A 72,089-nucleotide genomic window follows, 5' to 3' on the forward strand; every position below is an offset into this window, starting at 1 on the left:
ATGCTTGGTAGTTTCCTTGGCGGGATTAGAGGATTCTGATCAAGAACCTTGTCTCCTTCATCTGGAATCCTCCCAGAGTTTGGAAAGCTGTGAAGTCAAGAAGAGCTAATTTAAACTCTGGCACTTACATACAATGGATAGGTAATTCACTGACCTAGGTTGCTTAATCCCTCAAGGATTTCATGTCCTGACCAGTGCAAGGAGAGGTGGCAATACATGTCCACCCAAGCTGCTCTGATCACTAAAAGAAAAATTAGAATAACTCACATTTTTTGAAGGACTGCTTTGTGCTAGGCACTGGTCTGAGTTACTTGTATGCATTACTTCCTTTAAACTTTATAACAGACCATAAGGTAAATTTTAGTATGAATTCCATTTTCTAGGTATAGAAATCAAGCCTTAGAGAAGCAGAATAATTTGCCTATAGTGCTTAGCCTAAAAGATACATAAGAATCATAACAAGAGCTATGCTTTGGTACATTGATCGTATGCTAGAGATGAACTAAATATTTTACTTGTATTATTTCACATTTTCCCATTTTTTTCAACTGAAGAACTGGATCTTAAAAAGATGAAGTCGCCTGCTATACTTACTCAATCATTATGTAACAGAGCAGAGATGTCACCCCAGGCCTTTGGGTCAGAGTCTTTGAACTTAACCATTACTCACTCCCTAGAGATGACAGTTTCACCACATAGTAGCTCCTTAATATATTTTGTTAAATCAAATTGATGCTATGGGGAGTTTGCCATTCAACTATATTAGACTTCTTATGAAGAGAGTATAGGTTTCAAGGCTTATGCATAGTGCATTTGATTTTCTTTCTAATTTCTTCATGGATTCTGCATTATTCAACCTCAAATGCTGAGCTCTTGAAATGAGGCCAGGTCACCCCCTCCTTAATTTGGGAACCCAAATGCACAACCAGCAGGCTCCTGAGCTGCCAAAATTGATAGCCCCATTTTTGCGAATGGATGCTGCCCACCAAGGAACGGCAAAACTACAAACTGCCAAATTAATGGATGTGTTGATATGGGGTCTTAGGGATTGCAGTGCAGCATACACAGAGTTCAGTCAAATTGAAAGTGTGCTCCAAGTTGTAAGCAAGAGACGGGGGGGGGGGGGTTATTTTTTATTTTTTTATTTTTATTTTTTTGAGACAGGGAGTTTTAAAAGCAGAAATCACAGGCTTACCCAAATTTTTCTGAATGAATTATGCTTGGTGCTGGTGAGTTTAAGCTGAACATCTATACATGATTGGCTATTGAACTAACAGGTTTGCTAAAGTTCTTTTTGGTTTTGGATGTGCATAGTCTGATTTGCCTTATGGCCCTCCGACTCCATCTTAAAATGATTCTGATAGCCATGCTTACTCTATTTTGAATCTTCTTTCATGATACAAAGCACTTTGTCAGGCTTCATTGACCAAACAGTGATAGTAATATAAGCAACTCGTGAGAGAGGGTTGATTAAGTGTGAATCCATCAATGTTATGCAACATCCTGCATCCATGAAGCAGTAATTCTGAAGACCAGAGAGAAGTGTAGGACCATGCCTAGAATGTTTTACCATATGACATTAACTCATAAAATACAACATAATGTGCGCCCTATGATGGCATTTTTTACAGTAAAAATATATGTGAAAATTAAAAGTTAATAGAAAAGGAGCACCTGGTTGGCTCAGTCAGGTAAGTGTCTGACTCTTGATTTCAGCTCAGGTCATGATCTTAGGGTCATGAGATTCAGCCCCATGCTCCATACTCAGGGTGGAGTCTACTTGTCCCTCTCCCTCCCCCTCTACTCTTCCCTCACCAACTTCCCTCCCCACTGCTTCCATGCACTCTCTCTCTCTCAAATAAATAAATAAATAAACAAAATTTCAAAAAAGTTAATATAAAAGGAATTAAATGTTATGTTATGATGGTTCAACTCTGAGTGGTGTTTTATAGATTTATGGACGATTCTATTGTTTTGATGGTAAAACATCAAAACTGAATGTCAGAATACACTGTGGACAACTGCTCTAAGAAAAGTGCCGTAGAACAGGCAATAACTTTTCACAAATATGTATTCTTGTTATTATTTCCCTGTCACATACACGAACAAGGGAGACTAACAAAGAAAATTAACATGTATAGTAATCACTTGCTTTGTGGTCCACAAGACATGTCTACATGCTACTTTTTATATAATACTTAAGTAAGACAGGGATATCCTATATGTCTTCCAAACCCCACTTTCTTTCCAAGTGAAGTACAGAATATTCAGGAACCTCTCGCTCACCGGGACATGGAGGTGAAATAATGGGTCTGTGATTGAACCAGGATTTTCACAGCTAGTCCAGGATTTTTTTCCCTGCACCAAGTGTTTTTTACCCTTCTATGGCTATAAATGGCAGTCTGTGCACTTGGGGAGTATACAGTTGACACACTGATTCTCTCGAAGGTTTTAGGAAATGTGCTTCATGTTTTACTTTAGATACTGTCAGTTTTGGTTAGAGATGTGAATGTTACAAGACTGAAAGAAAGATGCCATCAGAAACTGGGAGCCATTTGAAGCAGAAAGGATTTCCTTATTCGTGGAGGCCTTTTCACTGAAACCACTTCTGCGTCAGTCCCAGGAGAGCTTAAGGAGGGCACGCAGTTGTGCACTTTCCTTTCTTTCTCCTAAGCACACATTTGCACATTTATCACCATCCCATGTTCCTTTAAGCCCTGTGCCACTGCTTCCAGTTTCTTCTCTGTTCTCCTCTCAGCCTCATGTGTCTGATTTCGTAGGGGGGAGGAGGGTTATCTCTGTGCTCCCTCTTGAGTTGACTCAGAGCTACAGCCCTGATGGCTCTGCAAAATTGATGGTTTAACTCCTGTGTCAGAGAGCAGGACCGGGGAAGAACATCTGGGAAATCATTAATTTACACAATCCTGTTCAACGGCCAAGGTATCACATCTTTACTGTCTGTGCACCTCTGGCCCCCAGCACCACGGGGCCACACGGGCATAAAGGGGACACCTGCTCTTGTGCAGAGCCCTAAGGCAGACAACACTGAGAGGGAGATTCTCTGCTTAAAGTCTTCAAGGTCTCACTGTGAGTCAAAGACCAGCAGTGCTTGGCACATGCCTCTCCCCACCAGTCCTATCCCATGAGAAGGAGGTGGGGTGTGAGCATGTGACTGAGTGTGTGTGTGTGTGTGTGTGTGTGTGTGTGTGTGTGTGTGAATAATTCCAGGAAGTCAAGTCCAGGCCTTTTGAAATGTATCAAAAATCTATGTCCACACTAACCCGGGATCTAATTTCCTGCCCCAGCTTCTCTGTTTAATAAAGTAAGAAGCTGCCTATCTCACAGCACTTTTCCCTTTATTCAAGTTAAGCCTTCCCTCCTGCCTTGGTTGTAGGTCATGATCTTGGCTGCTCCCTGCAGATTGAAAAGGTTGACTCCTAGATCTATACGTGACCAGCTTAATTCTAGAGAGACTGTCTGAAGTACTTCACGGTGGTTTAGTTTCCACGTCATTTATCACTGACATCGTCTCATGCATGAAAGTGCAAGGAGATTTAAGGAGCTGGCATTTGCTCACAAGGTCTCCTTTAGTGGAATGGAGCCTAACACGCTACTTAACTTGCTCTGCCACTGAAACATAACTCTTCTCTCCCCACACTTCCGTCTTGGACAGAATAGCACAAGCCCTTACCAAGTGGGGAGCTTTTCTCTGGAACTCTTAAGTCCTATTGTACTGAAATGTGCATGATACCTACGGGGTTAGGTCACAACCCATCTTTGCAGTCCAAATCCCAGGCCTCAAAAACAGCCAGAAAGAGCCTGGTGTTGCAGGAACAAGTCACCTGAATGACCAAGAAATCCTCTGACACCACATAGAAGGCAAATCAAGAAAACACCACTTTTCTGAGCTTGAAGAGAACTGGGTTTTACGACTTATTTGGATTTGTTTTTCCAATTTATTTTCATGCTTGCAAGCCACCACTTCTTTTTACTCTATTAAAACTTTAAAAAAATTAAAATCAAAGATGAAATCTTTACATGTCTATAGCTGGTTTTACTGGACTCCTCATTCTAGAAGTAAGATTTCTAGTTTTGCAAAAATAAGCCCCAGGAAGCCGGTATTTTCTGGTAAGAGTCAATATTCAGGATCATCCAAGTATAGGAAGTCCTACAAACTAAGTTTCCAAAGTTGGAAATCATACTGAATCAACATTTTCTCCAAAAATGCAGATAACATTTTCTGAAATATTAACATTCTGCTCAGTCAACAGAATGTCCTCCTGTAGGTTCTGTATACCTCCTTCTGGAGTTTGGAAGACCTGGTGCAGTTCTGCCTTGATATAAAGCATTCTGAGCACAAGCCCCAACACACACACGCGCGCACACACACACACACACACACACACACAGTTCCTAAATCAGAAAGCAGATCAAATAGAGCAGTTTTTTTACCTTATTCTTCCACATACTACCATTTTACACACATACACACGCACGTACATGTACACAAAGTTTCTGATATATGGTCCTATATTGCCTCAATTAAGGAGATTTATTTATTTGAACATCAGTGTCCTCTGAAATTATGATTAGCCACTGAGAGAGAGCAACTCTCTGGAAGGACATGTATTAAACTGGTAAGACTTGTGTTTATACACTAGAGATAAAGCTTCTGGGACATTTATATGATATCAGACATACTAAATTATTTTTAAGCCTTCTGACAATAATAATTGAAGATACATGTCATTTTATCTATTTGTTTCTAAACCACAGAAAAGAATTAATGAGTTATTTACCCATGTACATTTGACTTTCTCTCCGTTTCACTGTGGATCTCCTCATTCATTTCTTATCTGCATAAATGTATAGCCTGTCCTTTTTTTTTTTTTCAAAACCAGGGCCAACTTGTAGGCTAAATAGGCTGCAATTTTTTTTAGTTAATTGTAAGTTTTTAGAAAGTGCCAGTGTCTTTTAATGCCTCTTCTCTAGGTTGGAATTAATGATAAAGTTCGATGATTCAGGAAAATTATTTTGAGTGAAGAAAGTCCCCTTGCTAAAGTAGAAATTCTCTTCGAAGGTAATAGGAAGTCATTATCTAACATTTACCCCTAGGAGAAAATTAGTATAATATCCTTTATTATATGACAGATATTATATGAACCAAGTAGCAAAGGGGAAAAATGGGTCTGAAATGTGGGCATTACATGAAGGGTCTTAATTACCCAACAGGGCAACATTCCCTCAGGAGAAACAGGTAGAAAAAAGGAAAGGTAGAATGATGCCAAAAATCAGATTCTCTTCTTTGCTCATTGGCCATATTTCAAACCTGCTAACCATGAGTCAGGTCAGAAAAGGAGAGTTCTCCTATGGATTACTGTGATACAGCCAAAGAAAAAAATGTACCAGATAGAATTAAACAGACAAGGAATACTTTATTTAAGACTATTGCAATAGGATGATATACCTGGGTGGCTCAGCAGTTGAGCGTCTGCCTACAGTTCAAGGTATGATGGATCCTGGGATCTAGTCTCACATCGGGCTCCCTGCGAGGAGCCTGCCTCTCCCTCTGTCTATGTCTCTGCCTCTCTCTGTGTGTCTCTCATGAATAAAAAAACAAAATCTTAAAAAAAAAAAAAGACTGTTGCAATAGGAGAGAGATTCAAGTCCACTTAAAATTCTTTGGTGTTAAACCATAGGAAGTTTTTAAGCTCTGGGGTGAGCTGGGAGAAAAGTACTAGAGGACATTAGGGAGGAGATTGGTCAATGTGATTAAGTAATCTGTATTTGCTAATTGTACCTTATCAGAATTAGAATCCTACTTTCTTTCAGAGACTGGAAGATAAGGGTGCTATCTTTCTTAATAATTACATTGCAAAGGGATGGCAGTCCAGGTCCTTGAGACATTCCTGGGTGGTAAAACAGGCAAAAGGCTGGGAGAAGACTTATATCTTAAAGGAGCAGAGAAAGAATTCACAACTATAAGTTTTCTAAAATATGTGCTCCAAGAAAAGAGAGATCGGGGGCCAGTCTAACGTTTAGTCAAGATAAAGAGAATGTTAGGGCCATCTTGACCAATCTATAGTGATATTGAGAAACGTAAAATGAGCACTCGGTAAGTTCTATGTTATTCACATGCACTTCCTCATTTCAGTGCGATGTGTTATGTTCTTCATTTACAGATGAGGAAACTGAAACACAAAGAGGCTAGGTTACCTGCCTATGGTTACATAGTGCCAATCCATCTGGCTTTGGAGTCTACAATCTTAGCATGCCAGTATGGTAGGTAGGCAACCCTTGCACCTCAATGTCTGAGCTTAAAATAAATCCTGTGGTATACGTACCCTACAGTGAATCACAATAGATAACACATCTTGGAAGGTCCCTCCTCTTGCATGCAGGGAGAATTGAGACAGCTTCCAGATGATAGAATATATCAAAGATGATGGGATAGTCCCCCATGATTATGTTATATTATAGAAGATGGAGCCTTAGCAACCTAGACTGAGAGATTCTCCTAAGGGGTTTGAAGAAGTGATCTGCCATGTTATGAGAATGCCTAAGAGAAAGTCACTTGGAAAGGACCTGAACATAGCCCCCAGGTGACAGCCCACAAGAGAAGGGGACCTTAGTCCAAATTCTGATCTAAATTCTGCCAACAACCACATGAGCTTGGAAGTGAACTCTGAGCTTCAGATAAGACATAGCCTGGCTAACACCTTGACTACAGTCCTGGGAGACCATGAGTGGAGGACCCAGCTAAGTCTTGCCCAGACTCCTGACTCATGCCAAAACTTACTGAGTTTGAGGTGCTTTGTTGACAGACCTGTTGTTCTGGTGAGTGCTCTGGCTATCATTTACTGAAATAGCCTCTTAGAAGTTCTTTCTGCTTCTAGTTTGCTCTCTTCAAAATTTGCCTGCCATGGTCATCTTTTGAAAATGTATTATCTTAATATGTAATTCTTCAATGTCAAATGTGGTATTAGCAACTAAAAACTTATAGGATAAAGCCCAAACTCACTAAATATTATAAAAAGCTCTCCCAGATTGGTTTCAAATTACTATATGTTTCCCAATTTCTTGCCACCTCCTCCATAGATTATTCATTCATCCATTTTTTTTTCAACCTATAGTTACCTAATGCCTTTTACCAGAAATTGTTCTGGCACTCCATGTATGAAACCTAAATGATAACATTTCTTCCAAAACAGACCTCTAATATAGTTGAAGAGTCAGACAGTTTGATCAACTATCACAGTGAAGTAGAGAAGCTGAAAGGACTCCATTTGAGAAAGTCTCCATCTCTGCTCTTTTTCTGTGAGGCCCCATTTATTTATGTTCTGTATTTTGCCTCTGAATAAGTCAAAGAAGCTATGTTCATCATTCTCTGTGTTTTGTCCCAGGCCCCAAACACCTAATGACATCCAAGAAGAGCCAGATCCTAAACATGTTCCATTAGCTTCAAACAAACCTCAACTGATGCTGGCATCAACATCCCCCCTACCCTTGGTAATTTATGGAATAACACCTCTTGTTCATCTGACACTTGTCTTTGACTGGACCCTCCTCTAGATTCCTAAAGGAACATGTATCCCAGACCCCTTTCCAATAAAAACCTTAGCCCCAAGCAACAATAAGACTCATTCTCATTTCTTTCCGAGTCACGCAGACACTCCATCTGCTACTCTCTACCTGTCACTTACATTATTCAATAAACACTGTTTCCACTTTCTCTGGCTCAAAGTTGATTTCTACCTTGGATGAAGTCAAGGACCCTCTTGGCTGGTCCTGTGGGACATTCCCCAGGGCTCTCAGACTCAACCTGCCTACATCAACAATTCAACATAAAATTCTCTGGCTTGAAGAAGTCAAATGGTATCGTTCCAATTCCACCACTTACTATCTGAGAATTGGGTAAGTTAACTTTCATCTCTGAACTTCAGTGTTTTCACTTGTAAATATTGGAAATAACACCTAAAATCTCAGAGCATCACTGAGAGGGATTAAACTAGGTGATAAAATAAACTTATTAGCATAATGCAGAATATAGAATGAAAATCTAATAAGCACTTGCTAAAGCATTTGTTAAATTTTTATATTTGTTTTTTGTTTGTATTTGTTGATACTTTTATACTTCACATGAAGGGGCTAGGACAAAGATTACAGAGGGATGGCCAGGCAGACTGCTTGTGGGGGTAAGCACTAGGGTGAGCGTGGAAGGAGGACAGGATTCAGAAACATGGAAAGTTTCCTGGTAGGCCAACATGTGTAAAGACACAGATGCCTGAAACAGCAGGATGTTTCAGACACAGTAGTTGGGCTTGTCTGAGAAAAGGTGTATGTGGGAGAATTAATTTAAAGTAACTCTCATTTATTTCCCCAGTACTCATATTTATTCTTCCACAAACTGAAAAGAAGAAAATAATCATCTGGGACTTACTATATGACAGACATCATTCTAACCAGCCTCTCGTACCACTTTGGAACATATAAAAGTATTAGCAGACACAGTATTTCTTATAAGCATCTTGAAGTCCTGCTGGGGAGAAAAAACAAGTATTTAAATGAATAAAATAAAGACTACTAATGTGTATATTTAAAAGTGCTCATTTTATTTTATTTAAAATTTTATTTATTTATTCATGAAAGACACAGAGAGAGACAGAGAGAGGCAGAGACACAGGCAGAGGGAGAAGCAGACTCCATGCAGGGAGCCCGATGTGGGACTCAATCCCGGGTCTCCAGGATCACGCCCTGGGCCAAAGCCAGTGTTAAACTGCTGAGCCACCCGGGCTGCCCCAAAGTGCTCATTTTAGAATACAGATAATTCATTCAAAAGACCCAAGGTGACTCTCTTTATGTATATATGTTTTTCCAAAACATACTTTTTTTTCCTTCTTAATTTTTTTTTGTTGAAGTTTGATTTGCCAACATATAGTATAACACCCAGCTGATCCCATCAAGTGCCCTCCTCAGTGCCCATCACCCAGTCACCCCATCCCCCCTCCTACCTCCCCTTCCACTACACTTTGTTCGTTTCCCAGAGTTAGGAGTCTCTCATGCCAAAAAATACTCCTAAATGTATGTAGCTTTGGCACAAAATTTCCTCATTGTATCATTTAACACATATTGCTTGACTGCCTACTAAATGTGGTGTACTATTCCTAGGCCTTTGGTATAAAAACAGACGTGATCCCAGTCCCAGTGAAACTTAAGTTGTAGCAAAAGCAGACAAACAATACATAGTATATTTGACAAAAAATGTATAACATGGTTGTATATAATATGATGGTAAGTTATAGGGGACAGAAACATGGATCAGAGAAGGGGGACCTCGGGGTAGGGGCTGCAGGACTACATAGGGGAGTCAAGGTGACCCTTAGGGAATGACTACAAGTGGGGAAAACCTGAAAGATGGGATAAGAGCTTTCCAGGCAGGGGAAACAGTGTGGGGAAAGGCCATGAGGCAGGAGTGTGCCCGGCATGCTTAGGGAATGCCAGAGAGGACAGTGGGGTTGAAACGTGATTAGGGCAGGAAAGCAGAGAGAAGGTAAGAGAACCAGATCCTGCAGGGACCTCTGGCCCACTCTGAAACTGAGACCTGCTGTAGGGATTTGAGCAGAGAACTATCACAATTCAACCAGCGTTTGTTTGTTTGTTTTTTAAGATTTTATTTATTTATTCATGAGAGACAGAGAGAGAGGCAGAGACACAGGCAGAGAGAGAAGCAGGCTCCATGCAGGGAGCCCGACGTGGGACTCGATCCCAGGTCTCCAGGATCACACCCTGGGCTGCAGGCGGCGCTAAACTACTATGCCACCGGGGCTGCCCTCAACCAGTGTTTTACATTTTTCTTAGGGAAAACTATAGAAGGATGCCCTCTACATGCCAGTGAGAAATGGCATGCTGTACGATGGTCCCAAGAGAAAAACTTCCAACACTTCATCATTAAGCATTATGTTTCTTGTAGATATCTGAAAGCTAACAATCTGACACTAGAGTCTATTGTAATTTTTAACAATAAATTCTATTCCTAATTTCCTAAGTTATTTTTAAAATCATGTGTAAAGTCGGTAATATGCTTCCCGTGAGTCAATATGATTTTTGTCTTTAATTTGAAAGGTAATGAATTACATGCACTGATTTTCTAATATTAAAATAATTTTGCATGCCTAGGGTAAACTCTCATGGTTTCTTTCTTTGATGCTTGGTGACTTTTGACTGTGTAGCATGCTTTTTTATTAAAAAAAAGACTTATTTGTAGTAATTATTCCAGTCATATTGTAAGGGTAGTTTTATCATAAGAAATCGTGTTGGCTTGTCAATAAGTGATACTTTCAAGTTTCTGGTTTTCTTTTCTTTTCTTTTTTTCTTTCCTTTTTTTCCTTTCCTTTTTTTTTGCTATTAATATAGTTTCTAATATGAAGATGGCCTCAAATTATTGCTAAAATCTATTTTGTCATAATCTGTCATTGCTTAGAACACCACTGAATTCTATTTCTCGGCATTCATTTCAGATCTTTGGACTTGTAACCAAAAGTGTAATTGGCCCATTTTTTTGTCTTATACTGGCCTTTTTTTATATAGGTATAAAAGTTATAAAAGTCTCATAGAATAAGTTGGATGATTTTATTTTTTATTTTCTAAAGTAATTTATATATGATAGGGACTTTTAAAATTGAGTTGTTTACCATTTCTTTGTTTTCTTTTTTCTTTTTCCTGATTTCTATTGGGCAAAGATTTTTATCGTCTATTTATCTCTACTGATTTGAAGCTATAAATTATGTTCTTAAAATTCAAATACATTATTAGAAAAATGTGGAGCTAAATTTGGGTAAAGTCTAAAGTTATTCAATGTTTTCTCCAATGCAAAACTTGTCAAAAATCTTAGCATGCCTTAAACAATGCATAGCACCACCATTATGTTATTGCTTTTGGTATGTTTAGTTTTACCTATATAAACACCAAAAATGCTCTTTAATTTACAGATATATTTTCATTTCATTTCTTCTGTGCTCACTTTTATCCTCTTGCCCATGCTCTGAGTTCCCATCACCACTACCTACACTGCATATTGTAATAAATCTTGTAGTATTATTCTATAACTGGTCAACAGACTTTGTATAACTAATAAATGCCTTTTTCTTACCCCTACAAAGGAATGAAGATTTAGCTGAGTATAAAAGTCTAGGCTAACAGTAAGTCTCCCTCAGGATTTTGAATAGATGATTCTCTTGTCTTTTGGACTTTCTTCTGGGTGATAAGTCTGTTCTCAGTCAAAATACACTTCATGTGCAGATAACTTGTTTTTTCTCTCTAGACACTAATGTTTAGATTTTTCTTCTTTCTCTTTAATGTTTTACAATCTCATTTCTCTGTATTAAATTGCGGATTTGTTTTTGTTTTTCTTGCATGCCATTTGTTGTGTATTTTTTGTTGTGTATTCCCTAAGGACTCTCACCTATTATGTCTTTATATATTATTCTCCACCACTCTATCCCTCTTTTATTCCAGAAATTCTGTCAAACCTATAGTGGGGCTTGTCAATCTACACTCATTCCCTTAATGATTTTCCAGTTTTAACTATTTTTCCCAACACTACTGGATTCTGGGTGATTTCTTCCATATCATCTTCAAATAACTTTTTTCCTTTGGGTCCATTCCATGTTTCATGTAATCTATTAAGTTCTTTAATACCAATATTTATAAATCCCAAGATTTTAATCTGGCCCTTTTACCTTTTTTTAAATTGTCTTCTGTCATCATTTCTCATTGTTTTCAACAGCTAGTATCCAATTTTGTATCTTTTGATGTCCTAAATGTACTTGCATTGTTTTAAATAACAAAATTTCACAGGAATGAACTGATATTAGAATGACTAGTTCTGTTAGCCTGCCTTCCTTCTGAACATTTGGCTTCTTCATGCAGTGAAGAGTTGTATTTCAGCCTCATTTGAGGTGCAGAGACCCTTTCTCTCTGTATTCAGTCTTCTCAGTGCAAAAAGTCAGACTCAGACACATGCCAGTCTCCAAAACCAGGTTTTAAACGGGATGTGATTCTTGAGAGTATTACAGATTCAGCTTATGGCTTTACTGCTTTCCTTGTCATGAGGTTCCCTCTTTTTCCCTCCTACCTCTCTAGCCTACATCTTCCTTTAAAGCCATGGATCAAGCAGATCTTCTGCAAAAGATTTTCTCAGCTTCCTTTTACTGGCTGTGAAGAAGACATTGAGCCTACTTCCTGTCTCCCATCAACTAAGGAACACTTTTCTTCATTTATCTCTCTGAGCTGAATTCTGTCTATCCCTTCTTGCTTTCTCACCAGCTAGGAATACTATGGCCTCTAGCAATGACAGGGTAGCTTGTAGAGGCTGGTGCTCTGGTCAAGAACAATTGGGAATAAACAGACACAACTTTGGACTTGAGGAGAAAAGAAGGCACATTGAAGTGAGCACAATTTTCCGTAAGCCATGTTTACCCTTAGGGATTTGCCTATTCTTGGCACAGGAGGTGAAGCTGAGATGCTTGGCAGAGCCTCACTGCTACAAGACAGAAAACTAGCAAAGATATTTAATACCTTGTGAGGCTGAGGATTTTTTTTTTTCAATATGGAGTTTTGCAGCTGCCAAGACAGTCAAGTCTGGAGGAAAATTCTATGAGAGAAGAGAGGTAGTGGCTTACTAGCTTGATATCCAGTGGTTTAGACCCAGGCTTCTCATCCTCCGCACTACTGACATGTCAGGCCAGATAATTCTCTATCACGAGGGTTGTTCTATAGGACATACAGAATGTTTAGCAGAATCCTTGGCCTCTACCCACTAGATGTCAGTAGCAATCTGCCCCCTACCCCCAGAGTTGTGAAAAACAAGAATATTTTTAGATATTGTCCATTGTCTCCTGAGAAGAAAAATCACCCTGATTGAGAACCACTAGATTAGACTCTTGAAGCATTTGCCAAATCTTTAAGGTGGGAAGAGTGAGAGACTAAGAAACCAAGCAGAAAAATACCTGCATAACAGAGCAGAATGTTCAAGTCATGAGGTGCTGAGAAGATAAACACTAGAGCTCCCCAGGGAGCAGTGATCCTGGCTCTAAATTGGTGCCTCTGGAGATCTGTGTCTAAGGACTAAAATGATCTATTCTAGTCTAAGCCTGATGTCATTGGCAACTCAGCCCTTAATGAGCTTAGGCTATGATTATCTTTAATCTCCTTTTATTATAGCTATCTACCAGAAAACAAAGAGAATGGTCTCCAGAGGAAGACAATGTCAGCCAGAAGCTATAACATTTTTACACAATGTCTTACATTCAATCAAAACTTTCCATGCATAAAGGAAGGACCCATGGAAAATCATACAGATTATAAAATGGATCCATAGGCGACCTAGGTTATGATGTTATCAAATATGAACTTTAAAGTACATATTATTCTGGGGTGCCTAGATGGCTCAGTCTGTTAAGTATCCAACTCTTGATTTTGGCTCAGGTCATGATCAGAGGGTCGTGGGACTGAGCCCCATGTCAGGCTCAGTGCTGAAGCCTGAGCATGGAGCCTGCCTGGAATTCTCTCTCTCTCTCTCTCTCTCTCTCTCTCTCTGTCCCTTCACCCACTCACAATGTCTCCCTCTCTCTCAAAATAAATAAATAAAATCTTTTAAAAAATAAATATTGTTCAACAAACCGGTATTATAAGGTCAAGAAAACAAATGATGAGATTGAAATGATAAAGCTTAAACCTTCAAATAAATCTTCAAATATAACTTTTAGAACTAAGACATATAACTGTTCATGAGAAATTAAAGGATGAGTGTAAGAGTAGATAAGGTATTTCTTCACTCATGGCCCCACTCTTCCCATCACTCCTGTTTGACACATCTCTTTTGACTCTAACACTCTTCTTTCCCTCTTAAAAGGATCCTCATGAACACAGTAGGCCCACCAAGATAACTCAGGATGCTCTCCCATCCAAGTTCCTTAGTTTACTCATGTCCAAAAAATGTAACAAAATTTTTTGAACTTAACAAAAACATGCAAAACTCTACACCGAAAACTACAAAACATTGTTGAGAGAAATTAAAGACTGCAAAAAAATGGAGACATATACCATGTCCATAGATCAGATGGCTCAATATTTTTTAGATGTTGACTCTCTCTAAATTGGTCTAGAGTTTTTTGGGTTTTCTTTTTTTTATTCTGATTGTTTTCTTGTGTGGAAATTGGCATGTGGATTCTAATATTTTCATAGAAATGCAAAAACCTACAGTAGCCAAAATAATTCTGAAAAATAACAAATTTGGAAGACTTACACATCCTGATTTCAAAACTTCCTATAAAGCTAACAAGCTAACATAACCAAGAGAGTGTTGTACTAGTGTGATTATATGCATATAATCCCTGGAAGAAACTAGAAAATCCAGAAATGGAATGACACATGTCAACAAATTTTTAACAAAGGTACCATAGTAATTATATGAGGAAAATAATTTTGAGACAATTAGATAAAGAAAAGATAAACCTTGGCTCTTATTTCACATATTATATAGACATTAGCCTGAAATGGATTATAGCCCTGAATGTAAGAGCTAAAAATACAACATTCTAAAAAACACAAAGGAGAAAATCTTCGTAAGATTGGTAGACAAAGATTTCTTGCAGAATACACAAAAGGCACAAGCCAGAGTGCCTGATAAATTGGACCTTATCAAAATTAAAAATCTTTGCTCTTAAAAAGACACTTTAAGAAATTAAAGATCCGTCATGGATTAGGAAAAAATACTTCAAAACATTACCTCACATCAGATAGCATAAAAAATATATATAGACTTGTTTCAAGTCAATAATAAAAATCCAAAAAATTCAATTTTTAAAAATGGTTAAAAGATTATTAAAAGCATCACCAAAGATATGAATGATAAATAAGCACATGAAAAAAATTGCTTAATATTATTCGTCACTGGGATCCCTGGGTGGCGCAGCGGTTTGGCGCCTGCCTTTGGCCCAGGGCACGATCCTGGAAACCCGGGATCGAATCCCACGTCGGGCTCCCGGTGCATGGAGCCTGCTTCTCCCTCTGCCTGTGTCTCTGCCTCTCTCTCTCTCTCTCTGTGACTATCATAAATAAATAAAAAAAAAGTTAAAAAAAAATTAAAAAAAAATATTATTCGTCACTAGGGAAATGCAAATTTAATACCACAATGAGATATCACTACACATCCACCAAGGAGCTAAAATTAAAAAGACTAACAAAAGCAGGTGCTAGGGAAGATTTGGAGAAACTAAAATTCTCATATTTTGCTGCTGGAAGTGCAAATTATACAATCACTTTGGAAAATAATTTGCGGTTCTCAACTCTTTGAACATACTTTTACCATATGGCTCTTTTATCATTTGATTCAGCAGATTTGCCAGTAGGTATTTAAGCATATAAATAAATACATGTGCTCACACAAAGAGTTTTACTAGAATGTTCACAGTAGTTTGTTTCTCAATAACCAAATATATATATTTATATATAAATATAAATATGTATTTAAATATATATATAATATATAAATATATTATAAAATATAATTTATAAAAATATATAAATATATTTAAATATAAGTATATATTTATATATATATTTACCAGAGATGTGTCTATATATATAAAAGAAATTATATTACATACATGTAATTGAATACTACTCAGTAATATTTATACATGTGACAACCTGGATGAATCGCAAAACATTATATTGAGTACAAGATACTGGGTATAAACTATTACTGTTGATTTGATTTTTGTGAAGCTCTAGAAAAGCCAAAACTATAGGAGCAAGAAACATTGTACTTGCCTGGGGCCCTGTGAGTGAGTGCTTTTAACTAGGCAGGGACAAAAAGAAACATTTTGGAGTGATAAAAATAATCCATAAATATATCTTGATTGTGGTAGTAGTTGCATGACTACATAGTACTATAAAAACTAATCAAATTGTGTACCTTAATACAGTAAATTGTATTATATGTAAATTATATCTTGATTTAAAAAACAAAAGGAATTAGGTAAGGATTGACATGCTAGAACTCAATGCTAGTCTTAAAATGCAGACAGATGATTTGAACTTGATATGATGGCAATGTCAATACAAGATTAGTATATTTGTGTGTCCTAAATAAATGATGCTCCGGAGGTTTACAAAGACTTGAATTGCTTTTCTACACAAGTGTTTTCTTCTTTTCTGGTTCTAAGGAGTTCTAGGAAATTCTTTAGTAAAGGGAGTTATAACAATATATTTATTATATTACATAAAATATGCTCTTATACAGTAAAACTTTTTATAGTAAAATGCTGCTTAGTGATGTAGTATGGAAGCAGATGGAGGTAATCTTCCACGGCTAGTAATGAGTTAATACATTCCCTTAACGGTTATGTGAATTGGTTAAATTTCTACATCTGACACTCAAATCAAATAAGAGCAAAAGGAAAATGAACTCGCAAATATAATAAATATCCTCTGATATGGTATTCTGAAACAAAAATAAAATGGAAAGCTTCAACACTATACATTACCCTTAAGAGAATCTACCTGCTACAGAATAATGAGGGTTCTGATCATGCCAGATCAGATGCAAGCACAATTTGCAGGTGTGCAGTTTCTCTTGAAAGAAGTTGTTAAACCATGAAGGGCATGTCAGAATCACTATCATGCTTTTCAGAACACTAAAGAGTTCACCAGGAAGGAAGCAGCACATGCATATCATATCAGTCCAACCCAGAGCACAATTTCATTAAATATTCAGCATCATGAGGAATGCCTTGCTTTACATATAGGATCTGATTCCCTTTGGGACTGAAGTGGCGTGAAATCCTTGTTCTACAGCACCACTGTGGATTGGAGGGCTCTGGCTAATTCTTGTTGACACAGAAGTACTGTGCAAATGACACATGGATCAACAACTATAAAGAAATTAGATTACATTACACAGTGGATCTTTATAAGAATTTTATACAAAATCCTAGTAAGTGAGCCAGAGAAAGTATTTACTGTATATACGGTAGACACAAAGGTAAAATCTTTGATACAGCATAACTATGAATAAATGACAGATACAAAGTAATTCCAAGAAATGATAAATACATTTAAAAATTATATTCTACCCCCTAGTTAATCTTGTACATGCAAATTAAAATAAAAATTAAATAATATTTTCTGTCTATAAAATTGACCTCAAGGAAAGGTTGAGGATTAAAAATGTCTAGAGTCGCCAATAGTGGGGGAAAATGTCCCTCTGATTGTGGAAGACAGTTTAGCAGGATCTATCAAACAGTAAAACACATTTGTTTGGATCCATCTCTTCAGTTTCTAAGAATTCTACATAAATATTGATTCCTATCTGCAAAGATTTTTTGCATGATGTTTAAAAATGAAAATATTGGGAACTATTTTAATATCCATTGACAGACAAGTGGAAATTTTATTTATGATCCACCCACAGAATGTTTTGGTGCTTTGCAAAAATAAATTAATAGATTAATAGTAGAGTTACTGCATGCGATCTAGTGAAAAAACTAAAACATGATTCCATTTTCTAATTTTTAACTCTGTAATGCTTTTGACTATTTTACAATGATCACATTGTACTCCTGTACTGTTTCAAATCAAAGAAAAAAGAAAAGGTAGGAAAACATACTTGACATAAGTTGCAAGATATTTTCTTGCCTTTTTCTTTCTTTATTCTTCTTTTATTTCTCAGTCCCTTTGTCCCTCATTTTCTCCTTGTGTTCCTTCAACATTTCTTTCTTTCTTTCTTTGGGTGGGGGGAGGAACAGAGGAAGAGGGAGACAGAGTCCCAAGCAGACTCTGCACGGAGTTGCAGAGCCAGACATGGGACTTCATCTCATGACCTTGAGATCATGACCTGAGCTGAAACCAAGAGTCGGTCACTTAACCAACTGCATCACCCAGGTGCCCCACTTCAATATTTATTGGATGGTTTCTATGAACCAGTTATTCTTGTAGGTATTAAGCAATATATTTTGTGCATATTAGGAAGATACAAAAACAATTACAACTGACTGCTGTAGTGCCACAGCAGGGATACATGCAGAGCTCGATATGAGCACAGAGAAATGAGTGCTTATGTTTGAGGAGGAGAGAGAAGAGATCAGAAAGAGGCAACAAGGAAGTAGAAGCTTTCCAGACAGAGAATTAGACAAAGGTGCCTCTTGCAGAGGGAACCAGAATTTAAGTATCAAACAAGCAAGCCTCCCTGATTTTTAGAGGTGAAAGACAAAGGAAACAATACAAATTCAGATGAATGCCATCAGAATTTATTACACAGAGTGCTAAAAATCTGACCTCGCAGGTGGCAAACATGTGAAAATTCCTTAAATTTTCAATTTCCCACTAAGAAAATCCTAAGCATCCAAAATGTTTTATTTTCCCTGGAGGTGCCTTAGGATGCGTTTTTAATCTCTACAGGTCTGCGAAATTTTTCACAATACTTTCACAATTTATAAGACATCATGAACCACAGGTTGGCACAGCTTCCTAAGGTAGCCGTCAGGTATGGATGCCTCTAATTCTTAATGCTTGCTAGTTTCACTGACCACACGATCTGAAAAGAACAGCAACAGAATTCCGTGAGACAGACATTATTTCCCTACTTGCAGATAAGAAAAAGAGGAGATGGTAAGTAATTTGTCCAACATGAGGCCATTTGTGGTCTGAACTGAACTTTTAGTTGCATGCTTCTCTGCTGGCCCTGCTCCAACATGAGCTCTTTGAGGATCAACGTGGTGTCTTATTTTGCTTGTGAGGAGGGGACCACATTCAAGATGTTTAACAGCATAAAAGAGAACAACTTTTCTTTACTTAGTAAAAAATTTTCCTAAGAGAATGGTTCTAAAATTGTATCCCTGCTCAAATGTAGGTGCAGTCTTTATGTTAAAAATGACTATAAAAATGAGTTTTACAGGCAAGCAACAATATTGGTAAGAAAAATGGAAGGGTTTCCCTTTATTTTAAAATAAAGAAAGGAATATTAATTACCCCACTTTTCTCTATATTACTTTCTAAATATCTCTCTTTGGACATTTGCCATATTCAGCTTTAAATTACACTTACTTTTGCACTGTATGCTTGTCATACAGTACAAGATCTGTTTGATTATCTTTCTAGCCTTGTAGTGCTTACCAACATACCTTACTCAGTATACAATAATAAATTTGTGGAGGGAATTAATGGAAGATTACATATCAATAAATTAAACAAGCTAGACTTTCATACTAGATGTGTGTAAGGCAGGGTTTGAGGAGCTTGAACATGCTTGTTGACTCTTGAAAAGAATTGTTTTTATGTAATTAAATAAACACAATATTCATCTAGAATATCAAACTAAGTCTACTTCAAAGGGACATGAAAAACCTGGGGCAATACAAGAACACAAACACACAATTATCTCAAGAAAAGAGAAAAGGACAGGAATGTATTTGATATCCAGAGGAGGGAAGTAAAAAGAGGAACCATTCTGAGCAGATATTTTAACATATGTTAAGTATTTATTTATTTTGTGGCTTAAAATATTTTTAAAATCATGATTCAAAATATTTTAAGAAAATTGTCATCCCTCTTTTCAATCTGTGCAGAGTTTATTGCACTTGCAGAGAGAAGCTTTTGTGTGATATGTGAAAAGCTGATGGAGAAGGGACAAAGAGGCAATGAGTCTATATGGGTCAAGTGTCACCTTACCAGGTATTGGGACTGACCATCTAGAAAAAGGCTAAAGAAATAGAATTCTGGGTTTATTGGTACTTCTCCTTTGCCAGATGGGGTTCCAGCCTGGAGGCAAAGGTAGGGAATGGACCAGCAGTGGGACTGGCATCTTGAATGATGTGCCTGTAGGTCACTGGATCACAATCTGCTCAAGAATATGTTGCCAGAAAGATGACACCACCATTTGACATCCCAATAATTTTCTTGGTAACATATGCAATCAGTTCACAAACCCAGCCCAGCACAGTCAGCCAGGTTGGGGGAATGGGTGGGGACTTATTGGCACTCCGAAGAAGACAGGTGGAGAAGCTGAGGATTAAGCTGTTTGCTCAGCCAGCAAAGAGAGAGATGCACCAGAAGCTTCTTCAGTCCTTCTCCCACTGGTCTAGATATCATCTATTAAAGAGCCCTAGCTCAACCATAGAATAATGATAATTTCAACTACATAATCATGAGTTATTTTAAATCTGTCTTTAACCCACCAGAGAGGAAACTCCTTGAGGGGAGGAAATGTATTTATTTTTGTCTCTCTCCAATGAAGATTTCTGTTTGTAGAAATTATTTGAACAACGGAATGGGAATAAATGAACATCACAAACAAGCAAGTGCTATTTAAATGCTTTAGTGTGTTTACAAAAAAAAAAAAAGTAAAAAAAAAAACTGCAAGCTTTAAATTTAAAAAAAAATAGCGATTTTCAGGATGCTAATGTCACGACCTAAAAATAAAGTTTTATACTCCATAATAATTCTTAATGACATCCTGTTTCTCTGAGGACCCTCTTTTATCTTCTTTTTTAATAAAAATTGAGTGTGTATTAGTGCTCTTGAGTCCTCTGTGGAATGCATCTAGAATACAAGTGCCATCATCAGGAAACCACAAAAATGTGAAATAAAAAAAAAAAGTTAATACTGTGTTGTTATTTTCATGGAAGAATTCCAAAGTCTGGGGAGGCTCACAGCACACTTCATAAAGCCTAACTTTAAAAGGATCACCCCCAGCTTTATGGAACCGCAATTCCATCAGAGTAATTAGGTCCCCAAGGAGCATAAATGTTGAATGGGGCCTTCGAACTCCGGCAGGGTGAAGCCCAGAGGCAATCCTTACGTTTGATTCTGTTAGCAAGCAAAGGAGAAGGTGGGGCTCACCAAGACACACCTATGATTTAGGGACCTTCTAACTGGTATAAGAAAACACCTGGCAGGCAAAGACACACCAGACATGCTTCTCCTCCCAGGCATCCACCCTCAAAATACTCACCCATACAAGACAGCCAAGGAGTAGCCAAGGGAAACTGCACCCAGAACTTGAGAGAACGGGACAGAACTGGGGCTGCACCGGTAGCTTAGCAAGTAGGGCCTGGACGGGTCAACCAGCAAGCTCTGGCAGCCTCTCTAGACTGATTATTGATTGAAAAGAAAAGACATGAATAGGAAGGGGAAGCTTGGAAAGAGTAAAGGTTGGGAAAGAGATATTACTCAAACTAAACAGATACAAGGATCTAATGAGTGTTCCTCAGAGTCGGGTTTTGTTGGCATGGGTGTGAAATCCAGGAAATAAGAGTAAGGAAGAGGCTCCCAGACATATCCAGGAAATGAAAGAGAGAGAGAGGCAACCTTCATTAAAGTGAAAACTGGGGATCAAGAAAGGGGGGGGGGCATTCACAAGGTACAGGAGAGGAAGAAGAACAGAGAGGCTGTCACTCGTAGATGCTGTAAGCAACATACTTGAGACAGAAATGTAGCAGACGGGCACTGCTTCAGACGCTGATAAAGAAAGCTTCAGGACTCCAAGAAGAATAGAACATGTTAGGCCTTCACTGAAGCCTTAGAGGTAAGAATGTGCATATAACAATAATTAAAAGTAATTTCGATAACAATAGCTAGCGTTAATTGAACTCTGCCAACATACCAGTTACTGCACTTTTCATAAATTCATGTCATTTAATCTTCACTGCAAACCCAAGAGTTGGATGCTGCTTTTGTTTCCATGTTATAGATGAAGCAGCTGAGGACTGAGGGAGGTAATTATCCCATAGTCATGACTCCCTGCATCAGGATTCACTTTAGGACTACCAATCACAAGCTCATTTCCTTTTTCTTCATAGTGTCATGTAGCTCCTGACCTGAGATAGAAGAGTCAGGGACATTCAAAAGATTGAAAATGTTCTTGCTGGATGTAGGAATCTGGGGAGCTGGAGAAGTGTGAAACATTTGTAATTACGACATTTCAAGCTTTGCTAAGAGAATTACTGTTAACATAGACCCACATGCAACTGATTTCTCCACTTTTGTTATGTCCACCTGATAAAAGGCCATGATCACCTTTCTCCTCTGTTAGTGTAGTGTTACCCGGCTTCTTCCATTTACTCTCATCTTGTCTATGCTTTAACTCCGCATCTACAGTGATTCTTTTAAAATGAGAGTCAGATTACATCACTTTTTATCTAAAAGCCCATCCAGAGGCATCATCTATCACTGCAGTAAAAGCCCAAGCCCTTGTAGTGGTCTACAAGACCCAAAGTGATCTAGCTTTCCGCCTGGCCTCCCCTCAACCTTGCTTTCCCTTGTTCACTCCCCTGCGGCCGAAGCAACCTCCTTCCTGTTCCCAGGCCCCTTGCACCTGGCCCATCCTTTGGCCGGGGACTCTTTCCCAGATACCCACATGAATTCCTCTCACTTTCAGGTTTTTGTTCAAGTGTCATAAGTGAAATCTTCCTTGATCATCAAAATAAAATGCCATCTCCTCCCAGCTCCTCCATCCCCTCACCCCTATATTATTCTTCTCTAGAGCATCTATCACAATCTGACCTTCTAGCATGTTATCTGTTTGTCATCTGATCCCACTCCAGGAACATAAGCTTCATGAGCCTTTTTCCTCACTGATTTATCGTCGATGCCTGTAACAGTGCCTCGTGCGGGTTCAATAAGTATTTGCTTAATGAATCAATGCAAAACAGGCTCCACTTCAGTGTTGGCATATCCTTGATAGTTTATTATGAATAATGAAAAGTCTGACTAATTACTGTGAGAGAAGGAAGCAGGACCTCTGGTGGGAAAATCAGAGAAGAGGATTCTAAGTTAGGAAACTGAAGGACAGCAGCAGATGGAGCAGGTCGATAAGCAACAAAGGAGATGCTAAAATCATCTTATCCCATTATGAGAAGCTGAGAGAATAATTCTCAGGAACAAGAGACAAGCTGGGAGTCTAACTCACAGGCTTCTTCGGGCCCTGTTCCTCTGCTATTGACGTATGGAAGCCTAGGGACACACATTCCGAGAAAATCCTTATAACTCATCACTGTCCAATCAATCAGAGCTCTTGAGTAGGAAGTGATGAGAAGTCTGAACAGTCCTGGATGAGAAGCCATCCAATTAGACTGCTGGGCATTTGGAGAAAGCCTGATGGTCTCAGCACAGGCACTTATGCTAATAAAGCTCACCATTTCCACGTGGTGGGGGGGAACATACTTTTTAAAAATCACTGCATTACTTCTGACAACTTAGCCATTCATGTCAAATCTCCTTCGGTAAATCACATCAGCACACACTATCTGATGGAAGTTTTCACAAAGGTACATCTGACAACTTTGAGGTGATTTTTAGGTCAAATATAACATGATTGAATATGTCTATTATTGAAGTCCAATTTAAATCCATCAAAAACAGCACTTATTTTTCAAGAATACCAGGTGTGCCTTTTATGGGTTTCATTGTACTAGAAGGCCCTGCTATTTTGGGTGAATTTCATTTTAGAGGTGTTGATTGTTTGCAGATGCTCAGGATGAGACAACAGAAAAAAGTTTTTAGAAGTCCCTAAGAAAGTTTTAAAAAGTAGGAAGAAAGGACCCGGCAATATAAGGACATGGAACTTATAAATTCAAAGTCAGGATTAGTGTAGTGTTAAAGTGAATTCCGGACTGACAGTCAGAAATCTTGTTGGGCACATTCACCTTGGTAGCTTCCATTTCTTCATCTTTGGAGGTGAGAAATGACCACCCACTCAAGAGACTACCAGTGGGCAAGACATGAGAGAGTTTCGAAAACACAGGCCATATGCTCAATAGATTACACTCAATCAATTAGCACTCAATAGATTACAATTCCTACCACCTATTCTCTCTGCTGCACATTTTTCCTGGTGTATGCCTCCAATTCCTTCAGCTCTGTCAAAACTAGGGTAAGTGGAACCCAGCTTTGATACCGTCCACCCAATAAGATAAGTTTTCAACTCTTTGCTATCCACTTTGGTTATTTCCTCATATAAGGCATCAGCTACTTTAAAAATGGAGTGAACTCTTTTGATGCTTCAATGACCTTGCTTCACAGTCTTGTTTTACCAAGTATGTCTTGGGGATCCCAAAGGCCTAGGCATCTCTCTGCAAAGTGACCCCCAACGATGGCTCTCTACAGAAACACAACCACAGACCACCTTGACCACAATTCCATTTTCAGTGTTTAATGTGTAGTTGGTGTCTATTACAGTCTCAGAAGACACACTGTCTTCTTCAGTTTAAATAAACCAAGTAATGAAACCATACCTGTATATAGCCTGAAAGGAAAAAAAGAAAAAAAAAGATCCTGGAATCATTTAACAGTGTTTTTTAATTTTATAAAACTTAACATATTAGTGATATGTAATTTAACTTATGCAAACTGGGCCACTGGATAATCATATATTGAATAATCCTTCTCCTTTATTAAAAAAATTAATAAAATGAGAGTATGATGAGGCCTCGAGCCTTTTTTCCCCCTCTCCAACTGTAACTGTGCTGCAATTGGAACACATTTGGAAATAAAATCAATCAATCCAAGCTTTGTCAAGGGCAAAATCTTATGTCTCAGAGGACTGCTGTCTGCATGCAGACAGAGGGTGGACAGCCCAAGTGTGGCCAGAGGAAGGCTGGTTTTTAGAAATCCTCACTGCAGAGGTCAGGGGCTAAAAACATGGAGCAGTTGGCTTCTCCTTGGCCTCCCCAGCGCTTTCTCATCTTAGTAGGTTTCATTTTCTTGGCAAATGTTGGTAGCGTATCAGTAAGTCTTTTTAACACTTCTTCATCTCTTAGTATCTCAGTTTCAAGATCATTAATAAAACAGCAGCTTGAGAAGCCAGCACCCCAGGCGATCCACAGTGATAGCAGGTAGGGTGGCTGCCTGATTTTCACAGCCATTAGCATAGATGAAGTTGAATTTCATAAATAGGGTATAGACTCCATGAAAGGATAACTAGGAAGAAGCACTATTGTTTGCCCCAATAGGAAGTTAAAGCAAAAATAAATGTGTGAAGTTTCCAGTTTCTTCTTATAAAAGTTTACTTTCCTGGTATAAAAGCCAGTTATACTCATAAGAGAAAAATCAGGAAAATACGGAAAATTATTGAGAAGAAATTAGAATATTTCCTAGTTCCCTAAGTTCCTTTTCTTCCAATTTTTTCACACATGAATTTTTTTCCCTTAATGCCTCATAAATAAAAGAACTTTGTATCCTGTTTTCCTCACTTCACTTTACTGTATTTTCCCTTCTAGTTCTTTTTCAATCTGACAATACTGGTCGGCAATACTTTGTGACACACAGTAGGTTCTCAATTAGTCAAACAAGTTACTGAATGTTCTTCCCAAACAGATAACTCACTCATGATCAGAGTTTGTTTTCCTTATTCATTTGTACATTTTCCTGAGCTGACATGAATCCTCTCCTGTGAACTGCCTCCAGAAACAGCCCCACTTGGAGGCACCTAATGTTATCAGAACTTACTTGCACTCCATCTGGGACACCAGTCCCAGATGGTGGGTGCAAGACAACTCTTTCAATCTCTGCTAAAACTGAAGCATGTTTGAGAATTCAATCAATCAATCCAAACTTTGTCAAGGACTAGGCGTGCCTCCCTGGAAATGAAGCTAAATGCTCAAAGACTTTCAGCCATTCTTGTGTTATTTCCAGATAAAAACATTTGGTTTCCACTTAAACCAATGGAAATGCCTCAGAGACACCAATATTACTTTCCCAATGCTGGAAATTATAGCTTAATAATATATAGAAAATTACAAAGCCTTTTAGCTATGGTTATACAAGAAATAAGATGTTGGATATCAATCTATTCAATGTTAGCTATTAACCTTACATTTAATTGATTTAGTATTAATTAGATATTTAATTATTTTAAGATATTTTTATCTTTCCCTTGGTTTCTGAGCCTTTGTTCAGTCCTGCTTCACTTCTTATCTCACTAATTACCCGTTTTGAGTCTCTTAGGCCTCTCTTCTCACATTCCCAACCACCAAATCTGGAGCTCCTGTGGGCTCAGTCCCTGGACCCTTCTACTTCCATCTACACATTCTTCTTGAGGACACTCTTAGTCTTATGACTCTAAATGCCTCCCATTGGCTGAATTTCAAAATATTTATCTCCAGTCTTGAATCCCAGATTACAACATTTAGCTACTGAAGTGCAAATTCACCATCTTTATTTGAATATCCAACCTCTTTTAATTGACCTGCTCCCACCACTGGACACCTGAAATCCCATAATACTTGCTTCTCACTTCCCTTTTGTCCTTAAACACCTGTCAATTTACTCGAAAGGCCTTCCCATTGAGGAGTACCTCTTTCCCTGAGCCCCATACCCTCTGCCCTGTACCCTGTTCTGTGGTTTTGCAGAGTACTATTATTTGACATTACAGCTACTTGCTTGCTTACTTGTTAGTGCTCTCTTCCCCTTCCTAGAAGGTAAGCTCTAGGAGCAGGGACTCAGGTTTGTTCACTGCTATGTCCTAGCACCTAGGACAATGGCTGGTCCAGGATAGGCACTCAATAAATATTTTGAAGAAATGAATATATGAATATAGTACAGTCTAAAGCAGATATTTACACAGAAATTCCAATCCTGTCCCAGTGAGGCCAGTATGACTTAGGTTTGTTTGTTTGTTTTTTATCCCACTCTGGATCATTTTCCATGAAAACACTCATGGTCGTACAAATACGGGTCTGAACCTCAATCACTTGCATTCTAATCCACTACACAGAATGGGACTCAAAGTACTAAGCGTCATGGAAGATGTTTCCAAGGATCTAGGTGGTGATGTGGGTTTTACTTCAGGTGAGAAACAAAACAAAACAAAAAATCTAAGAAAAGTTCTAAACAACTCAATATATTTCTTTCATTTATTCATTCTTTCACAAGAAGGTTTTAAGTACCTTCTATGTACAAAGTTCTATAGCTTTGATCTTAGTTGTGGAAGTGGTTTAAACATGAAGCAAACTTGTCCAAGCTTAACAATGTGGATGTAGGATCAGGATCCCAGATCATCTATCTCCTCCTATGTTCTTTCTTTCTGCTGTCCCTGCAATAATGCTGACAGTTAAGTCTCCATTGTTTCCATCTTGGCAGGTGCCTACCTGTGCCGGGCACTGTGCTTGGTCCTGGGTCCTGTGTGAATATAAGACACAGTGCCTCTTCTCACAGAATTCACAGTTTCACTGAGGAGATAAACTAACAGACCTCAAAAATTTTCCACCTTTTACAGAGTAGGAGGAAGGTGGGGACTGGACCAGGTAGAGTGCTCCTTATCTACTCTTTGTCCCATAGTCTCTTCCTGCATTTCCAGTATAACAGATTTCCTTGCTGAAAAGCACTCTGTGTGTCTCTCTTACTCTTTTTCAGTCACCAGTTGCAAGACTGTGGAGTCTCCATGAAAGTTTACACCAGTAGAGAAGAATTTACCCTCTGGTCAGGTCTTGGATATTTCTAACTGGAGCATGAGCTACTTTGCAAAACTGGGTCCATGTCTCCTAAATAGGCTTCCATCCAGGTTCTATTCAAGCCTGGAGTTGTGTCTACCCTCTAAGAACCAGTCTGTATGAATGAAACGCTTAAGAGAGACCTTTCCTAAATTCATAAGGTTATTTATTCTTTAAGCAATCCTTTTTCGGAGCCCTACAAATCACTTAGTTCAGGAAATTACATCAACCTCCAGGATCACCATAATGTAAATTTTTATATTGTCAGTTGCTAAATACCCTAAGACAAGACAAGAGTCACTGGACTAAGATAAAGAACAATAAAAACAGACAATTTTATTAAACACTTACTGGGTATGATATACAATTACAGACACTTCATGTTTTAACTCATTTAATCTTCACAATATACTAGCGCAGACATGTCATGAGCTTGGACATTTGAGTCTGTCTCCCAAAACACTGACAACTAAGAATGTTAGAGAAAATTTTTTCTAACATTCTAGTTGTCAAGAACATTTTGGACCATACTTAACAGCAGAATGCCTCCAGTCAGCCATTCATTATTCCAAATGCACTAATTTTTAAACCAGCTGTGTGATCCTGCAGTACAACATGTGAACTCTAAAATTTCTGTGTCTCTTTTCAACAAATAGGGCATGCTCCAGGGAGAAGACATTTACTGTTGAGTGCATTTAGATGAAAACTGACATTTCTTATGGGAGTGCTTTAGCCTGGGCTACTATGGTGTGAAACGAGACCACAAATTCATAATTTAACAGTTCGGTTTTCAGCAGAGGTGGTGACATGAACACCGAATGTTCACACTCAAAATCACTTCTGGCTCTATAAAGAGACGCCTAAGATGGATAATAGAATGGTTCAGAAGGAATAATGACAAGGGAATACAGTTTTGAAGTGGAGAGAGGAAAAATTAGAACCGAATAAAGAAAAGAGAGAGAGGCAGGGTAGCAACCTCATCCATGGCTGTTCTTTAGAATAAACATCTTTGAGCAGACAATGTTTCAAGTACATAACAGCTTTAATTTTATGCAGATTACATATTTACACGATGATAAAATGGAAACTGGCTTGGTGGGGATACTTACTGCCAGGGACAGAATTATTAATCAATATGTCTGTCTAAAGCTGTCATATCAGTTACTTGAAGCCATGTAGAAAGTCAGATTTGCCCACTGTCATCCAAATTTTCTTTAGGACTATATTTTAGAATTAAAAAGAAAAAAAGGATGAAGTATAGCCAAATCCCAGGAGGCAGGAGGGAGGGAGGGAGGAAAGTAGGAAGGAAGGGAGAAAGAAAAGAAAGAAAAGAGAAAACAAGTCTTCACATTTCCTCACAGAGCAGATACACAAACTCATGAACTATATCTGTCTATGCTGTTGGGTGGCCAGCCTGCCTCACAGCTGAACCATTTTTGGAGGGCTGGCTTGACTCGTCATCTAAGACAATGCCCCCAGCAGGCAAATCTGGAGTCACATTTTCTTATACCTTGATTGATTTTGATCAGCCCAGTTCTGACCTTTTTTCTGTTCGTCTAAGACAGATCACTGAAAAGAAAGGTGGATTTCTATTACAACATAACAAGTTTTAAGTGTTGGCTTTGCAGATTTATCAATGACACCACTGTCAGGATCTATACATTGCTAAATTGTTTCTAGTACCCTCCTCAAGCTTCACATTTTTCTTGGGCTTTTTAATTTTTTTAAAAGATATATCTACACATTTAGGTAGAAAGAGGAAAAGTTGACCTCTAAATCTCCTTGAAAGTCTCAGACTTGGAATCAAGTTCTCTTTAGTTCATCTTCATAGGAGCTTGAATTTTTCTGTCTTACATAAGAACTTGACCCGTTTTACACATGAGATTTGGTACCTTCATTACCAATTTCTTTCAGTTGTATCTTTTCTCCATGCCCCAGCCCTAATAAGAAAAGACAAACCTCCAAGGAAGCTTAAAATATTTAATGACTTTGACTTTTAAACATAACCCAGATTAGATAATAATGTCAAGTGATAATTCAACACACCAAAATATAAAACAGAACAAACTCTACTCTTTTATAAAGTTTAACTCTAGTAAACTCTCACAGATTTAGGGCATTAGTTGTGAGAAGGGAAAGGGGCCAGTGTAAAATCTTGAAAGCCATTCCATTACATTCAAGTTAGTGTCAGCTCACAAATACAACAATTTTGCCAAGGAAAATTTAATAGAAATCCATTTATTTAAAAATACATTGAACATGTAAGAATGCATGTATTATTCAACACATATCACATAAAGGGATAAAAAGCACACATGTGGAAGAATGAACCTAAATTATATAAGTTGATCAAAAATGATCATGAGAAAATAACTTTTTAAATTTCCTCACAGAGCAGATACACAAACACATGAACTATATCACAAGATCATTTTTAAAATAATCTTTTAAAAAGTTCCTTAGCTAAATTAAGAAAGAAGAGAGCAGAAATCAGCACCAAAATCAAGTCACAGGAAAAGTATGGTTAGGATCCTACTGATTGATACCGCTCTTGCTGACACTGGATGGCACCGCCATGGAAGTAATTTCCAAGTAGTTTTTACATCTCTGTGTCTTGGGATAGGAACAACCAGTTGGCAAAACCTACTAGGTAAGATTTACCTTTTCAGTGATGGGAAGGGGAAACAAAGCCTCTGGCTTCCTACAAATTCCAGTGTGGGCCCTCCACTAAGACTCATCAAAGTGCAATGCCCCAAAAACAGGAAGGAGATTGAGATAGTTAGGTAGTTTAAATTTGACAAAGTCCCTGACACAAAACCAGCTTAAGTGTTCAGTGTGAAATTATTTAAAAGAGAGATTTCACTATATTCAAGTAGAGACAAGTCCTAAGAAGTATCCCCTAGCAGGAATTTATTTGAACTCGCCTTAATGAGTATGAAAAAGGTACCTACTTGCACGCATAGATAATTCAGTCCAAGTCCTTAAAAATAATCTTATTTCTAGTCTAAACATGCCTCCTTTCACTCTCCATTGTGATATTAGATTTCTCAGACTAATTCCTTTAAGACTTGTACAAAGAAAAATGCAAACAAGGTGAGATCAAATTATTTACTGTAGATTTTAGTGATCTAAACTATATGTATACATGTATATGAGAGACAAAGATTGAGATAGGGAATAGTTGGTTTCTGTTTGGGGATGAATGGATCAATAGTTAATTAATGGTTAATAGTTTCCTTATGGGGGCACCTAGTTGGCTCAGTGGTTGAGTGTCTGCCTTTGGCTCAGGTCATGATTCTGGGGTACCTGGATCGAGTTCCACATCAGGCTCCCAACAGGGAGCCTGCTTCTCTCTCTGCCTATGTCTCTGCCTCTCTCTCTGTGTCTCTCATGAATAAATAAATGAAATCATTTAAAAAATAGTTTCCTTATGATTAACACTAACTAGACATACCTACAACAATTAATTTAAGTCTAAGGCAATTGACTTTAAATTTTTCTATTAGAGTGTTTCAGGAATTATTATCACTAACAAGGATTGCATTTTTTTTCTCTGATTCCTTTCTAGTGGATATAACTTTTGAGTTCTGACTCAACCTCAAATGTCTTTTTTGATATGATTCAAACATTAATGAAAATCCTTAAATCAATGCTTTATGTGCAGTTGAAACTATGGCTATTTGGTGTTTATGAGACAGAGCAGGGACTAGACTCAGGTCCCCTCAATTCTTACTGTAAAACCCAGCATTCCTTGAGAGCTGAAACTCTCTACCTCTTGACTAGTATATCTTGCAGAGATGCAGAAGGAAGGCACTTTCCAAGGGGGCACTGTACTATGAAGACTGGCGTAGACAGAATTAAATCAGTCTTTTCCAAGGTACACCCTAGCACTGACCTTTTGCTAAACTTTCCCCTCATTATAACGCTAAAAATCATACCCAGGGGTAGAGATGAAATATGCTAATGAGACATGTGATGCCTGACCAAGCATGTTCTGTCTATTGCACTTGCATGCCCAATTTTCTGTGTCTCTCCCCACCTCTTCATGCTTAGTTAGGTGTTGTTCCTTTTCCACCTTAACCTCTTTAAAAACTTTCCCCAGCCTTTGTTCATGTAGTTAGCTTGAAGGATTCCTTCCTTTGTGCTCTCTTGTACTCAAGCATGCCACTTGGCCTCAGTCAATTTTTATTACTTGGAGAGCCCAAGGACCTGAGTTAGTAACATTCACAGTAGTTAACTCTTTAAGATGACACTTTTAGTTCTCTACGAAAACGCAGGACTTCCATACCTTCAAGTATCTAACCCTAAAGCACTCTCACCCTTACCTTGTCCTTACACCTGTTTAAATACATTCTTATCACTTGAAGCTGCTTTCACTAATTACCAATTATAAGAGACAATCTCATAATATTTCAAAGTCAAATAAAAGCAACATACTGGTAGTCAAAACTTGGCTCAGGGTAGCCCCAGTGGCTCAGCAGTTTAGTGCCGCCTTTGGCCCAGGGCCTGGTCCTGGGGACCCAGGATCGAGTCCCATGTTGGGCTCCCTGCATGGGGCCTGTTTTCCCTCTGCCTGTGTCTCTGCCTCTGTGTGTGTGTGTGTGTGTGTGTGTGTGTGTGTGTCTCACAAATAAATAAATAAAATCTTAAAAAAAAAAAAAACTTGGCTCAAAGTCTAAGACTTTAGCCCCCTAAATTCCTCCCCACACCATAATATCAGCTAATTGTATTTTTATCCCTAAGGTGTAGGATCCAATTCTCCAAATTCGTTTCTCTCAGGATCCTTACCTCAAACAGTATCAGGTGAATTTCTCATTAGCAAATAATATATTACTTATGGAACTGCTTTATATTACAAAGGTATCTTCCTAAAAAAGATAATTTGAGACTTTTTTTTTTAACTCTGGCTGGATATGATTTAGCACGTTGTAAAAAGTACATTTGATATCAAGTTACCTACCTGGCTAACTTTTTATATCATTAAAATGTATCACTGTTTAAACATTTCAAGATGCATTCTCAGTCTTTAAAACACAGAGACATATATCAATGTGCATACACGCAGAAATATATATAAAAAGCTAGGTTTTTACACAGAGGAGCTATGAAGTTCTGAGCCATAAAATCATACAGATCTTGGCTATCAATAGTCTGATCTCTATAGTATAGATATTCTTGTATGGATGGAGCTCTCAAATATAGAGCATAATACCTTCTAATGTGACCTATCTTTGACTCCATATAGTTCTTACTCTGTTAAGTTTCTTTTCTCACCAAAAATCAAATAGCCTTCCTGTTATATTCAATTACAGGCAATAGTCATTTATGGAGCACCTAATACGCACTCATCTTTTGGCAAATGATGAGGATAGAAAAAAGAAAAACAAAACTGAGGCTCTGCTTCCAAGGGCTGACTATTAAGGAGATGGAGAAATAAACAAGTAATTATATTCTGTGAATCCTATTATAAAGAGCAACTCAAAAGTCTCCATAGAGGCCTAAAGGAGGGAATAACCTTACCTCAAATAGGGAACAGAACTCCACTGCTGAAAAAGATCTGGGCAGCTTTGAAGAAAGAATACCTTTTCAAAAGCATTTTAATTTTATCCTGCAGATTTTTAAGCAGGAGAGAGTGACATGGTCAGATTTCACATTTAGGAATTTCACCTGGGAACCAGTGTGAAGAAAGGATTAGGAGAACATGAGGTAGAAGACAGAGAAGCCAAACAGAGGCCGAGGAGACAGGACAGGCAAAAAATAGTGGCTGATGTGATGAGGGTATGACGGAAGGGGGGAGGGACTGAGAATAACCAGGGATTTTCAGAGTTCTCTGAATAGGGAGTAAAGAAAAAGGGATGAGTAGGGAGGTGGTTCATTTGGTGACATACCTTCTTTCTGAGCTTAGCCTGAGGTCTGTGGGTATGCAATGAAATAGGCCATGAGGAGCCATACCAAAATTGAAAGAAATCAGGGTGAAATAAAGATTTTCAGACATACCAAAGAAAAGGTATGTTGGCTTTCATGGATCAGCAGAGTCCTATTTTCCTTCTGGCCCTAATTATGATTACAATATATTTATATATCTACTTTAGAGGGCTAAATCATCTCTCAAAGTTTGTCCTTTAGCAGGATGTCAAACCAACAGTTCCACATATCCAGCAACTAAATCAAACATGGGGACCCCTTGACTTTGTACCTCTTTAGCCTAGGCTGAAGTATAGCTGATTTTCTTTCAATTTATTCTCAAGAATATTTATCTCCATAACAGTTCAGTTCAATTCAACCAAATTTTACTGAGTGTCTACTTGTGATCACTTCTTGGGATAAAGGCACGAGAAAAAAGGAGAAGGAAACAGAAGACAAGATAAGGACAGGATAAAATAGGTTATTTTGTAATAACTGCTTCTAGGATAGGTACAACATACGATATCTGATTAAAATCAGAATACCTGTCAAGAATATTAGAGCTGAGGGGTGAAGAGATAAGGGAGAGATAAGATCATTTTACTGTTTATATTTAAAATAATTTAAATTAAAAAATTGCATTTGCCTCTAAAAATGTAATTTTTAAAATGTAACTGGAATTAAAGGCACAATAAACTTAAAAGCATAGTCTGTACAATGTATTGCAGGAATCAGGTACATTGAATAGAGAGACACCTACCAGGAGCCAGCTAGTCTTTGCCACAAGTAGGATGCAAAATAGAAAACTGAGCAAAGATTTACAAGTGCACAGTCATCAACAGGAATGAGAAAAAATTCAAATGCAGCAAGTCATTTCCCATTTTCTTGAGGAAAACTCTTCCCCCTGAAAAGTACGGTAGCTTCCGACACAAAAGAGCTCCTTGGTCTTATCACAAAGTCTCCAGAAGGCCCTTCTCCCACCTCTCTAATGCCATTTATCTGCTCAAAAATAAGCAGGTGAACCCTTAACTCCCTAGCTCTTCGAACACCAAAGCCATGCCTTGCATTTGTCCGTGGGTCTCACTCATCTTTCCTCTAAGACTTCCACTATTTTCAGAAGAATCCTGGGCACCAAACCGAGTTCAGCTCTTATGAGTTATTTCAGTGACAATTCATGTAAAGTATCTTGCTCCTGCTTCACATCAAAAGCCCCCCTCAAAAAAAAAAGCCCCCCTCATTGGTGGAAGACTTGGCACTTCTGAACACTGTTACCTAGTTAAGGTTCATAGATTATCCATAGCTCCATCAGCCAATAAGCAATCCAGCCAACATTCACGTCCATTCATTTTAGAATTACCCTACCACAAGAAACAGAATTACTAAAATCTAGGATGTGAGCCATCCATATTAATTTTTTTTCACCTGGAAACAAACTCTTAATGTATTCTTAGCCTAACCGCTCAGAGTTTTGGTTAATAAATACTGGGGAAGTGTGTGGAGAATCAATATGCCTATAAAGGCATGAAATACAATTTAAGGAAGGTCAGTAGGCAGCATGATTTGAAGGGGAAAATCCTTCTTTCAGAGGTGTAACATTTAGTCACATATTCTCTTGAAATAACAGATTCCAGAGCTATCCCTCCAGGAAATGAGTTTATGTAAACGAGAACATTCTGCTTTTGTGCTGCTGAAGTCACAGAGTCTACCAGATGTTCACAATCCCAAGGCTCAAGTAGCATGATGTTGGTAAGTATTTCATAAACTCCAATATTGGAAAGATTCAGTACCTACTGTGCTTTTTCCTACTCTGAAAAAAAATCTATACATTATATTTCACTGTAGCAATTTTATTTAAAAAATGTAGCTGCCTTTATTTAAATGCCACAATTCATCTTATAATAGTATTTAAGGGGCTTCTGTGGCACCGTGCCAGATTTATATTATTAGAACCTAGGCATTTGCAAATGAACCTCTTTCAATTAGTGTTTCAGGAAGCAATTAAACTGTCTAAAGTGTATTAATGAATACACTGGAATTGGGAAGCCGATCCTCCTAATACCCCCTTTATTAATGCACCATCTGCTTTGCTGTCTTAGGAGTATCCAGGATCTCTAACCTCAGGTCCACAAAATCCAATCATTTATTTAAAAAGGTCACAGAAGCATAAGTTCGTAATCAGGCTCAATATTCTATACAATAGGTGAATATTATAGATTAAGCACATATATTTTCTTGGACTTTTTTATGGATGCAAATGAAGATGCATATGTTTTCTTCCCCTCCTCATTCCATTATACGTCAAAACATTAACAGCTCTGTGAATATATTCCTGGATCTGATCCCCCTGCTAAAAGCAAGGGTGCTGTATGTACACCCTGTGATTTGTAAGGATATTATTAGGATCTCTGATGATATTGTCATTTTTCATTAACGAATGATGCAGTTTGCTTTGTGCACAGGGAGTGGTCCAGGAGCTGAGACATTTGCTGATGCCTCCTGCCAGTACTCCTGCCAGTGCCCCTGCCACAGAACAGGGTTCGGGAAGAGTGTATGTTTTTTGAGATATTTCCTGTTGGCTTTATGACCAAAGGAACCCAGGGCTGCAAGACAAGACCAATGAGAGGGTGGAGGTGAGGACAGAGAAGAGGGGTGTTTGGCACCACTCTGCTCTATGCTGGAAAGTCACCAAGTCACCAACTCCACTGAGCATTCTGGCATTGGTGATTCATTACTGCTGAGGCAGGCACAGGGGAAAGGAAAAGACATATTCTCTACATTTATGGGATTTAGAATCTAGTAGAGGAAAAAGGACATAGGCCCAAGGAGGGTTATGAGCTAACGAGGAAATGTCACCGTGGAGCAGAGGAGCCAAGCGGGAGTTTGGGGAGGAGGAGGACCCTGTGGAATCTGCATGATTGAGGAAAGTAGATGGAACAAATTTTCCACAGAACCCTGGACTTCTCCTATCTTAATTTTCATTAAGTGCTGTTATGGGTTAAATTGTGTCCCCCCAAATTCATAAATTGAAGTCCTAACCACCACCACCCATGCTTCAGAATGTGATCTTATTTGGCCAAAGGTTTATTGCAGATATATTTAGCTGAGATGAAGTCGTAGTGGAATCAGGTGGGCCCCTGATTCAGTATGGCTGGTGTCCTTGTAAGAAGAGAAAATTCGGACACAGAGGCACACCCAGGAAGAATGCCATGTGAAGATGAAGGCAGACATAAGAGTGATATAGCAGAAGTCAAGAACATCAGATTGCCAGCAACGAGCAGGAGCTAGGAGAGGTGCCTGGAACAGATCTTTCCCTAGTGCCCTCGGAGGCAGCAAAACCCTGCTACCACCCTGACCGAGGACTTGTGGCCTCCAATACTGTGAGATGACAAATCCCTATTATTTAAGACATCCGGTTTGGGGTATTTTGTTACAACCGCCCTACAAATTAAGTGCTATTATAACGAATTATGAAATATCTGACTTTCCTTGCAGATTATAAACTCTTTGAAAATAGAACAATGTTGGTTTTGGTTTTTTTTTTATGACAAGTCTCATACAATACTGGGTTTATAACATGTGTTCCACAATTCTGGTTGACTGACTAAATTAGGATGAGCAAATCATGGAAAAATTTTGGAAGTCCAGGTGACAGAGAAAAACTTAGTGCAACCTGAAAGAGAAGAGGAATTCTGGCAACGACTGCCATGGGAGTGAAGGGGCTTCAGAAGAATCGTGAAGTCTTGGAACTCCACTTTGGCTCCTTCTGCAGGAAAGAAGGAAGGTTTGGGAAGGCTAATCTGGTCACAGACTTACTGTGTCCTCTGACGAGTTTTTGGTCATGCTGAGATTCTCCACACAGAATTCTCTTTAAGACCTACCCCTGGGCCATAGTAAGGGCACACATACTTACACAGAACACACTCACACACGTGTACAGGTGGAGCCCTGCTGCAGGTGAATACAGTCGTGTGCCTTTGCCATTCCTTCACCCCCGGACAGCTCACTCACTGAAAGTCATAGCAAGGTGCCGCTCCATCCTTTGTCTGTTCTTTTTGAACTGTGTATTTCAGACATAGATGGTAGGTGGAAGACAGGACACGGATGGCAAGGTGAGAAGGCAAGAGGAGATATTTGTGAAGAAAAACTCACATTTGCTGAGTTGAAATGCTTCCATGTGTTAGCTTTGTGCTCAGTACTCTAACTACATACGCTCACCCAGCTGGGTATCATAAACCCCCATTTACAAAGGAGAGAAGGAGGCTCACGATCATCTGCTCTGAAGTCACACCACACATCAAAGAAGTAAGGGAGCTGAAGTTTCACCCAGATCTATTTGACTCCAGAGCCTATGTTCCCTTTCTACTTCACCAAATTGCTTCTTATTCTGGAAGCAAAATAAAATCAACACTCTTCTGCACCTGATGCGTGTTCTCCTTTGATTCCTGCCTGTGCCAGGCTGGCCCTTTAAATGAGCTGGCCCACTCATCCTCTGCCTAGCAGCCAGCACAAAAAAAAAAAAAATTAAATTAAAAAAAAAAAAGCTGGCTTCAGGCAACAGTGTTTGCCAAGCAATCTCCCAGGTTATTTCTGTCTTGTGTATTATCTATTAATCTGATTACTGCTCCCTGGTACCTCAGATTTTTGGCTCTGGACCCTCAGCTCCGCAGTATTAGAACTGGCTTACTGGCTGGCCATTGGCTCCCTGTTCTGACCTTGCCTTCCTCTTGTTTTCATGCCCCTAAAGCTTGAGATGAAGATCCCCTCCTCCAACCCCATCCCTACTTTTAGTGAACAAAAGCCTCCTCCATCCTACTGACTAAGCCAATTATCTTCCCTTGAAGAGGTGAGAGGCATTTGAAGGTTTCCCATAAATACGGTGATGGATGTGTGAGTGTAAAGGGTCCTAGGTAAAAATCCAAGTGAACTTGTGTTTAATACTGGTCTTACAACCAACCAGCTGTGTAGTTTGGAGGAAGGCACTAGTTTTTCATCATTCTAAAAATAAGTGTGTTGCACGAGGACTTGTGAGTTTCCTGTAGAGTTAAAAATCTGTAACTCTTTGTTAAGACATACAAACACAGGACCTTTATAACTCTGTAACAGCCATGCTTATACTTGGCCACCATTAAAAAAAAAAAAAGACATTGGTGACTGACAACAAAGGATCTCTTTCACACAACTGTTTGGACTCTCAAAACTCAACTTTGGGACAATAGATCATAGTGCTTCCTGATTATCGTAAGACTCTATATCAGGAAATATTATACAGTCTAGCCTGGAAGCATTAAGGAAAAGAACAGGTAAGGTAGGACATACATTTCTGCCAAAATAGTAACATCCTTTATGGAGAGGTTCCCTAGATGCACTTTTGCATACAGTGCCTGTCAAAAAGCCTTTTCATGGAACATGCAGCATTTCCATTCTTTTTGGCAAGTGTTTATTTTCAATCCTACTCCATGCATGCACTAAAGATAAACTAGAGATGAATGAGAACTCAAGGACCTTAAATCTAGAGACTGCAGGGGTCCTGTTCTTGAAGGCTTTCCAACTGATTTGATGGACAACACATTTACTTGTGTGCAAATAACTCATTTCTTAGAATATCAAATAACTAAGTAATTATGCAGTGTTTTGTCTGGTGAGTAGTAGGTTTACAGCATTCTTGTAAAAAATGTTTTATATTCTTTTTTAAATAAAACTGGTCCAGGGAAAAGGAGGAGAAAAAGAAGGTAAAAAATATTTCATTTTTTTGTCTTCAGTGAAACCAGTTCTCCAGTCACCACGTTAGAAATCCCCCCTGGAATATCTGAAAAGCATGGTATAACAATTCAGTCATTGTTTCTGGGAGGCCTTGGGAAAAGTACACATAGCTGCTCTGGGGTGATATCCTAATAGCTTCCCCTTAATAGACTCAGGGATTAATGTTCCTAGTAATCTGGCTGGCAACTTGTATCAATTATCCTCTTCCCAATTCAATACCATTCTTGATTATTGTCCATCCTTTATATAATCATTGAAATTCCACTGCTTCCATGAAGACTTTCCTGAATAACTGGGAAAAATAAAAGTGATTTCCCTTCTATGCAAGGTGACCAAGTATTCTGCTTTGCCAGGACTATTTCAATTTTAGCAGGAAGAGTCCATGTTCTGGGAAACCCCTCTGTCTCAGGGACTGTTTATCACTGATATGAACTGAAGTGTGTCCCTTCAAAAGGCTTATTTTAAAGCCCTAACTCCCAGTGGGATGATATTTAGAGATGGGGCCTTTGGGAAGTAATTAGGTTTAGATGAGGTCATGAAAGTAGGGCCCTCATGATGGGATTAAATGTCCTTATGATGAAAGACACCAGAAAGCCAGGAAGCCCTCCTTCTTTCCACCCTCTTTCCTCCTCCTTCTCTTTCTCTCTCTCTCACTCTAATTATCTCTCAATCTCTCTCTTCCTGCCAAGTAAAGACATGGTGAGAAGGTAGCTGTCTGTAAGCCAAGAGAAGAGCCTTTATCAGAATCTGGCCATGATTGAACCCTGATCTCAGGTTTCCAGACTTCAGAATTCTCAGAAATGAAATTCTGTTCCTTAAGCCACCCAATCTATGGTATTTTGTTATGACACTTGAGCCAATTAATATAGTTAGTTACCTATCTCCATGTTACTCCCTATAAACGTATGACTTCCAAATAATGTTCCTTTTATATCAATTTTATTTTTAAATATGCTTGGCATCACACATTTGCAAGTGTTTCATGAAGGCTGGAAATGGGCATAATTGTTTGTGTGTTCTTTTAGACAGTTTTAGATTCCAGAACTACCTGTTTCTTTGCTTACATTGGTCAAACCATATCTGAAAATGCACTGTATACTTTTCTAATCCACAGACAAGAACTAGTATTGGGTGGACGCAAGGATGTAGCTTATTTCACAGCTAGTGATTAGAAAAATAGAAAATCAGTAACATTTACTAATTCTCAGACATTTAATTTATCTGGCATCAATCAATCAACAAACAAGTATTTACCGAGATTTCCTTTGGTTGGCTTTTATAGGCAGGAACTCAGGATGGATGTTTGGAAAAAGAAAAACTGGCTTCTAATCCAGCTTTGGCACTTCCTTGTTGTCTGAGCTAACTATTTGCTTAATCTCTCTGAGTTTTAATTTCTTAATCTCTAAAATAGAAATAACCATATCTACATTACAGAAAAGCTATGAAAATTAAGTATACATTCGTGAATAGTGCATCATGTCTTATAAATATTAACTAAAATACTGTAAAATAACTATGGGATCCCTGGGTGGTGCAGCGGTTTAGCGCCTGCCTTTGGCCCAGGGCACGATCCTGGAGACCCGGGATCAAATCCCATGTTAGGCTCCCGGTGCATGGAGCCTGCTTCTCACTCTGCCTGTGTCTTTGCCTCTCTCTCTCTCTGTGACTATCATAAATAAATAAAAAAAAATAAAATAATAAAATAATATACTGTAAAATAACTAATAAACATTGTAAAAAGTAGTCATAGACTTGCATAGTGTCTTGTAAATATTAATTAAACATAATGAATGAGCCCAGGCTTATACTCATGATAATGAAGTTCACTAAAAAAGAAAAGAATAGAATTTGGCAATGTTGAGTTAGACTTATAGACAGAGACCCACTTCCCTTGGGCATTGGTACCCAGACCCAAAACTTCAAGTACTTTCTGCACATCTAAGCTTTCCACACTGACAGCTCTAGTTTGGATCTTTCCATGGAACCCCTAACTCATATGTTGAGCTCTACTTGTATGACTGACAAATATATTAATTCAACAGCATCAAACCCAAATCCCTAAGTTCCCATCTCCAATATGGTTCTCTTCTACTTCCTTCCATGAATAATCTCACCTTTCAAATCCTGTGTACCCCCAGAAACCTTAAAACTATCCTAGCTTCTCCCTCTCCTTAACCTCCACACTGAAACCATCACAGAGGCTTACTTATCTTACCTTCTATGTCATTCCACCCTTCTTCATCTCTACCATTATCACCCTGTGCGGAGCTGCCAACATTTCTTCCCTGATTCCTGCAATAACTTATTAAATGACCCACCCAAACTCTTCACCAAACACTTTCTCATGTCTAGTCTTTCCCCCAGATAGCCCCAGAATGTAATCTGCACCAAAACAAAAACAAAAACAAACTTAAGCCCAGGGCCCTGTCCTTCTACAAACCCTTTAATAGGTTTCCTATTGCTCATAGAATAAAGACCACAATTCTTAACAAGATCTGTAAGACATGACCTGCCTGAGCACTGGCACCTCTGCAGCTCTGTCTCATAGCATACATGCCCTACTCTTCAAATCACACTGATCTTCTGGTTTCCATTGTGAATCTTTATGTTCCTTATGGCAAGAATATTCTACCTGTCTCCAACCCTTTTCCTAAATAATTCCTGATTATCCTTTTAATTTCAACTAAAAGAAATACTGTGTGAGAAAAAAAAAAAGAAATACTGTGTGAGGAAGAAACATCCTATAAGGTCTCAAAGTCTCTTGTATTTATCCTTGGAAAAACAATTAAGGTAATTTTTAATTTTCTACTATTTGCAACTATGTATATCTATGTCTTTCACTAGACTATAAGTTCTGTGAGGGCAGGGTCCACTATGTTCGCTCACCATTGTGCCCCGGATCCTATTAAAATCTTTGGCGTATAGTAGATGCTCAATCATACTTTACTGATGAGTGAGTGAATGAATAAACAACAAATGCTACAGCCAGATCATCACTCCATGTCGAAGTGTCTGACAAAGAAGAGAAATAAGAAGAAAGCTGTGGAAAGTAAGAATGTTTTCCCTGAGGAGACAATGACCATAGGAAGCAATGATCCAGAGCATGGAACTGGGAGGCAGTTAAAGAGGTGTGGGTGGGAGGCTGCTTTCCAGGTAGTGACAGTAATAGTAAAAAGTCTTGGAGGCTAGAATGAGCATTTCATACAGAACAGTGAAAAAATTCATAGCCCAGCCTAGGAGAATGAATGTGTATAGATACAGGACCAGAGAAAAGGCAGGGTGCCCATTTCAAAGTCTACAGGGATGCACATCATTTGTCTTTATTTCCAGTTATGATTGGTGTTTCAAACGGGTGGTTTAAATTAAAGAAAAAAACTGAAAGTTTCCTGGATGGACTGTGATGAACAAAAGTTCTTTTGCAGAAAGACTGTCATCTGTTTGTTTGGGTTGATACGGGCTTTTGTTTCATTCTATAGAGACAAATGACTCTATGTCTCTCCGCCAGTTACATTATTAACTATACTGGCATTTTATTTCTAAGTCAAGGGATAATCTGAGTCTGAATGAAGAGGAAGCCCTGAGAAGAGGCCTTGCCACAGGCGGCTGACCACCTGACATTTCACAATGAAGAATCATTGCCTCAGAAATATTCTGAGCTTCTCAATACTCCAATCAGAGAACTGTTACGATAAAACTCAAAATAAGTTCGTTCAATCTGCTATCACACCACAAGTATAAGGAATCAGATTCCAAGCATTTAAAATAATTAACTATTATTATTCCTTTTATCCCTTTTATCCCACTCCTTTCTAGGTCAGTGATAGATATCTCAGTATGCCTACCAATATCAAAACAGCATCCTGTGTAGCTTTTCAAGTGAACTGCAGGGACTAAGTTTTATAATATGAAGGGCAGTGTGAGTTGGGAAGGCAGAAAAGTTATGGTGGAAACAGTCATGTCTAGAAATCATAAGATATCAAAGACAAGATACAGATGTTTAAATACCAACATGGTTCAGAGCCCAAGCTGCTGATAAAGACAAAGGCCCAGTCAATTGAAGAGGAAGAAGACGATGGACAGTGGGCTCCACTGAGAGTGGTTGGAAGTACATGATATATCAAAAGAGAGCTCAGGGGACTGGTTGATACTGGTTCTACTGATGTTTAAAGTTGTCTCTGCAAGTACAATCCCCAAGAGCTTGATACCTGATTCTGGTATGAGTTCAAACAGCAGATTGCTTAGGTCATAAGTGTTATTGTAAACACCATGCCTTTGTCCCAGGGTATGAAAGGATTCAATATCTTTATTGCCTATTCAATATCTTTATTGATGGCTGAGATGAAAGAATCGACAATGTGCTCATCAAATTTGCAGACTGGACTAAGGCAGATTTTCTAATACCCCCACAAGACAGGAATATAATTCGAACTGATCCTGACGCGATGAAGTGACATCATAGTGGGGCGCTTTGGGACAAGGAAAAAATAAGCAAGGGCTCCAAGCTGTCCACAAGCTAAATACAAACATCCTAGATACGGAAGTCAAACTTCCCTCACCTTTTCTCTTTTCTAGAACTTCATTAAAGTTCTGGGTTACATTTTAGACACAAAAAATATAAAGGAATCTGAGTAAACAAGAAAGGTTCAGAAATGTGCAATGTATGCATAATCAAAGGGAAAATGACAAATTATGCCCATGCATACAGAAGGTGCTTAATAGTTGTGTATTCAATGGAGAAGGAAGGCAGAAGGGAGGAAGAAAAAAAATAGTAACATAAGTGAGAACAAATGAGTCTCTTATGTGTAAAATCTCTGTGACCTTTAAGGGAAGAATCATTACTCAGAGCTAGAAAGAGTAGATATTCATCAAATTAAAACAGGAACGGCACCAATTGGTTTCCTGGTGTCCTGCTTAGCTTTGAAATTTTATGATATCTAACTTCATAGCTGGTATTTCCTGTCACTGGGAATAAGCAAAAAATCACATTTGGGATGTGAGCCCTTGGTTATGGAGAAGAATCAAGATGAGGCTTTACTTCCCTGAGCCTCTCCATGTATGCCTTGTTCCTTCACTGTGTTCTTTGGCCTTCTTTCCTCACTGTCACGAGCTCCCTACATTTTCTCTACATCCTGAAAATTACCTTAGAATTCATAAAAATACAAATAAGGAATCAAAAGATTTACTTCTGATCTGACTCAGAACTGAAATGGGATTGGAGAAGGGCTTCCATGCTCATTCACAGCAGTGGCATTATACTCATCTGCAAAGGTTGGAAACATCTCCAACACCAGACCAGACCTAAGACCAATAAAATCAGAGAATCAGGAAGTGTGTCTCAGGCATAGGCTTCTTTTAAATCTCTCCAGGTGATGCCAATGTGTTGAGACCCACTGCTTTATAGGGTGAGCAGGGTTGAGACCCACTGCTTTATAGGGTGCCTGGTTATTTTTCTTCAGGCACAACACCCTCAGAAGGATCCCTCCCCAAAATAGCCTGTGGTGGAACCCTGATACAATTTCTTCACTTCGTTAAGAGAGATAAGGCACTTCTGGTTGGATCAACCCCAGCAGTGCTTCTCACATTTTAATATATATAAGTATACCCTGGGGATCTTGTTAAAAGGCAGGTTCTAAAATAACCGGACTGAGGTAGGCTTGAGATTCTGCACATCTAATAAGCTCTCCTCCATGTGCTGCCAATGATACTGGTCTATGGACCACATGGATAGCTGGAACTAAAATTTCAAGGTTATGTTGACTAATTAACATAGCCTCCAATCTACTTTAATACCCAATACAATACCCATAGCAATATCCTTGGATCTTAATAAATAGAGGCTTATGGTTTACTCTCCTTGTTCTGTTAGAACAATACAATTCTTAAACCAAAGCAGGTATGGTCAGGTGACTTGGTATCTTGTAATGGTTAATTATATATCAACTTGACTGAATCACAGAGTGCCCAGATATTTGTCTAAACATGATCTCTGGGTGTGTTCATATGTCATACACACACACACACACACACACACACGTATCTCCAATCGGCTGTTTCCCTGGAGAACCCTGATTAATATGGTATCCCTTAAGACTATCTTGGGAAGTGCATGACTCCAGGCCTCAATTACAATGTGTAGAAGGTTTTCCCCACACCACCAATTCATGGACACCACCTGGTTTCTACAATTTAACTCAATTCTGACACTGTCTACCAGGAGACATCAGATTCCTCAGGTTAAGGGCCCAGCTCCACCAGACTGCCTCTGATTTCAGATGCCAATCATGAGTCCAGGTTGTCACTGTGATTTTGACTTATCAACTATAAATCAGAGGTTCCCATGATCTCTTCCTAGGGTTTGATTAATTGGCTAGAGGGCCTCACAGAACTCAAGAAACCAGGTTACTTATGTTTACTAATTTATTATAAGAGATGATATGACAAAGGGCATAGATGAACATGCAGATAAAAGAGCTAAGTGGGAAGGGGTCCAAGCTTTCATGCCCTCTCCAGGACACTGCTCTCCCAGCACCTCCACTTATTCACCAACTCAGAAGCTCTAGAATCCTTTAATTTGAGCCTTTTATGGAGGTTTCAGTATAAGCATGATCAGTGGCCACTGGCAACTGATTCAGCCTGCAGCCCCTCTGCCCTGCAAGAAGGTCCAGGAATGACTAAAAATTCCACTCTCTAATCACTCCAATGACTCCCCTGGCAACCAGGCCCCCTCTTTCCAAAAGTCACCTCATTAACATAACCTAAAACATCTTCATTGCTTTCCTTACAGGAAATTCCAAGGGTTTTAGGATCTCTGCACCAGAAACTAGGGACAAGACCAATTATGTATTTCTTAAGATAAATCACAATATCACAGAAAGTGTTTCTCAACCTGTAAATGCATGTTAATCATCTATAGATCTTTCTAAAATGAGGATTTTGATTCAGTAGTCCTAAGAGGTGCATGCCAGTCTACATTTTTTAATAAATTCCCAGGTTATGCCAATCCCGCTGGTCTAAGAACCATGTTTTAAGTAAAAAGACTCTAGGGGGTAGTTTTGTTGACTTTAAACATTGTGGAATCTGAACTTTAAAGTCCCCAACTCAATAAAAAATTCTGACTCCTGAGGTCTTCTGAGTAATAACTCCCAGGCACGTAATCACCTCCAGCCATAATTTTCCTGCATCACTAGAAGCCAATTTTTGAATAGACCTAAAATTACAACAACAACAAAATGCAACCAACCTTGTTTCCCCAAGCCATAAAAATACCCAGTCCTAAAGAGAACACTATCTGTGTTTAGGGACTTAGCCATATTTGGGATCTTCAGAATAAAATCCTATGAAAACTGTGCACATAGCCCATGATTACAAGGCTCCAGGATAGACTAAGATCTCCCTGATCTCAGACAAATGGAGGAAATCAAGGATGAGAAGAGTTCTGGCGAGAACACAAGGATATTCATCAACTGTTCAACACAGAACTATTTGGCATTGCCCTCATCATCATTGCCATCAGATCCTCCTATTTTTAAGAGGACAAGAACTCAAGCATTTAGTGAAATATTGTCTTTCTCCCTTCAATCAAGATACTTAAAGAGCAATTGGAAATATTCAGGAAGAAATAAGAAAGCACACTACACCACAAACTTCAAGACTTCGTTCCCGGCCACAGCTCAACACTGACTTATGCTGTGAACTTGGGATAGCCTCAAGTCTTCTGGTAACTAGGTTGTCAGCTCTGCAGAGTGGGGATATTTTCATAGATGTTTAATCAAGCTCACATGAGATAATAGATATGCAAGTGTTTAGAAAAGCAAAAGCTTCCTAAGGTTTACACCAAACCTGGAACATTCTGTTCAATTTAATAAAAATTCATTGAGTACCAACTCTGAGTCAGGAAACATTACAAGGATGACTTCTCTAGCTTGCCAAGAAATATTGTCATTGCTGCAGAGATTTGGGCCTTAGGACATACATTGGTCTAAAGTCATATAGAAAAGGCTCCCTGTTTGGCAGCATCCCAGTCAGTGCCTTGGCCATGGTGGCCATAGAGAATAATTTATTCTATGAAGTTTACATGTGTATATAGTATGAAACTGTTGGATAATGAGGTGAGGGGGAAAGATATATTTCTCCTCTGGGCCAATCTAGAGCCTCTCCTCTAAGCCATGAAAGATTATCATCATGTGAAGTATGGGCTTTGTCACCAGACTAACATAGGTCTTAATTCCACCTTTGCTTTTATTACTAGAATGGCACCCCTTTAAGCTTCAGTTTCTTCATCTGTAATATGAGAATATTTCTATTTCATTTATTTTTCTATCATTAATAAAACGAAGACCAGGAGTTTCAAAGAGATAATTTCCAAAAGAGAACAGCAGTCCAAATTACCATTTGTTTGGTATTCTTGCCGGAAACTGCTGCTATGATTATCCTGACTTCAAAAAGGCATGGTTTCTGCTGTAAAGAAAGAAATAGGGGAGCCAAAATCTTTTGTATAATAATCTACTGTATAATTTGAGGACAGTTTATAAGATTCACTGCATATAGTGAATACACGTACATGTGCACACATGCACACACACGCACATGCACACACACACATATATATAGCCATGAATCTCGAATTTTGAGAGAAGAGAAGAGAAGAAAAGCAAAAGCCCACAAAGCACACACTTTGAAAGTCCACTTACAGGACACAGCTTGCCTTCTGCTGCCCCCACAACCTGGCTCCCATCCTACCTCTGAGCAGAGTACCCAAATCAAAGAGCTATCTTCCCATTTTCAAAGCAGAATGGAGAGGATAAAGTGGTAAAAGAGTCTACAAGTCTTGCCACTCCGATCTATCCAGGGTCTGCCTTCTGAAGTCTGGTTTCCCCGATTGAAAAAACCATGCCATCCATGATGTCCCACTCCTTCAGAGGATACCAAAACAAGCCTTAGAATATTGTGATCTAATAACAGAGTCCAACTGTCAAAGAGGAAACTCCAATACACGGGGCAAGTGAATCACTGCATTATCATCATGTAACTGTACTAAAAAAAAATAGTAGTTACTACTATTGTTCTTGTTATTATGATTTAGATGTTTTAACCACTGGGTTAAAATATTTATTGAAAAAAAAAAGATATTTATGAAGAGGATGTGAGTTGACATATGAGCTACACAGAGTTGCTTATTATCTTGGCACCTCTTCAGTATTCCCCTCTGTTCATGAGAAGGCTTCTTGATGGTACCTACCTAGAGCCAGTAAGGAACAAAGACCCATAACACTGTCAGCACTGTTTGTCATTCTGTACAAGTTAAGTCATAAAGGACTCAGGACCTGAAAATTAGTCAGAAGAGGCTCATACAGAAGAAATCACAGTCCTCGGCTACAGATGACACTAGTTGGCCCTGGTGGCTCTATTTCTCATGCAGCAGAGTAACACACTATTTGTGATGCCTTGATTCAGAGGAGGATTATTAATCACACAGCTTAGGAAGCCTCTACAACATGTAATGAGTTTAGTAACTGAGATTTGTGGTGATGACCCTAAACTAAAGCAGAAAATATCAAAGTTGGGTCAATAGTATAGATTTCTCCCTTTTTAACATTGTCTTAATGATCACAAAGAGGGCTGTTCTATTTTGATATCTTTTTGTTACATTCCAGTTGGCGTTTCATGTTGACCTCAAAACAATTCATTTAATAGGCACAGCCCTGGAAGTACTGCTAATAAGTACATGGGATGATGTTCTCACTGGCTGTCTATTTCCAAAGGAGATAGAGGGGGTGTGTAAAGAAGTGATGGCCTTTCATCTTTCTCTGAAAAACAATTCATTGATCTTATCCTAAGTTAAATCAAAATAATTTTGTCTCCAAACATTCTTGAAAATGCTTCATCGCCACTCGGGAAGGAGAACAAATGCCTCTTTGTTCCAAATTTGGAATTCAAGCCCTGTGCTTAGGTTCCCTTGCACACTGGATACAAGGAACACAAGAGGCTTCATGTGGGTTTTCCATTTAAATGGTCTGGCATAAACTGGCAGTGTTTGAGGTCAAGTGTCATACAGAAATCCCCTAGTAGCCTTTTAGCTAACTGTAACCAGGAATTTGGAAGAAATTCCCAATCTACTTCGTCTTTCCCAAAGCTGCCACCCCCACACCTAGCTGTTTGGAGAGGACCCCAAAGGGCCATTGCCACATCGTTTACCATACACTTAATTATAAAGCTTTTGTTTTGTTCTGCAATCAGGAAAAGCAAAACATCATTTACAAGAGGAACTACCACACAGGGTCAGTCCTGAGAAGTGACTGATGCATTCCCACAAGGAGAAGACTCTCATTCCAAGCCTGGTGGCTGATAAACACACTTCTCTCACTCCCGGTGGTGTAAATGTACAGCTTTCTGGAGTCAGTGAAGTGGCACAAACCTGGAGCGGGGCTCCCCTGAGGGAGCATATAGTGAATACACGTACCACTGGGGAAGGCCCGCAGCATGGCTGTGTGGCAGCTCCTGAGCAGGAGCCAAGCCTCCAGGCAGGGCTGCAGCCATCACGGCTGTTAGGAAACTCATCACTAGCTGTCAAAGGGGGAGTCCCCCCCAGGGGATTGACAGCCTCAGCCCACGTGGCACACATGTGCATGCCAATGGCTCCACCGGTGCCAGGGAACCCCCAGCAGGAGGTGACAAAGCAATGGAGTCACCAGGGGACCTCAGGCCATTTTCCAAACCCAAGAAGTATCTGTGCACTGAGGTCTGGTTACATAGGAAGGACAGGACTCTCTCCACCCCCACCTCAAACCCCCTTACTTGCATTCTTAGATTTTGGAAATCTCACACCTTTACAAATTCCTTGGCAAGATCAAGACCTAGCAAAACTATAAGAAGGAGAAACCGCTTTCATGCCACTTTTTCTCCCCTCTGCCTAGGTCCCTGGTACTTGCAATTCCAAAGCAGCCACCTCAGGCCACACAGCAGGAGACGTGAGCGATCCACTCAGTTATGCCCCTCCTGTATTTTTAGTCCATTAATGACTCCAAATGTCCAGGAAATTTCTCAGGCTTGTAATTCCCAGCATAACTGAACATCACAACCCATAAAAGTTAAAAAGGCAACAAGCTAACCCACAGGCTGCTGAAAATCTATACTGAGATTTTATATTCAGAACTGAAAAGGAGGCTAAAGGGAGAAAGACTATTCTAAAGCTTTCCCCATAATCATACACTCTAAAATTTAACATGATAGTTTAATTAATGAGCTAATTTGGCCTTATGATTCCCCTGAGCTCCCATAGACATCATATCTAACATGTTCTGTATCATGCAGAAAATCATGTATTTATTAGGCACATGGTAATCAAATCTGAACAAAACAAAGATTCTTCTTCCAGTAATCAGGGTTATTGGTTGCAAACAACAAAAAGTATGGTTTATTAGAAGAGTACTAAGTAGTTAGCAATTTCAACATGTAAATAAAGAGCCAGCTACAGAAAATGGGCAAGAACCAGAATCAGAAGCAAGATCACAGTATAGGAATGGCCTGCATGGGACATTACTGATATTACCATTAGACACTGGAGATGACTCCTGGACCAGACCCACAATCCCCACCAAACAATGTCTCCTGTCACCACCATGGCTAACACCAATTCTCAGAAGCCCCCTGTGCTGGGCACCCATGCTCTAAATTATAATTCCTAGGTAGGACTATGCTATCAGTTCATTTAAATTATGTTCCCATGCCCCAATGTTGGGAGCAAAAGAGGACTATTTTCCAGATGTTTAGGTCTCTGTAGCCAGAAGCAGGGCCTCTCATCATAACTTATATGGTGATATACAGTACCAGAGAAACACTATTAAGATTCCTGACAGTCGAGTAAAAAAGGAAAAGAGAAATGTCTACCAGGAGCTTCAGTATGCAGTAGAAGTTGCGGTTGGAAGCTGGATCATGTGTGGATGTACACAAATAACACCAACAAAGTAGGATAGAATCTGCAGGTGAGGTACTAGGAGTAGATCTTGATACCTAAAGAAAGAAAACGCTACTCTGGCTGAGGGCTAAGGAAAACTTCATATTAAAATCATTTTTAGGGATCCCTGGGTGGCGCAGCGGTTTGGCGCCTGCCTTTGGCCCAGGGCGCGATCCTGGAGACCCGGGATCGAATCCCACATCGGGCTCCCGGTGCATGGAGCCTGCTTCTCCCTCTGCCTGTGTCTCTGCCTCTCTCTCTCTCTGTGACTATCATAAATAAAAAAATAAAAATAAATATTTAAAAAATAAAAAAAAAAAATCATTTTTAGCTGAACCTTGAATGATAGATGGGATTTCAAAAGGTCTAAAGAGATATTCCAAGGAAGAAGTACCTCCTGTAGATCTTCCCAAGTATAAAATAAACTTTATTGGGAAGAGGTTTGGATGAATGGACAGATGCTTCATATATAGCTTGAGAGCATCTTCTGCCAACTTAACTTTTTGATAAATCAAGTGAGCGTATTTACAAAACAGAACAAATTCACATGACACTCAGGGAAAGTGCTATTCATCACCAGGGCAAAAATAGAACAGGAAACGTTACACCTCATCAGGTTCATCTTAACTGCATTCATATCACAAATAGGAAATTAAACTTGGAAAATACCTAGCCTCTCTGCTTTTGCAACATACAGGGCACTTGTTTGGAACCAGGAGTCATGCTAGTTATAAACACAGATGGAAGCAAATAGAAAGATGTTGACTCATGGCTCAGTTTGGTTTCTAGGATCTTGAAACGGTTGAGAAACTGCATACAATCAATTAAGTTGAAGTAATTAATCAATTTCACTAGGGTTGAGGAAGATCTATTATAGAACTTTTCTTTGAGAGAAGGAAACTCTTTCCATAAAGTGCCAAAATACTTAACATGGCCATCGATGCTGGGATCTAATTGATCTGCTTTCATCACATTTTTGTCCATAACCAATGTTGAAGTTTTACTTCCGAGAAGTAAAAATTCAAACTCAAGACCAGGGATTTTTCTTACCTAGAAATTGTAAGAATCACAATATCCTTGTCTAAAAGAGGGTGAACATAATGACAGGGAGTCTGAAACACCAGATATATGAGGAATATGAGGAGAGGTAGAAAGATTTAGAATGCAAGGGCCAGGGAAGATGTGATTTGAGGGGAATTTGGGAGCTATTTTCAAATATCTGATGGATTGCAACATAAAATTGGCAAGAATTAAAGTATTTAGTAATGAATTCAGCTATAAACAAGAATGGAATTATTCAGGCAGAATTTGGGTAACGCTCTGTTGTGATGATGGTAACTATTGAAGTCCTTCAAATTTCTAAGATAAAATGACCAGAAGGAATAGCTGCATGTTGATTTGTCTAAATCTCCCAGAGGTCAGCAAAAGAACATTTATATAAAAAATTCTGAAAAAAAAAAAAACAAAAAGTATTTGTTGACTAAATGAGTGAATGATTCCTGTATAAAGATCAAATAAAAAGAGAGCAAAATCTTGAGTTTCTTCAACACAGATTGATTGTCGCCAAAGTTTCCTCAAGAGCCTGAAAGATCCTGTACTATTGATTGGATTCATCTACTTATTCCTAGAGGTCAAGGTAAAGCCATTTCTGTTCTTAAAAATTCTGAAAAATAAAATATCTTTTGTATAAACAAGTCTTTTCATGAAGATCGGTAAAAATAAATCAAGATCTTGGGTCTCTTTGCCAATGTCCAAGTGACACTAACTGCCCTCACTCATATTCTCTTTTATCTCCTCTTCTACCATGTACCCTCAGCCAGTCTATTACAGTCACACTGGCCTTTTGAAACATGCAGGCATGATCTTTCCCCAGAGCTTCTGAATTTAATGCACCCTTTGACTGGAAAGCTCTTCCCCAGAGAAGAATCCCTTTTCTCCTTCAAGATATATACCCAAATCTCACCCTGTTGGGAAGGCTTTCTCTGACTACTCCATTTAAAACCACATGCTCTTCCCACCACAATTCATACAACACACACATGTATGCACATGTGTGCCCATACACAACATGGCCAATCTCCTTTACCCTGCTTTTAAGTTTACGTGGCTCTTAACACCTTCTAAAATTCCTACTTACTAATTACATTCACTGTCTCTCTCCCCATTTTAGGACATAAGCTCCAAAGAGTTAGGAGTTTGTCTGGTCTATACAATGATGAAGTCCTAACATTTGAAATGGTGCACTGGACACAGTAAACCTGAATGAATAATCACTGAATTGAGGAATACAGACTTGAGCACTATATGACTAGGTCAGGATTCAATTTCAACAAAATAACTATAAAACACACTTGTGATAACTTGTGCAGCAAAAAAAAAAAAAAAAAGAAAAAGAAAAAAAGAAAGAAAACCATTATAATGAAACATAGAAATTAGACGTTTAGGGACACCTGGGTGGCTCAGCGGTTGAGCATTTGCCTTTGGCTCAGGGCGTGATCCCCGGGTCCTGGGATCAAGTCCCACATCAGGCTCCCTGCATGGAACCTGTTTCTCCCTCTGCATGTGTCTCTGCCTCTGTGTGTGTGTGTCTCTCATGAGTAAATAAGTAAATAAAATCTTTTAAAAATTAGATGTTTAAAATAAGGAAATTAAACATAAAAGGAAAAGCTTGCACAGTATTTAGAGGGAAATGTATATACTTATATTAGAAACAAGGGAAGGTTGAAAATGAATGGCCAAAATCTCCATCTTAAGACAGAAAATCAACATAATAAACTCAAATAATTTAAAAGAAAGAAAATAATAGGAATAGAATGAATAAAAATTAGCATATGAACATAGAGAGTTCAACAATATCAAAATTGGTTCTTTGAAAACACTAAAAAAATGTTTTAAAGAAGAAAAAAGAAAAGACAGTTAAAAATGAATAAAAGACCAAGGAAGAAGATCCCATAAAAAAAAACAGAATCAAAAACCGATATTCAATGAAGAATATAGAAATCAATATGAAAATGAAAAAAATTAATATGGAAACAGTAGCTAAAACTTTATTCTGAAAAGTAAAAATTAGACAAGATAAGTATTTCCTTGAATATACTACAAGAAATGGGAACAGAGAAAAAAATAAGAACACAGACTAAAATTAAAAGATAAAGTACAAAAAGATACGGATGAGGAAAGGGAATGTTACAAATAAAATGGGAATAAAAGAGCAGAATCAAAATTCAAATCAAAGGCAGTAAGAGCAGATTTGATTCTATGAAAAACCAAATCAGACATTTAGAACAACTCTGGAAAGTTCCTGAGAGTGAGGAGAAAAATAAACAGGAGATGGAAAACAATGGAGGAAACAATAGATAGAGATAATCAACCTCACCACAATGTATATTTCTAATTAAAAAAAAAAAGGAACATTTTGTAATGAAGTCATAATTAAGGCAATTTTCCTTTAGTCTAGAGTTGAAACAGATACATGATATATATTGATTAACAGGGCTTAGACTACATGCTTGGTTAAAAAAAAATCAATGAATATGCCATCCCTGGTAATCTACTGGAAATTACCTTAAATTGTCATTAAAAAAAAATATATATATATATTACATATATATACACATATATATAAATATATATGTATATATAAAAATATATACATTACATATGTGTAATACATATAATTATTAAGCAAATCTGCAGGAAAATTCATGTTTCAAAAAGACAGGAATATACTGACCTCTTACCCATTAATTATGCTATATCAAAAATATAAAATACCTAAAGTTTTGAGGAAAAAAATGTTGAAACCTAATTATAACATACACAAATAAATTGATGTTCATGTCTTAAAGGAACAGAGAGGGAGTTAAAAATTCAAGAGATTGGGACAGATAGCACGGCTATACCTACCCCTGTTGAAACAATTTGGTAAAGACAGATTGAGCGACTCAAGCAAAAACCAAAATGAATAGAGCTCAATTAGGAAAGTTATGAGGGACGCCTGGTGGCTCAGGGGTTGAACATCTGCCTTCGGCTCAGGGCATGGTCCCAGAGACACAGCCCACAGGGAGCCTGCTTCTCCCTCTCCCTAGGTCTCTGTCTCTCTCCGTGTGTCTCCCATGAATAAATGAATGAAATCTTTTTTTTTTTTAAAGAAAAGTTACAATATGAAGAAAAAGGATCTGACGGTCTTTCTTTTCTCATTTGGATCTCTAATTCAGAATCAGTTTATTTATGTGCCAAATTTAGATTATGTATCCCAGGTACAAAATGGAACCTGCTTTGCCCCTCAGCAAATGTCTTTCTTTTCCCAGAACTGGGGAATTCTCTGAAGACATATCCTTCCTCTCACTATTATGTGGAAATCTGTTTAAAGAAAGAAAGGATGTCTACACTATGACAAAGACTACTAACACTGGTTACAGGATTTACAGTTTCTAGTTTAGGACCAAGAAAATTACTAAAGTCTTTCTCTCCCATCCACAAAAGCAAGTTGCACAAAGCACATAAAGAAGCAACTTTCATATCAAGATAATTGAATAGCTGATTTCTATCATTTAAACTCCAACTTAATAGCTCTAGTAAATTTTCCTTTTATTAAGGCAAAGCAATAAAAACTAACCAGTGGTCAATATTATTCCAAGCTTCTCTTCATTTCCCCTTTGTTCTATGAATCGTAACTAATCTGCCTTCACTATGCTTTAAAAATCACCATGTTCTGTAAAGGGGGAACTATATTAGACTGCCAAGAAATAAAGATTCTAAGAAAATACAATTAATTTTTCCAAGTTTATCTTTAAGTGATAGAATTTTTTATTTTCTTGTTCTCTGTATTTTCTCCAAAGTTTCTACATTTCTTTTATACCAAAACTGGCATATGTTAACTAAGTTGAATTTAAATAAAATCTTAGAAGAAAAGAAGAGGGAAAAAAAGACATTAATGTTTTAAAACATCACAGGGAAACTAAAATTATATAAATAAAAATATATAAAAATTGTAAAATTTTTTTACAATTCACTAAAACGTTAATAGTGACTATGTAGTGACCTTGCAGTGAGGAATGAACATTTTTCATCCCTTTAGATATTTTTATTCTCTGCATTTTTATGAGTAATGTGTTTTGGAATAGTTGTTTACTTTCATAAGATGTAATTAATTTAATATTTATTTGCATACCAAAACAATAGTTCTACCTATGTTAAGAAGGATTCTAGGGCAGCCCAGGTGGCTCAGTGGTTTAGCGCCACCTTCAGCCCAGGGCGTGATCCTGGAGACTTGGAATTGAGTCCCTTGCGGGGCTCCCTGCATGGATCCTGCTTCTCCCTCTGCCTGTGTCTCTGCCTCTCTCTGTGTCATAAATCAATCAATCAATCAATCAATCAATAATAAATCTTAAAAAAATAGAAGGATTCCAGAAGGAAACAGAAGAACATCTTCAAAATAATGTTCCTGAAGGAACCCAACAAAGGGATTATTTAAAGAGATTTGGAAAGAGTTAAAGGAACCTACAAGACATGGTGAGATACCCAGTTAACACTCATGATCCTGAAAAAGTAAGAGAAGGAAGTGGTGTTCACAAAGCTCAGGGAGAGCAGGAACTATGCAGTAGGAACAATTTGATATGTGCTATGACTGGAATAAAGCCACTGCCATATGTGTGGTAGGGGTTGAGGGCTCAGGACTCTGACTTTCTATTTTCTTACCCTCAGAGATCCATCATGTCACCCATTGCCTGAACACAGCCTAGCAGAGGACAAAAGAGCCTATGAGATGTAGTGCTTGGAGGACAGGTTTCTGGAGCGCAGATTACAACACAACAGGGTGGAAGATGGATCTGTGGTGTACGGAATTAACTGGCATAGACTTCTGTGTATTCATCACCCCCCACCCACTAATGCATCCACTCACTTTTCACATCAATATCAGACCACTGAACTGGCAACCTACATTATTTTGTGGATTCTAGTCTCTACCTCTAACCCCACCTTGGCATGGCTATTTTCTCCCATTCAAAGAATAAAGAGTAGTACAACAATCCAGACCCAAGATAATGGCTTGGACCAGAATGACAGTGTTACATGGTGAGAAAAGTGATCTATTTCTGCGTATATTTCAAAAGTAGAGTCAGTAGGATTTGTTGAAGATTGAGGACCACAAAAAAGAGATGAAGGCCAACAAGCTCTGTGTCCATACAGACATAGGACAACTGAGAAGAGGAAGATTTTGGGAGGAGCCAGGTTTAGGGAAAAGATCAAGAACATACTAAGTTTGAGATTTCTATCAAATATCCAAGTGGAAATACTGAGCAGTCAGTTGGATATAAGTAAACATGAAATTCAGGGAGGAGGTCTGGGATTTGAGGATAAATTGGGTAGTCATATTTTGTGGCTGGTGTGTGAGACCATAAGATTGAATGAAATCATGAATAAATAAGTGCAGATAAAGTAGTAAAAAGGACCAAGTGCAACACTCCACCATTAAGAAGTCAGGAAAACAAGAAGAAACAACATTGAACCCCAGGAAGGAACAGCCTGTGACATGGAGGAACACAGGGAATGTTTCACCTAGAAGCCAAATTGAAAAAGGCATTATCCAGGATCCAGTAGGAAAACATAAACAACTATATCAGATATTCCTAATGCATCCAGAAGGATGAGGGTCTGGAAGTAATTATTGGCATTATCAAACAGGGGTTCTTGGTGATCTTGTCAAGAGCATTTTTATTGGAATGGTGGAGGCAGAAGCCTACTTTGGGTGGACTCAAAAGAGAACAGGAAGATAAAAATTTGGGGTAATATATGTCAGAGATGATTCTTTTAAGATTTGTTCTTAAAGAAGCAAAATGAGATGGCTGCTGATTTGTAAAATGGAGGTCAAGTTGTATAAGTTTATTTGTTTTAAAGATGGGAAAAATAATGAGATATTTGTATCATGATGGAAATACCCCATTCTCCAGAGTGAGGTATTCCTCAGAGTATCAGAATATCTGACAACATTTTCTGGAAAAAAAATTAATGTACCCATATCTATTCATAAATCCCCTTAAGATTTTGAGAGCTAGTCCCTAAGGAACTGATTTTAAATTTTGCCATCCCCAAGTCAGACAACCTTCGAGAGAGATAAATGACATTTCTGATGTCTTGCAGGATCAGTTGATGATGGCCAGCACTAACACTTCCTCGTAATCGAAGAACCCATGATTGACTTAGTTCTGCCTCCACACTCTGATTCTGAAACGTGAGAGACTTCTAGAGTGGAGGCTGTGCAGAGCCAAACATGACTTCCAGATGATTCCTACTTAAATGGCAAGTTGACTACATTTTGATGCTTTTGATTTAACCATTTTTATGCTTTCCAGTTCACCTCTCTGCTTTTCTACGCAATGAGAAAAAGAGGAAATGTAGTAAGTCATGAATGGCATTGTTTTTCTGGTTTGGGTTTTGTTTTTTGTTGTTGTTTTGTTTTGTTTTGTTTTCTGAAATTTTCGACACTGTCTTAGGGACCAGGGGGGGAAAAATCTTCCATACATCCCCAGAGAGTCCCATCTCCCTTTTCTGGCTGACTCTCCTCTCTCTAAATAGATCCTTTCCATTTCCACACATTTCCTGGCAAAACACAAACTGAATCAGGGGTGAAATTGCAAGGAAGACATGGAGCTCAGTTTGGACAATGAGTAAACTCAGATGTAATAACCAAGGAACCATGTAAGCCACAGGCAGGGAAACGAGGAGTTGATTAGTATGGTCCCAGGGTTAACAACTAGGGAAAATGAGAAAAATGATTAACAGCAAGAAAGCATTGAACAGTGCCATTCCCTGCTAGGTCCTGACGGCCAAGGAGCCTGGGCATCCTCCCGGATTCTATGTTTCTCTGCTCTCCGCATTCACTTTGCCTCCAACTGCTGCAACAGACAATCTCTGACTTTTCTCGAAGCACTTTTCTTTTGTATTTCTGCAATCTTAGGCAAGCTCAGGACCTTGGGGCCTTATAGATTAATGCTTGTCTTTCCTTGTGGCTGACTCTCACTCCCCAGATGGCTCCCACCAAAGAAGTTTCTGCACTGCAGAAATTCACAATTTACTCTATTTCCAAGAACTTCCAAAATCAAGCTCAGAATCAAGCTTTAGGACTTCCTATCATTCCTTGTCCCTATCACCAACTTCCCTCTAAAACCCCATCAGCTTATGCTCTCTCTCCTAACCCATTCCTTGACCCCTATACCCACTTCTCTTATGAGACCCCCAGAGCTGACTGACTTTACCTGTGCTATTGTCATGTTCTCAGAGATCATACACTTTCCCAACCCCAGTTTATATGATTCTGTGATAAGCTTTTCATAACTCCATAAACATGACACACACTTCTAAAGAGACAGCAAGCACTTCAGGAAAAAATAATAATAATCCATATGGTTTATTACTATAGCAAATTAATGTGTGGAACACATTAAACATGACTTAGCCAGGCAGAAGTGTGTCTCTGTAAACCTTAGCTCATCAGCATGCTCGGCTAAGGCGTGCAATCTTTAGCAAAGAAACATAATGCCCTCCGCATAATAACAAAATAGCCCTTGCCTCAGCTCAGTGAGAAAATTTATAGAGCAAATGTCCAGAGGAGAATAACTGATGTGCTTCCTATGGGCTGTTTTATCAAATACTCACCACCCCTTTGTCTGCATTTATAGCAACTTTACAACGTGGCATAGGAGGCCTTCCCCATCCTGTCTCCTGACCTTGTCTCCAGCCTCCTCCATCAGAACTCTTCTATATGCTCCCTACGCTCAAGTCTGCTTCCGGGGTTCTATCATCCTTCTTCTAAACTGGTCACATAGTCATCTCTGTCTTGTTTTCCCTTAGATCCCTTTTTTACTTGCTAAACACCTATGCAACTTTCAAGATATAATTCATATGTCACTTCTTCAGTAATGATTTCCCAACTGCACATCTCCCAGCAAAGGACCAAGTACCCACAACAGAGACTTAGGGTGGACTTGCGGATTGAATGATTACATTTTAGACTTTTTTCAATGCATTCCTTTCTAGACCTTCTGAAGTATGAGGGTTTCTTTGAAATTCATTCAAAGCCAACTCCTAAACCTAAGTCCCAAACTAAACATATAGCAAAAAGGCTCAATAGTGTTTTGTGTAGTTGTAGGCACTCTCAGTCCTATCACTATGTATGCTAAGTTTTAGAACAAAAATCCTAATATTAACCTGTGCTCTGATATTACTATGCAGAGATATTTCAAGTTGTATAATAGCTATATTTCTAAAACATTAAGCACACTTTAAATCACTGCTGCTGGCCCCTATTAGTTTAAGAAAGTCAAAGGAAAACCTTTTGGTAAAATACAATACTTCCTAATGGGAACCATTATTCTCAAATGTATCTAGTTCATAAATTTAAATTTTGGCAAACCTGCTTTTCTCAAATCAGAATCCACTGACACTATTGCTTATCATTCAGAATAGAAATAAAAATTTGCAAATTTATGAAAGGTAAGAAATAGGAAAATTTGCAATAAGATGTAGAACTGAGCAAGACACCCTCGTTATTCCGCCCTTGAAAACAAGAAAATAAAACAAAAAAATTATAGTGAAAGTATAAAATACGCTCATATCATTTATTACATTTAATCTCTTTAAAATCACTACGAAGCAAGCAAGGAAGAAACTAAAACTATTCCATAGATGAAGAATATGGAGTCCAGAGAGATGCAAAGGAATCTCAGGTTATATTGTGTCAAAGCTTAAACTAAGTTAGGCCCAGGCACTACCAATCCTGTGATTTTTGGAGATCTTTGTAGAGAAGAAAGCCATTTCCAATGTCTAATGTTATAGTTGTAACATTTATAACTTGATTTTATTTCTGAAATTTCCATTGCAGTAAGCTTGCGTGTGTAGAAGTTTAATCTATTAGTGAGAGAGAAATGTTTATTCAGGGAACCACAATGAGAATAACATTATTGTATGTCATTGTAAATAGGTAGGCTTCACTTAAAAAAATCTCATGAGATATGTGAAATGAAATATTACTTACTTAATTATAATCCTCAATATAAAAAAATTGATGTATGCCAGAAACTGAATCCTTATTTCAACTTTCATGACAACCCGCACAGTAAGTAATATCATTTATATTTTATAGATGAGAAATTGAGGCTGAGAGAAGTTACTAAATTATCCAGATTGACAAAGAAAATTTACCAGTGTTCTCTCCTTCATTCCTGGCATTATGCCTTGGACAGTGAATGCTCATGATAAATATTTTTGAATGAATGAATGGCCGAGTAGATGAATGAATAAAGTGGTGAAGCCATGGTTTGGTTCAGGTGTGTCTGCTTCTAAAGATCAAGGTTTTTCCTTGCAGTGTATTCTTCATTTTATAAATAAATATATTGCTGGCTTCTATAAATGCATTTCACATACAAATTTTCAGAACATGATCTGGTACGTAAATTGAGGAAAATCTGGATTATAAAATGCACTCCATACCAGTGGCATTTGAGACCTATCAGATCTGAGTTCCACTCTGGCTTTTAATTATGCCTGGATATGGACAAAACTTGGGTTAGTGAGTCAATCCAGCCTCCTCCTCTGCTTTGGCTCCCCTGACTCCATCACCACTCTCCCTAAGATCTTTTCCTAACCCTCCAGGGTTCTACATAACATTCCAATTAATACATATAGGACCATAAGCAACTTCAACAAGACTGCTGTTTCCAATAAGGAGAGAGGGCCAGTAACAAGTGAATATAATTCATTCTATTACATGAAGGACTAAAAGTACTTACTTGCCATAAACGGAACAAAGATGAGAATGAAAAGCATTTACCAAATCATGAATTCCTAAGAGGAAAATCAAGAGGTAAGGTAAAAGAGCCTCCTTTTTAAAGGCAAAGGACTGTCTTCCATATCCCTGGGTCCCGAGCTGCAGTTAAATTCTCAGTAAGAAATCAAAAGCAAGTTGACAAATGAAGAAAAAAATGAAAAGAGGGGAGGCAGACCACAGCAACATGTCATGGCTGACCCTCATGGGGGACAGTTCACCCACCTGCAAGCCTAGCCTAGCAGGTAACCTTGCCTCCTCCCTATTTTCACCAAGGCTCTTCAAATCTATTATTGTAAAGGACAATAATTCCATGGACTCTTTGACTCCATCTCCTAACCCCACATGTTGCCAGAAGATAAAGAACCCAGCGTGTTGGGAAGGCTTATGTGTGGATGCACAATTACAAAAGACCTAGAGAGGCACAGGGGGAACACAGGGCAAGACTAAGGAAGTAGAGGAAGTAGAGAAAAGAGATGTTCTTATAAAACACTAGTTCAATGGAAGAAACGCTGAGGGCAGCAGGTCAAGAGTAGATGAAGTCACAGTACAAAGTTTCATTTCTTAAGCCTTTTGGCCCAACACTCTGCTCTGCAAAGCCTTTGTACCCTAGACCATATCTAACAGCCTGAAAGCACAACCTATTCCATCACCAGTGTGAATTGGGTTTTCTCCAGAAAGAAGGAGGCAGCAATGCAATCTGGTGTTTGTATAGAAAACACAACAGCAGAGAAAGGGAGGTACACACCAGAACATCTGCTCAGAGACACCATCTGAGAAACAGCAAGCACTCACAGGATGGAAACATCTGTACACCGCTCTGCATTCCAGGAGCCTTGAATTGCAGGAGAACAGGAAGCTAGAGAGGAGCATGACAGGAGGGACTCAAACTGAAAGGAAGTCTGAAATTAAATGGCTCAGATAATGTATAAAAAGATGCTGAGAAGAAAGATGCAGAGGATAGGAAAGGAGAAGTGTCTCTGGACTGCTCTTTTGGTCATCTTTTGGCACAAATGATGAACATGGCTCTTGTGAAAGAATCGGTACCCTGCACTCTATGGAAGATCTTTTCAAAGAGTTCCAAGGAACACCAAATACCCACAGTTTATTGCTAAATGGTTAGACAAGCTACTTAAAGTTACAGATTATAAGCCGAAGCTAGGGGAAATCCAGGTCTATCTGATTCAGCAACCATGCTGGTTCCTTGACACAAAACTTGAGTTTTTTTTTTTTCCAGCATTTACAGTAATAACTATTCTCTCAGTCCTAAAGAGTTCTCCACTGGCCTCTAGGTCTCCTCTCTTTGGGTTCTCTTCTTCCTAGTCCTCTGCACAGTTATCCTCAGCATCCTTCTCCAGTTTTTATTTATCCCTTAAATATACCCTATGCCATTTTGCCCTTCATTAATATTAGCCAGGGATGTAATATGTTGCCTAGATAATATACCTCATTCACTTCTGCTTATACATTTATGCTGATAACTCCTAAACTTTTGAATTAAATCAGACCCTTTCCTTAGCCTTAGATCTATATATAACCATACTCTTTTTTACTTCTTCACAGGCACCACAATCAATATTTCCCAAAATAAGTTTGGCTATTTGACATTTCCAGAGGCCAGCCCTTCCCATTCTGCTCTAAGCTGCATGGCACACGCCTTTATGTTCATATAATTTCCAAAGCACAGTGTTGTTATAGTTCTCATCACAGAACACTTGAGTTATGGGTTTACTACTCTCCCTAACAGACTGTGAACTGTTCAAGGATTGGAAATGTCTCATTCAAATGGATCTAAATATAAGGTAGGCAGTTAATGTTTCTTGAATGAATAAATGCAGAGCCTGGTCTAGTTAGAGGTACCACCACAGTATGTCACACAAGCATTCCTTTATATTCAAAAGGAAGTCATTGTAAATGCTTCATTTTCTCTCACTCTCAAGTCTAAGTAGCCAAGTTATATATTTACTTACTTCCTACATAACTTGTGAACATGTTGTCCATTTCCATTTTTAAACAGTCCCCACCCCCTGCCACACAACATTCACACTACCTCCACCCTGTTTCAACTGTAGAAGATTGAAAGGCAATTAGTGAGTGGAGAAAGCAAATTAAAATACTTAACTCTTGAATTCTGAAAAAGCCAACGAAATCCCTCTTCCTGCCCAGGGTAGGAAAAAAATTCCCAAAGCAAAGGAGAAAAGAACTATTAATTTTAAATAAATACATAGCTTTGATTACTAGTGGGACTGGGCATTCTAACTACAATTAAGATTGTTTGGGGGACTAGACTGAATTAAGAATGCCAGTTCCTAAACAGTGACTCGAGAAGCCATAGAACTTTCTTTATGTTCTGCCTAAAGAGAAGGGAAAGAACTAGCCCCACAGAATGGATTTGAAAGGACAGATAAAGAATAAAGCAAAGTTGTTATATTGTTGTGTTACAAGTTCTGCTTATTCAACACAACACTTCTCTAATTTGTATGAAACTATCTTAGAGTTTAGTTGAGCTGTAGTTAAGTAGTTAACCTAATTCCATGGTTTATAGGCATTTAATTAAAATAATTTTTATTTTGACTTGGCAGCTTTTCAATTATGAAGCTAATATTTCTTCTCCCCCATGTCTCAAACAATTTGAAGGCCATTGTAAAGCTAATGGGCCCTAGGCATGTGCCTGCAGAGCCTAAACAATAAAGCTTCATTGACTCTTTATATTCACTCAGCCAAAGTACACTCTTAGAAATGTAAATCTGATCATGTGATTCCTCTATCTAAAATCCTTCTATTAATCCTAGCCACCTGCTGGATAAGTCCAAATTTCCTAATAGGCAAGCACGACCTTCACAGCCTGGCCCTAGTTCCCTCCAGTTCCATCTCTTGTTAGGACATGCCACCATGTTCTACCTTTGCTGGAATTTATGCAAATGCAGGCATGAGGTTGCTTTCAACTTCCACAGTTCTGAACGTTTTTACATTGTCTGAAATGTCTTTTCTGTCTCATTATCAAGTGAAAGTCTATGTTTTTAAATAACTTTTGAGAATATCACTTACTCTCTGAAACATTCTCAAATCTCCTTCCCTACCCCTAGTTACAGTTTATCAGCCATTCCCCTATAATTGCTTTTATCTCATGCTCCTACCTAAACATTTGTTACATGGCTGCCTTAGCATCTAGACTTGGAGCATCTTGAAGGCAGGGACTAAATTTTGTTCAAGTTTGTTTCTCAAGCTTTAAGACTTAAACTTGTCATGTATCAGACACTAAATAAACTTTGGTTGAATGAATAAATTAAAAGATGTAGTTGCCCATAACAGTGTAAATTATAATGATTTGCAGCCATATAGTAAATACTATACATATTAAAAGAAGGAAGCTTAGGCCAAATTAGGTGAAGAAAAATTAAGAGGAAAAAGACCTTCAATTATGAGATTATATTAGTGACTTAAACCACAGAAAATGTGAGAAAGACATAGGTGATTACAGAAAAGCAAATATTATTCCAAAGTAAAGAGAAATGAGAGAGATACTGGAATCCAGAGACAAATTATCTTGATATCAACCCCTGGCAAGATTCCATAAAATATTATTTAAGCAATTATGTGTGATTCAAAAGAATCTGTAGAGGAAACAACAATTACTGGGAGCTAACATTTCTCTCCTAAAAAGAAATCATGTCTAAAATCACTATTTTTGCTCTCTTAAAGTTATTTCTCTGATAATTCAGGACAATGAGGTAGCTATAAGTGAAAATTTGTCAAAATACTTATTTGCATCATCACACTTTAAACAAGAAATAAGAGATACTGAGATATGACCTAATTCAAGTATTGTTACATAAAGGAACTCTCCTCCTCCCATCTATACCATAGGTCTAACCCAAAGTAAAAAGCAATAGAATTCTCCTATCTGGGTAAGAGGAGGAGAAACACCCCTTGTTGTGTGTTTTTATTAACACTACTGAAAGCTAAGGGCATATCAAGAACACTAAGAAAAAGCCCTCAGCACCATTCTATATATAAGACACAAGTAAAAACAACCCACTCTAGAGAATTTTGAGGGCTATGTTACACCAAAAGTATCATGGTATAGCAATTACAAAAATTAAAACCTAAAAAAAAAAATCCAGTTGAAATATTTACCAGATTGATTCTATCAACCACAGAAGATGTGTCCATTTCCTTTTGTACATAATATCTACTTCAGTCTCTTCTGTTCTTCAACATACCATCTCTGACATTGAATTACAAATTATGAGACAAACAAAAAAAGCAAAGAACTCATTGTCAAGAGATAAAATAGTCAGTATAATGAGACTTAGAGATTACTAAAACTATCAGACAGTGATATTAAAATAACTGTAATTAATATTTTAAAGGATGTAGAGCAGGGATCAGCAAACTATAGCCTACAAGATAAATGCAGCTTTCTTTTTGTTTTTGCAAATAAAACTTATTGTACACAGCCACATTCATTCATTTATGGCTACTTTTGCTGGCCAATGGCAGAACTGAGTAATGAGAGACTAGAAAGCCCACAATGCCTAAAATATTTATTACCTGGCCTCTTACAAAAACAAATTTTGCTAACCTCTGGTCTAATGGAAAAAGTTGACAATGTGTACAGACAAATACAGAATGTCAGCAGAAAGAAGGAAACCATAAGAATCAAATGGAAATGCTACAGATAAAAATTAGATCAGAAATGAGTAATTCTTTCAGTGGGCCCTTCAGTGGAGTGAAAACAGCATGGGAATACATTAGTGAGCCCCAAAAAGAGAAACAATCTATATAGAAATGCCAATAGAAATGATCCAGAAAGATAAACACAGAAAGAGAAAAGAGAGAGAGAGAGAGAGAGAGAGAGAAACAGAACAGAATATCCACAAATAGCAGGACAGTAATGGAAATGTATTTATAGTCCCAGGAGAAAACAGAAGAGAGAAAATATTTGAAGTGATAATACGAAAGAATTTACCAACATTGTTACATAAACTTACAGCTGATTAAATGATCATGCCCTATAATCTGGATGACTAATTAACAGAATAACATAACTTGGATAGAAGACTTTCATAGTATGCATCAGAGTCCTAAATTTCATCCTATCCTTTAACATTTTTGCTCATTTCTATAAAAATATAAGTTTACTAATCATTTTTTTGATTATACTGATCTAAGTTAAAAAAAAAAAAACAGTGAGTGAAGGAAGCAGAATCAATAGTGTCTAGATGGCTTCCTGGTGCAATGGGCCAAACTATAAGAATAACCACAAATTTGAAATATATTATACAAACCTATAAAAGCAGAAGATGAAAGAGGCTTGGCTTAATTACATTACATAACCCAGACACAATGGAATTACACAAAATCAGGTCTAAACCAAACAATATCTGTATTTGATATCACCCAAATAAATGCATATACTCCCAAGATACCACTTGGTATCAGCAGAGGTACAGATTCTGAGGCAACTAAAGTAAGAGTCTCTTTCTAGTCTTTGACTAGCTTGTTAAAATTGGTGGAACATTTGACAATTGCATTCTTTATAGGTAGACAAACTACACTGTGTTCAAAATGTAAGTGGCCAGAATAAATGAGAAGACTTTAAGTCATGCCAATGGAACAAGAAACGTATAACTCAAGTAAAGCCAATGCAACCAAGATATTCTCACAAGTGGAAGAGAAATTAAACTTACCTCATATGGCTTCAGAAGATAGAATTGAAAGATGAATAAAAGTCAGATTCTAGTTCAGTAAGGCCCCAAAATGGAAAAGGCTAGCTTATAAAGAAATACGCCACAAACTTGAAATATGTTATACAAAGCTATCACTATAGATGACCACATAAAAACTTGATCTTGCAAAGGAGGCACAAGTATAGGGTAGTGGTTATGTACACAGCCTTCCCACCTGGACACTTTACATTTCTGCAATTCTGGAAAAGAAAGCCACATGGAGAAGAGAAGAGGGAAATGATAATGATGGTAGGACCAGTCACTAAAATAGGACTATATTTAGGGAAAAAAATCTCATATTTCATTTTGGACATGCTGATTTTGAATTGCCTGACAGAAAACATAACAGAAATGTTAAGTTGTTAATGAGTTTTATTGTTTGGAGTTTAAAGGAGAGGTCTGAGCTAGAGATAAGTTTGGGTACTTTCACTGCAGAGGTCAGAATTTCCCAATAGAAATGTAAAATTAGTTTTAATAATATACTTTATTTAACCTAATATATTCAAAACACTATAATGTTCACATATAATCAATATAAAAACTATTGGGATAACTACATTTTTGCTGTTGTTTGTTGTTTGTTGAAATCTGTTGTGTGTTTTATATTTCCAACACATCCTAATTCGGATACCTACATTCCAAATACTCAGCAGCCACATCTGGCTAGTGGTTAACATACTGGACAATGTAGGCATAGATTGTCATTGAATTTTTTTAATAAATAAATATAGAAAAGAAAAATGGTTCGGAATAAGCATCAAGAAAACCAAACAAAAGGAACGAAGATAAAGCTGACAGAGAGGAAGGATCTGGAAAAGCATATCATTATGGGAGCCAAGAGAAGAAAGGGAAGATGTGTATGGATAGTTATGTTTAATTCTGATGAAAGTTCAGGACGGAAAAAAAATATCTTGTCTATTTAGTGTTGTAGAAGGACTGGGTGCCATTAGCAGGACTGCAGCCATATGACAGTGGATTGAAAAATGACAGTTTGTACTCCACTCTTCTCAGAATGAGCAGTAATGTGCTCAAACATTGTGGTTCTCTGCCCAGTCTGCCAAGGGCTTTGGATCTCTGTTGGATAATCTATTAAAGAGAAAGAACAATTGGCAGGCTTCAGGGTGCCATCTCAGGAGACTCCTGTGCAAGGCACGGAAATGAAACAGCTGCAATGCCTCCCTTCCATGCACATCATCTTCTTTTGTAGTGGATTCTTTCAGAAGATGTAAGCTTTCTTCCTATTCTTCAGTCACAATCCAGGATAAAAATTGTTCAAAGCATAAAATAAGGCATTTCATTCTTTAAAAGAAACATTCTCTGGACATATTTGGGCAAAAATGGGATGAGGGAGCATCTTTGTGCACAGAGTTGAGATTGATGATGAGTCTTCAGAACTAACAGGTAAGCAACAGGTGCATGGATGACCTTGTGGCAGTTAGAGGGGGAAAAGGCCATGTGAATGGATGACTTGATCTCAGCTCCCCGCTCAGGAAGATCTTCTCTCCATTAAAGCAATGCTAAGCCCTGTCTTTAAGACTCTATGAAATAAATCCTATCTGCCAACCACAGCAAGGACAAAGCAAAGTTCTCCAGTGCTCTCTCTTAGATGCTTTCTCATTGCTATCTGCAGAGCTGCCTCCATTGGCTGGGGGCCCCCACCCTACCACCATCACAAGGGAGCACATCCTTTGGAGAAGAAATTGGATGGAAGAAAATGAGATTTGCAGTGATAACATATCTTGGGCCCAGATCCAGTCTTGGTCCTGAATCATTAGACTTCTCTGAACAAAACTTCATGTTCAGTGGGTTCAAATAAACAACACATAAAGATTCTATTATATGACCAATTTGCCTGCAGTTGACACATGGCAAGTCTGTGTGCTCACTCGTTTACTTATACACCATGTTGCAAGGAGAAAAGAGGCTGGGTTCTAGCTCTGTGTGATACTGAGCAAAACCAGCCCCTTTTCTGGGCCTCAGTCATCTCATGCCTTCTAGTTCTGACACAATCTGGTCCCACCTCTATTGGTTCAATGTTCTCCAGTTTCCCTACTACTCCAGGTCCCCCTAGGATCTCTGTTCTCTCAAAAGCATTTTTTTTCCCTGCTCGCTCACTCAGAGGATTCATGATGACTGCGGTTGCCATAGGAATGATTCATCTATCATAAAGGTGGCTGCATGAGATCACAAATACGCCAGGGAGAGCTAGAAGTGGGGGAAGTGGTATTCAGAACCAAGAGATAGATCGGCTCTGAAAGTAGATGGCAGCTTAATGAGAGGGGGAGATAAAGTGCGGGCATTTTCTATAACTCTCATGTGCCTGTGCACTTTTCCGAGAGGCATAAGTGCAGATCCACTGTCAGATTTGTCTCCCGTGATCCCTCCCATGCCCACTCAAGACACAAAAATAGAATGTAACATGTAAGCTGCAAGGCAGCCCCCTCCTCACAGGCCAGTTGATGAAACTGGAAGGTCAGGAGAGCCTGGAGCAATCCCGAACACCAAGCCCTGAGCATCCACTGCTGGCTGCTTATGATAATTCATTTGTCACTTACAAGAAAAAACTGGAGACAGTTTTGAAAGATTTAGTTTTCTACATGGATTGTTTGATACTCGAACTTACCATTTTTATTCTTGAGGTCAATCATTTTTATTATAATTCAACTGCCAATACTATAATGATCATTTCCTTCTTTTCTCTCCCTAATAGGACTTCACAACAACCTAAACCCTAATCCCAATCCTAAACTGAGCATTAAAACTCAGCGGTGAACCGAATATCCTGCCAATCCTGACTATGGACTGGGCCCCCTATTCCGGCCATAGATGGCCACTCTCTCAACCTTAGCCTCGCACAGAACCCTAAGTCAGATGACAGTCAGCCCTGTGCGTGGCCAGGGAGTGACCACTATGACGGAGAACCAGTCATCTCACAATGACCCCACAAGGGCACAGAGGAGAGGACAGGTGGGAGGTCAGTGCAGGCCTGTTCCACAAGGTGCCTCAACTCATTGTACGCGTCTTTCCAAGGATAGGTCAGTGGCATTTTTATTATGAAATATGATACATTCATTTCACAGTTTCCTAGCAACAGGATGCCAATCAGCAAACGGTAATTCAAGGATTTATCTTCTTTGTTATGAAGGAGCTAGGAGCTGGGAGCGGGGGCGCAGTGGGGGACAGGGAAGAGGGGGAGGTGGGGGATGTGCAGGAGGACTTCCCAGCATAAGGTAGATCTGAGAGCATGGTTTGAGGATGAGGAAACCAGGCCTGCAGAATGAGGAACGTCAGAGAATCTGCCTTTCTTCTCGCAGGCTCTTTGAAGCAGGGTTTCATCGTACTGCCGCAGCTGCTGGCTTCTTGCTTCCGCATTAATTAGTAGTGTCAGCGGGTCCAATTTTAAATCATATGGCATGTTCTTGAATCACACACAGAGCCTGTTCCATCCGCAAAACATTGGCAGCAAAAAACAAATCAGGACAGAAACAATAAACCTTCTCCGGCTACTTTCCCTAGCTGAGCTTTGGAAATGCTGTAATCACTAAGTCAGGTGGTTAGGTCGCTGAGACATTATCCTGTGGCTCATTCCCACTCTTTTTAGCACCTGCAAATTTATTACATAAGATATTATTTTGTACTCAGTTTAATTAGTTAGAACTATTTGTAGTCATTTGAAATACACTCCATGTTGATTAAAATAATTAGTGTAGGGCTACTAAATATTTACCTAAGATATGAATCCAGGGGGAATTTGATAAATTTAATTAGCAAGAACTAATTATTGTTATGATAGGAGTTAGGGTTTAATAAATATAATTACAGAGCACAAATGACGGTTTCTTAATTAATAGATACTAGTTGCAAACACAAGAGCCATTATCATATTTTCATGCAGGACATGCTATTCAGCACACCTTCCAGATGTCAACTGTAACAGCAGTGGTGACTTCCAATAAGAAGAGCTAACACTTATACTGTGCTTCTGCTGTCAGGCACAGTCCTAAGTGCTGTTAGTACATGAACTCGTTTAATCCTTACAACAACCCTACTATTGTCCACATTTTACGCATACAGAAACTGAGGCACAGAAAGGCTAAGGAATTTGCCCAAGATTACACAGGTAGGAAGTGCCAGAGCTGGCATTAGATCCCATGCAGTTTAGTTCGAGAGCCCATGCTTTTCACTACTCTCTGTAGCTCCTAAAACAAGCAAGCAAGCAACAACAACAAAAACAAAAAGAGAAAATGTGTGATTGTCAAAAGATCAGCAACCAGAATCAACCCCATGTTTGCTATTCAAGAGATTTTTGGTATTTGCAGATACCATTTTCATGATTTTGGAGATTCTAAAGAGACCGTGAAGGCACCTGGCCTCTGGCTATCGCTAACTTTGCTGAGGCTGAGATGCAGAAAGGAGAGGTGTTGGAA

Source organism: Nyctereutes procyonoides, unplaced genomic scaffold (genome assembly GCF_905146905.1).
Source record: "Nyctereutes procyonoides isolate TBG_1078 unplaced genomic scaffold, NYPRO_anot_genome, whole genome shotgun sequence".
NCBI lineage: Eukaryota > Metazoa > Chordata > Mammalia > Carnivora > Canidae > Nyctereutes > Nyctereutes procyonoides.